General features: G+C 44.5%; 2 protein-coding genes, 1 long non-coding RNA gene and 3 other non-coding genes across 8 annotated transcripts; 1 reads left to right on the top strand and 5 right to left on the bottom strand.

Moving 5' to 3' along the window:
• Positions 1-3,314: 3,314 nt before the first annotated feature.
• On the bottom strand, positions 3,315-7,063 carry LOC102968741. 2 transcript variants are annotated; one of them, XR_444407.3, is made up of 6 exons: positions 6,737-7,063; positions 6,288-6,399; positions 5,369-5,437; positions 4,575-4,629; positions 4,042-4,120; positions 3,315-3,559 (listed from the first exon to the last, which is right to left on the bottom strand). It is a non-coding gene; the product is annotated as an uncharacterized LOC102968741 (long non-coding RNA). The 2 variants fall into 2 exon arrangements; XR_444406.3 differs by lacking the exon at positions 5,369-5,437 and having other exon boundaries at positions 6,737-7,051.
• LOC122237541 lies at positions 4,249-4,342 on the bottom strand. Its single transcript, XR_006216143.1, has one exon. It is a non-coding gene; the product is annotated as a small nucleolar SNORD12/SNORD106 (small nucleolar RNA).
• On the bottom strand, positions 4,703-4,793 carry LOC122237540. The gene has a single exon (XR_006216142.1). It is a non-coding gene; the product is annotated as a small nucleolar SNORD12/SNORD106 (small nucleolar RNA).
• On the bottom strand, positions 6,473-6,563 carry LOC122237539. The gene has a single exon (XR_006216141.1). It is a non-coding gene; the product is annotated as a small nucleolar SNORD12/SNORD106 (small nucleolar RNA).
• ZNFX1 (zinc finger NFX1-type containing 1) lies at positions 7,018-33,629 on the top strand. The gene is made up of 14 exons (XM_042980192.1): positions 7,018-7,575; positions 9,526-9,640; positions 12,429-14,234; positions 19,287-19,418; positions 20,844-20,992; positions 21,622-21,771; positions 22,857-22,971; positions 24,264-24,514; positions 25,968-26,107; positions 27,135-27,289; positions 27,658-27,803; positions 28,611-28,721; positions 29,400-29,495; positions 30,145-33,629. The coding sequence occupies exons 2-14, from the start codon at positions 9,580-9,582 to the stop codon at positions 32,584-32,586; spliced, it is 5,754 nt and encodes a 1,917-aa protein (XP_042836126.1). The 5' UTR covers positions 7,018-7,575; positions 9,526-9,579; the 3' UTR covers positions 32,587-33,629.
• A 1,403-nt stretch (positions 33,630-35,032) lies between these two features.
• On the bottom strand, positions 35,033-52,991 carry DDX27 (DEAD-box helicase 27). Of its 2 annotated transcripts, none has more exons than XM_007078019.2 (21): positions 52,812-52,991; positions 50,955-51,101; positions 50,239-50,298; positions 49,828-49,993; positions 49,243-49,283; positions 49,030-49,116; positions 48,263-48,368; positions 46,631-46,804; positions 45,865-46,015; positions 43,366-43,465; positions 43,053-43,194; positions 42,023-42,176; positions 41,099-41,180; positions 40,822-40,999; positions 39,530-39,636; positions 39,209-39,311; positions 37,245-37,339; positions 37,027-37,150; positions 36,405-36,492; positions 35,320-35,394; positions 35,033-35,193 (listed from the first exon to the last, which is right to left on the bottom strand). In XM_007078019.2, exons 1-21 carry the CDS (start codon positions 52,902-52,904, stop codon positions 35,175-35,177), a joined length of 2,292 nt encoding a protein of 763 aa, XP_007078081.2. In that variant the 5' UTR covers positions 52,905-52,991; the 3' UTR covers positions 35,033-35,174. The 2 variants fall into 2 exon arrangements, with proteins under 2 accessions (XP_007078081.2, XP_007078080.2); XM_007078018.2 differs by having other exon boundaries at positions 50,239-50,301.
• Between the last annotated feature and the right edge of the window lie 17,385 nt (positions 52,992-70,376).

The following is a 70,376-nucleotide window of genomic DNA, read 5'->3' on the forward strand; positions in this document are numbered from 1 at the left end:
CTATTTCACACATGAGGAAACTGAGGCTTGTAGGGGTGAAGTTATTTGCCAGATCCCTCTGCTAGGACAAAGAAGTAAAATGAGACTGAAGCATCAACTGTTTGGTGGGACTGAAGCTAGGGAGACAGGATGCAGAATTCGGGTATCCGAGACCTACCATTGGCCCTGGAGCTCAGGGAAGCAGTGACAGCAAACCCAAGAAACAAGGTGGGTGGGATTTCTCTCAGGAGCTTCTCTGGTCCCTAGCTGGCAGGCATTTGGGGCCACTTCTTCCAACAAGGAAACCCAGCAAAAGCATTTGAACTTTTAAGAGCCAAAAATTGACTCTTTCCTACATCCATTAGGCAGCATACGAGCTATTGGCTACACTTAAGAGCCAGACAGACAGGGCTCGAATCCTGGCTCTGCCACTCTTACCAGCTGTGTTGACCTTGGGCAAGTTGTTTCACCTGAGACCATTCCTTCAATTGTCAAATGAGGTTAATAACACAGCCTGCCTCACAGGGTTGTTGGAAGAATATTTTATTACATGTAAAGAACTGTAATTAACACATAGTAAGGGCTCAGTAAATGTTAGCCGTGGTTACTATAATTATTACTGCAGGGGCTGGTACCTAAGAGGGAAGCAGACCATGGTGAGACCTGTGGTGACCTGGAAAGCACAAGGGCATCCCTGCCCAAAGGGATGGATGTTATTCAGCCACAGTCATTATTACCAGGTAGGAAAACGAGTCCACAATGACCAGACCTTCCAATTTTCCACTCAAAGCCACGCTGGCCTCCTTTCTACTCTCAACACAGCAACCAACAGGCATGTTTTTGCCTCAAGGCCTTTGCACTGGCCTGCAATGTACTATCGCACTGATATTCACACAACTTACCCTCTGATCTAGTTCAGCTCTGTACCCAAATGTCCACCTTGACATTTCCATTCTTATCCCTTTTCCCCACTGTAATGGGTTTTCTCTATTGTATTCATCATTAAATAACAGGCTACTATGTTTTTTAAGTTTTTTACTTTGAGAGGGCAAGAATGAGTGAGGGTGGGGCAGAGAGGTGGGGAGAAAGACAGGCTCCACACTGTCAGCAGACCCTGACACGGGGCTCCATCCCACGAACCACAAGATCGTGACCTGAGCTGAAACCAAGAGTTCAACCAACTAAGCCACACAGGCACCCCAACATACTATTATTTTTTATTCTTCTTCCCTCCATTGGCAAGTTCATTTTCCACATTGGCAATAACCCCCCCCCCACACACACACACACAATTTATATTCTCACACCTAGAACAGGGCCTGGCACATGGTAGGTACTCAATACTTATGGAATGGATTGTCTTCATGCTGCCAGTTTGTGAGTGATAATTCAATGACCAAAGGAATCATTTGGCCATTTTTGCCTTATTGAGCACCTACTATATGCAAGGAATAGGTCTGGAAACTGCAGAGGATAAGAACAGAAAACCCTCCTGTTCTAGTAGAAGGCAGTAAGTTGGAGAGGAAAAAGGAGGGGCGCTTTGGAATCAAACACATCAGTTGGTGACCCAATTCTGTCTCTTGTATAGAGCTGGGGAACTGACTCTTTGAGCGTCACTCCCCCACCTGTACAATTGGGGTTAAGAATCATGCCAGTTCTCTCCTCACTGGGCTGTTGTGATGAGTAACAAAGTGTGCATGTCAAGTGCTTTAGCACAGTCCAGCCAAAAGGCGAAGTGTGTGATTCATTCTTTCATTTAACAAATATTTAGTGAGTGGCCTACCACATGCCAGGGACTGTGCCACTTGCTGTGGAGGGGCTACAAAGGGAAAGTTGCTACTTACGTGGAGTTCTGGTTTAATAGGGGCGGGGGTGAGGGAACACTGGCAGTACACTATATACACATACTATGTATATATACATATATATATATATACACACACACATACTATATCATATATATATACACACACTATATATATTAAAAATGTCACATATGCATAGGTACTATTTATTAGGCAGTAGTAATATAAAAATAAAATACAGGGCAAAGGAATAGAAAGGGAACAGATTATTTTAGATAGGTCCCCAGAGGGGGTGACATTGAATAAACAGCTGATTGAGACAAGGGAGTGAACCAGGCAGATATGAAGAGGCTAGGATTGGTCACTTCAGAGGGAACATCAAGTCCAAATATTCTGAAGTAGGAGTGATCCTCAAGTGGAAGGAAGTTTGATGGCTGAGGAAGGGATGGGAGGTCAGAAATCAAGGAAGATGGTGCCGGCTGCTGACTGGCTTCTACTCTGCATGAGGTGGGGACGCTGGACGTGGAGTGATTCTTTGGTTTTCAAGATCACTCCAGCTGCATAACAGATCTTAAGGGGGAGTGGTAGTAGAAAGGACAGTAATGAAAGCTTGGAGGATGGTTTGAATCAGCAGTGACAGAAACAGATGGTAAGAGAGGCAAACTTCAGATGTAATTTGAAGGCAGAAACCAATAGGATTCACACAGTCAAGGGTTAATTCCCAAGGTTTTCAGCCTGAGCAACTGGACTGACGGTGTTGCCAATACCTGGGATAGGACTGTGGGAGGGGCAGTGGGGAGGGGGATCAGTTCAGCTTTGAAGTTTAAATTGAATACAGGAAGGGGAACACAAGTCTGGAAATGTAGCTTGGGGACCAGTTTCTAATGTACTGACAAGAAATTCAGGAAGGTCAGCTGGCTGAATTCAGAGACTTAATCTTAGAATTTGTCTGGGGAAGGATCTGCTCCCCAATTCAGTCCGTGGCTGGAGTCCACCTTGTTGCATAGATGTTTCACAGGAGAGCTTGCTTCAACAAAGCAAGCAAGCCGAAGACAGATATGAAGGGAACTAGCCAGAGAATTAGCAAATCAGGAATCTAATCTCCAGTGACCTGCCCTCTTCTGTGGTTTTCTAGTCACTGGAATCACTAGGTCCAACACACTCAAGGAGAGGTGATCACCGGAGTCAATACCAAGAGCTAGCTTATAAGGCACAATATAAATGGCCCCGTGTGGAATGCCATCTTTCTCAGGTTAGACTCTTAGGACATGTTACAATTATTGGGCAAGGGGAAGAAACACTAGGAGGAGACAAAGGAGAAGGAAAATTGGCCAGTCTGGTATTTTCCAAATCAAGTATAGCCCCAATCCCATTTACTAATCTCATTAAGTCACCTATAAAGCAAAGAATCTACTTGTCCAAGTTTGGGATCTGCCCTCCATTTGCTCTGTCCCTGGAGTTTGACCCCTGTAGACATTTTGTTAATTACCCCTGGGTTCAAGGTTTATCTGTTAACCAACTATAAGAGCATTTTTATTTGAAGAATTTTATTTTCTTACTCCAGATTGGGAAGATACAAGTTAGAAATTTTACCACAGTTCAACAATAATTCTTTATTCCTCAAAATGCACACAGGCCCCTAGACAGTCTTCAGGTTACACAAAAGCCTTGTGAGACTGATTCATCCAGAACTATTAATTATCCTTTCTCAGAAAAGCACAAGGTCAAGGCCAATCTTTTTCGAGGCTTGTATTCAAACTCCAGTTGAGAAAGTCCTTAAAAAAAAAAGATTACAATCAGCAATACTGACATGTAATTCTGATATACAATGCTCCTTGTTTAGGATATGAGACATCTGGTTAAGACTTCAGGAACTAGGTAGATGTACAAATAAGTACCAAACATTCTAGAAGCAGGCTGCCATGTTCAAGAGGAGGTCCATGTAGCAAGGATTTTCTTACAAAAAAGAATCCCAATTGAAACATGACCTGCAGCTTCCTGCTTTTTTGTATTTTCTGCCAAGACAGACAGAATTAACTTCATTTTTTCCCTTCTTCCAAGACCTAGCAGTACCAATAGGTTAACAGTCTTCCTCAATTCTCCCCTCCTGTTTTATACACCCACTTGGGAAATGGGTTCCTAGATTATTCCCTAGCGGGCAAATGCAACACCACTATTGGGGGGGGGGGGGAGGGGGAAGCACATTTAACCATCTTACAAGGGGACTGACAAATAATGCCATTTGCAGAAACCTCACCTGTTATGGGACAGACTGAAACAAGCAGATCAGTCTACATCAATCGACTTACTGCCCTGTGCCTCACAGGGCTGCGGACCTGTAAGAAATTAGCAGATAAAACCAAGATAAAGGACCCAATTCCTGGGAGGAAAAAAGCAGAGCAAGCTCAAACCCCACTAAAAACAAAACCCACATAGAAGGATAGAGATAGAAGTTCTCTCTGGGGCCAAAGCATCAGACAAAACACTGGCTAATGGTTCAGTTAGATCAACAGGGTCGATCTGATGGGGAAAAAAGTTAGGTCATCAGCTGCAATGGCCAAATTTGAGTTAGAACAGAACACGAGGAGGACAATCCCCACATTTAAAATTAAAGTGAAAGCAGGGGTGCCTGGATGGCTCAGTCGGAAGTGTATGCAACTCTTGATTTCAGTGTCCTGAGTTTGAGCTGCATGCTGGGTGTAGAGATCACTTACAATTTAAAAGAAAAGCAGTTACTACCTCTCCCTTCTCCAGATCCTGTGTCTACTCAGCCACGTGGACATCACTTACCAAGCCCTTCCCACTCCTGGTCCACTTGGAAGCCTGCTTTCTGCCAACAGTAAATCTGAGATGAAAAAAAACAGGAGGTCCCAATCAGCTAGATGCCCAAGGGTGTGGGGAATAGAGGAGCTGCTCCAACTGGCATATCAGACAAAAACTGGCTTAGAAAAGTTAGATCAACATGGTCGATCTGTTGGGGAAAAAAGTTCAGTCATCATATATGCCAGTAGGGAGCTCTTGTTCTCGCAGAAAAAGGACTGAACAAGGAATATTTGCTTGATCTACTTCTAACACCTGCATACTCAACGTTTGAGCACACCTGTATTCTGTTGACAGTAACAACTAAGACACCCCTGCTTTCTGAGGGTGTACTTACAGAAACACTCTGGGACTGCCAAGTTTTAAGAAAAATCTGTCCCCCCAGTTAAGTCCTGCCCTTAAGAGGTCATTCCTGGACTCAAGTGAATTTAAAGGGTACACAGTGCAAGATTAGCTTGAGCGTCTAGGTCAACACACTTCGCTTTTCTTTAAAAATAAAAAAAAAATCCTGGGGCGCCTGGGTGGCTCAGTCGGTTAAGCGTCCGACTTTGGCTCAGGTCACGATCTCGCGGTCCGTGAGTTCGGGTCCCGCGTCGGGCTCTGGGCTGACAGCTCAAAGCCTGGAGCCTGCTTCCGATTCTGTGTCTCCCTCTCTCTCTGCCCCTCCCCCGTTCATGCTCTGTCTCTCTCTGTCTCAAAAATAAATAAAACGTTAAAAAAAAAAAAATAAATAAAAAAAATAAAATATAAAAAAAAATCCTTACGTGGGGCATCGATCTGGCTGGCTGGGTTGGTGGAGCATGTGACTCGATCTTGGGAGTCAGGAATCCAAGCTACACAAAGGGTGTAGAGACTTAGAATTTTAAAGTCTCTCGTAACTACACCCCACCCCCGCACCGCCTCCTGCCAGTCTCTCCCTTGCAGTGTATTCCATCTCCCTTGTTCTGAACTTTTACCACCAGCACACACAGCCTCGGCCTCCACCGCACCAGGCTGCCCCATACTCGTGTTATCCGTCCACTTGGAAATTTAAGTGCACACAACAGTGTATCACAAAAACGAAAACCAAAAAACCCACATCACATGTGAAGAAATGGGACCCAAAAACGTGCTTTCAGGAGCACTAAGGCATTTAACAATGAGCTAGGGGCCCTGGGATGGCTCAGTCAGGATTCTCTTACTCCCTCTCTCTTGGTCTCACCTCCGCTCCCACGTACTCTCAAAATAAGCCTTAAAAAATTAGCATCTATTCACCTTAAAGAGATCATTTAAGGTCGGATTGTCTGGGTGGCTCAGTCAGTTGAGCCTCTTAACTCCTGATTTCTGCTCAGGCCATGATCTTACAATTCATGAGATCAAGTCGCTCATCTGGCTCTGCACTCAGGGGAGTGCTCTCTCAAAATAAACATTAAAAAAGGCAGAGAGAGGCACCTGGGTGGCTCAGTCCATTGAGCATCCTACTTTGGCTCAGGTCACGACTCAGTTCGCGAGTTCCAGTCCCGCATGGGGCTCACTGCAATGGGCGCCGAGCCCGCTCCAGATCCTGTCTTCTCTGTTGCTCCTCCCCCACTCACGCTGTCAAAAATTAAGATCTTCATTTCTTTCCCCCCAAGTCTGCTTAGCAGGTGAAAAGGCTCCCCACAGCACGCATTTCCTACGATAGGCCAGGAGACCTATGCTTACCCCAAGTCAGGAGACCGAAGGCTGGAGACGTCTACGTGGGGGTCTCTTGGAGGCCCAGCAGCGAGTGCCTCCCTCCTCCAAGATCCATTCGGTACCCTCTGATCGCGCTAACCTGCGAACCAAAAAAGGGGCATCAATCGCCATCCTTCCCACGGTTGGAAAAGAACATGGCCGGGCCTCGTGAGGCTGGTGTATCAGAACTAACTGGCAAGTGTTCAAAGACATCACCATTGTCGATCTGATGGGGAAAAAAGCGAAGTCATCATTTACACCAGCCAAGGACTCCTCAGGTCCGCAGGCAGGCGCGGATTTTTCCCAGTTTAAACTCGTCTCCTCAAAGCCTTAAGGCCCATTTAAGGTCAGTAGAGAGAGACCGGGCAGGGGCGACAGCAAAGAGGGAAAAGGAGGAACAGAGATCTCGAAGAGAAAACAACAGGATCTCCACTCACCACACACAGTAGCAAACCCGAGTTTCCGGGCCCAGACTTCATCGGATGGGTCAGATGAGGTACGACCCAACACGAGATAGAAGAAGCAGGGCCAAAGACAAAAAGGAACGAGAAACGCCCTAGACCTCTCTTATATAACCAGAGGAGGCTCTCGCGCCTGCGCACTGTGCCGGTGGCACTTCCCGTTCCCTCCCGCGCCACGCGGGGCTCTCTGGGAAATGTAGTCTCGGAGTCGCCGGGGCGAAGGCTATCTTATGGTTGTCAAGGCCGCCCTAGCCCCGCCCCCTTCCCGGTACACTCCGGGCCACAAGGGCTCCTCGGCCTCGCCGCCATGTCGCGCTTCACACGCACCAAGCCACCCGGCGGGTTCCCCCTCCTCCGGGGCGGGCTCAGGCCTGCGACGGCCCTGGGCGCTGTTAACCCGCCCTCCTCAGTCCCCTCCCCTCAGCCGCGCCCGCCCGAGCCCGCCGGCCCCGCCGCCGTGGGGAGCTGAGGCGACACCAGTCCGTCCACCCGCCCCTGCCGGGCCTGAGGGCGGAGGCGCCGGCAGAGCATCAGGGCCCGGCCCCCTCGTTCGCAGCCCAGAGGTCCCTTCCTCCTCCTCCTCTTCCTCCTTCCCTTCCTCCTCCTCCTCCTCCTCCTCCTCCCCCCCAGCTCAACTCCACTGTTTCCCCTCTTCCTCCTCCTCTTCTCTCGGCCCCTCGCCCCGCCCAGTGTCTGCGGGGGGAAAGGAAACCGAAAGTGCGCGGCGCCGGGCGGGGCCGCGGACCAGCCTGGGCCGGAGTCCGAGCACCAGCCGAGGCGGCGGCGGTGGCTGCGAGAAGAAGCGCCGGAGCCGGGTGAGTGACCCCCAGTCCCGCGCCCCGGCCCCGAACCTGCTTCTGCCCGCCGCGAGCCCCGGCGCCCGCGCCGCCCCGCCACTACATCTGCCGCCACGAGCCCCGGCGCCCGCCTCAGCGTCCCCGCCGCCTCCTCAGCCCCCAGTGCCCCGTACCTGCCTCAGCATCCCCGCCGCCCCCTCAGGACGCCGCCCCATCACCCGCCTCACAGCCCCACGTGCGCCCCTCGGCGCCCCCGTCGCCACCTCTGCCTCCGGCCCCATCGGCTAGTTCCGCCTCCCACCCCCGTGTCTGCCCTCCTTTTCTGCCCCGGCCGCCCCCTTCGTCTTCCTGTGTCCTCCCCTGCCACCGCCTCCTTCACCCTCAGCACCTGGGTTCCTGATCCCCATTTCCAACACCGGCCTCCCCCCCCCCCCAGAGGGTCTCAGCCAGACCTTGTTGAAGCCCCCCTACCTCCCTGCCATTTCTGCCCCAGCCTAGCCACTTCCCGGTCCTGCCCCCCCCCCCCCCCGACCCCATAATATCTCCATCAGAAACTCCTGGGCTCCTGGTTGCCGGTGACGCTTCCGTCCCTCCTTCTATCCTCTCGGGACCCTGGAGAACCCCCCTGATGACCCACCTCCGGCCTCTGGTTTCAGCCTCTTCCATCCCCCCTCCTACCCCCCCATTACCCTTCTCTGATATGACCCCTCTACCACCTTGACCATCACTGATTTTCTTCTTCCTGCCCTTTTAGGCCTTGATTCCCAAAGAAACTCACTTTAGTCTGCTTTTTTTCATAGCATTTCCTGTTCTCTCTGCTCCTCCCTTTTTCTTTTTTTCCATTTCTTTTACCGCTTTTCAGAAAATTTGAGTTTCTATTTTAGTATTTTTCAACCAGAGGAGAAAGCATTTTCTCCTCGAAAATTTTTTTTTTTAATTAAAACACACACACACACACACACACACACACACACACACACAAAATACTGAATGCACTTGAGAGCTGGGTTTGATAAGATGAGAGAAGAGATTCACCCAAAATATTCCCGGCAGGAAGGAAAAGGACTCCTTTTTCTGAAGAGGATAAAAGCTACTCCTCATATAATGCCAAATCTATTCACAGTTTCCAACTATGAATATTTTAGAAGTCAGTTACAGGGACAGTCTCAAAAATCCCTTTGCTGGGGACTCTGAGTCACCCACTCATTCCCTAGCCTCAGCTCATATGATATGTATGAGTTGCATTGAGAAGTTCCCTTAAAGGGGCTTCCTCTTCCTCTTACAGGATCACTGTCAAAAATCTTTAAGAAGAAAGGAGAAGGAAGAAACTGCAGATTTCTAGCTGGTCCTGGGGAAACAGCATTCTGTAGATGCTAAGCCTCTGGTTATTGAAATATGTAGTTTTTTCTCTTTGATTCAGTAGAACAGAGGGCTTAATCGGTTTGGCTGCATTCCAAACGATAGGATAAGGGATAACTGCTCACTAATTATTTACAGACTGTAGAATACTGTAAGCTATAGAGTTCTGTATAACATAACTGTGGGATGGCATGGTGAATACATGGTTTTTGCACTAACAAAAATGTACTTCTTTCTTCCCTGGCAACAATATTTGTCTGCTTCGTGGGAGAGGAAAATGAAACCTAGCAACCGATTAAGTAACTTGGCTAAAGACATAAACCAAACAGTAGTTCTGAATGGGAATTGATGACACTCCCTCTGCCCCAACGAAGTGCAAGGATAAAAGGGAGGGAGGAATTTGAAATCACCTAAATGGTGAATTTAACATTTTATATCATACTGGGCATTCAGAGTTGAACACTTGTGCCTGCGATTAAATCTGTGTTTAACTCTTAGTTTACAAATCGTTAAGATGTAGAAGCAGGAGGATTGGCTTGATGCTGTTTTGGGTATTTTTCTGCCAGCTGCTGTGTTTCTCTCTCAATTGATCTCTCTCAATCTGTGCAGATTTCCAGATAACCGAAAATAACGTGAGCGTGGAGGAATTCAGGTAACTCAGACATGGAGGACAGAAGACCTTGTTTGGAGGCCAGGCCAAGAAATCCCTATACTAACCACAGAGGTGAGCAAGATTTTCTACTTAATGGGAAGGAAATGGAATTCCTGTGAATGAGCAGACCCGCCTAAGACTAACAGCCTCTCTCAAGTAAAGAATGGCTTATTCCTTAGCCACAGCATGAATGACTGAAAAATAGACAACCCTCTCCTTTTCTTAAGAGCTGATGAATGGGTATAGTTCACATTAACAAAGACAGCGATAAGGTGTCTGAATTGGAAATAATTTTTAGAGCAGTGCTACCCAAAAGAAACATAATGCAAGCCAGAAATGTAATTTTTCATTTTCTAGTAGCATCATTTAAAAAAGTAAAAAGATGGGGGTGCCTGGGTGGCTCAGTTGGTTAAGTGTCCCAACTCTTGGTTTTGGCTTGGATCATGATCCTGTGGTTTGTGAGTTCAAGCCCCGCACCTGGCCTTGTGCTGACATCACGGAGCCTGCTTGGGAGTCTCTGTCTCCCTCTCTCTCTGCCCCTTCCCTACTCATGCTATTGCTCTCTCAAACATAAATAAATAAACATTTTTTAAAAAGCAAAAAGAAACACATGAAATCCATTTTAAAAATTTAATAGTAATTTGTTTTAACATGTGTTTGAATGAGTATATCCAAATAATGTCATTTATTGTAGTAACTGAATACAAACATTTTATTGTCAAGTACTTTAATAATTTCAGTATTTTTACTTCCCTAAATACTCAAACATTATCATTTTTTTAAAGATTTTATTTTTAAGTAATTTCTACACCCAAGGTGGGACTCTAACTGATGACACCCCCCCACCCCCCTCCCCGACATCAAGAGTCGCCTGTTCTTCTGACTGAGCCAGCCAGGCGCTCCTCAGATATTATCATTTTAAGGTGTTATCAGTATAAAGAAACTTTAATGCGATGTTTACCCTATTTTTGGTATTCAGTGTTCAAAGTTACACATCTTAACTCAGGCTAACCATGTCTAAGATTCTTAATAACCATACATGGCTAATGGATATGTATTTAATTTAATGGCATATGTCTAGAATCCTAGTCACCAAAGTAAAGCTCATTCCAAAAACATTACTGCTATGATTTTTCTATTTGCTTAGAACTTTCAAACAAAACCAAATGGATTCCTGTTTTTCCCTAAGTTTGCAACATGTCATCTGAGTTTTAGCTGTAGAATAAATGAGGAAGAACTGTAGAATTTTATTTTATGAGCTGTGTGACTATTCAAAGAATGAGAAACAATACCAATTTTAATTCTTCAAAACCATCAAGTCTTTGGGTCAGATTGAAATATTAGAAGGACTTTCTTTTGATATTTTGAGAGTTTGAAAAGTAAATAAGGTAACACTTATAAAATTTAGACTTCAGTAATATAGGGTTTATATTTTGCCAAATGTTCCTTTATGTTGTCACCTCAAAATTTTCTCTGCAAAGTACAAAACAAGGAAAAGTGCACATAAATAGATTTAGCATCTAATGTCATGAAATTGTACAGTCATCTTGAATATGATGTGCATTCATAACATTTTTATTCTCACATCATTGTACACAATCTTATTTTGTTTGTATTTAAAAGCTCCAAGTAATTCTGCCAAGTTGGTCAGCTCCATCAATTTTATAGGAAACGAAAGTGAAAGACAGTGGGCTCTTGGTTAATTTGGCCAAATTTACTTCTGAAAGGTGTGGCAAATTAAGGAAGACAAGTTCAGCTTCATCCACAGGGTGATGTTAGCTTTCATGTGTGGACTTGGTATATCTTCTCCTTCCCCCAACAACTTCTTATCTGAGGGCTGGTAGTAAATAATACTATGTGGATGAACTTGTGCTTCAGAAAGGAGAAAAACTTGAGTTTCATTTTTCAGTTTCCTAAAACAAATTTGAGTTTCCTTTTTCAGTTTCATTCTCAATGTATTAACTAGCTCAAAAACATCTTGGTAAAGGAAACCCCACCTTCCCCCTTGCCATCTGATGCTGAACAAATTTCAAGAAGCATTTCTCCTGTAATTTTATCCCACTTGATGCCTGTGTTGCCTGTAACATAATTGTTTAGTGGCAGATCCAGTGGCCTGGAAATCAATAGAGTATTCCCAGTGGAAAAGTATTACTAGTGCTACTAGTAATAACATTAATGAGAACTTTTTACATGTTGGGTATACCATTAAGCATCTTACAAACGTTTAGTCTTTACACCTACAAAGATACTTAGGCTTAAAGAAAGTATTTGACTTGTTCAAGGTTATACAGTGAGGAAGTGGCAAGGACAAGATTTGAATCAGGACTGTTTTGCTCTGAAATTCATGCTTTGGCTATTATTTGGTACTGGCAGAAGACTCAGAAGCAATGAGCTGATCTTTTTGACCCTCTGAAATAATCTCAGCTCATGAGGATTAAATGAGATACTGCAAGTATTTATCCTCTAACACGGATTAGGCACTCAACAAATGTTTCTTTTTTTTTTTTTTTTTTTTAAAGTTTATGTATTTAATCTCTATACCCACCGTGAGGCTTGAACTCACAACCCCAAGGTCAAGAGTTGCATGCTCTTCTGACTGAGCCAGCCAGGCGCCCCAACAAATGTTTATTCTTTTTCCCTTTTGCACCCTTTGCAAAAAACAATGTTTTCATAGTATGTGCTGCAACCACAGTAATCTATTTTACATTTATTACATGATTTCATAGGAAGTCTTTTTTCTCTGCAAAGAAAACCTACTAAGTTCCTTTGTTGTTTTGGAAAATGAGAGTATGTCCCTTGTTCTGTTAGATTTCCTTGTACCTTGACTTTTGTGCTTACCCAGTATTCCCATTGCGTTTAGGGCCTGTGGATGGAGAATTACCACCAAGAGCTAGAAATCAGGCCAATAACTCACCAGTGAATGCTCTCAGAGGAGGAGCTAACCAGCCTGGAAGGCAGCCTAGGGCCACCAACCATGCTGTTCCTGTACGGCAAAGAGAAGAAAGGTTTGGGGCTATGGGCAGGAATCCACATCAGGGAAGGAGAAACCATGAGGGGCGCACTAGTGATGAACCTAGAGGCCAAAGACGTCAGGAAAATGATGCTAGGCGGAGAAATGGCAACCAGGAGGGAAGGAACCACAGACCACCGTGGTCCGATGAAAACTTCCAGCAGTGGCGAACCCCACACCAGAAACCTGCAGAACAGCCACAGCAAGTGAAGAAACTGGGCTACAAATTCCTAGAAAGTCTTCTGCAGAAAGACCCTTCTGAGGTGGTCATCACTCTTGCCACAAGTTTAGGGCTGAAAGAGCTCCTGTCTCATTCTTTTATGAAATCCAACTTCCTTGAGCTCATCTGCCAGGTTCTTAGGAAGGCTTGCAGTTCCAAAATGGACCGCCAGAGTGTTCTCCATGTCCTGGGCATACTGAAGAACTCCAAATTCCTCAAAGTCTGCCTACCAACTTATGTGGTAGGAATGGTCACTGAACCCATCCCTGACATTCGAAACCAGTATCCGGAACACATTAGCAACATCATCTCTCTCCTCCAGGACCTTGTAAGTGTCTTCCCCGCCAGCTCTGTGCAGGAAACTTCCATGCTCATTTCCCTCCTGCCAGCTTCTCTTAACGCTTTGAGAGCCTCTGGGGTTGACATAGAAGAGGAGACAGAGAAGAACCTGGAAAAGGTGCAGACCATCATCGAACATCTGCAGGAAAAGAGGCGAGAGGGCACTTTAAGAGTGGATACCTACACTCTAGTGCAGCCTGAGGCAGAGGACCATGTTGAGAGCTACAGGACCATGCCCATTTACCCTACTTACAATGAAGTGCACTTGGATGAGAGGCCATTCCTTCGTCCCAACATCATTACCGGAAAATACGACAGCACTGCTATCTATCTGGATACCCACTTCCGACTCCTGAGAGAAGATTTTGTCAGACCCCTACGTGAAGGCATTTTGGAACTTCTCCAAAGCTTTGAAGACCAAGGCCTCAGGAAGAGAAAATTTGATGACATTCGAATCTACTTTGATACCAGGATTATCACCCCCGTGTGTTCCTCGTCAGGCATTGTCTACAAGGTGCAGTTTGACACAAAACCACTAAAGTTTGTTCGCTGGCAGAATTCCAAGCGGTTGCTCTATGGATCTTTGGTGTGCATGTCCAAGGACAACTTTGAAACATTTCTTTTTGCCACCGTGTCTAATCGGGAGCAGGAAGATCTCTGCCGAGGAATTGTCCAGCTCTCTTTCAATGAGCAGAGCCAACAGCTGCTAGCGGAGGTCCAGCCCTCTGACTCTTTCCTTATGGTGGAGACAACTGCATACTTCGAGGCCTATAGGCATGTCCTGGAAGGACTTCAGGAGGTCCAGGAGGAGGATGTCCCCTTCCAGAGGAACATTGTGGAATGTGACTCTTACGTGAGGGAGCCAAGGTACTTGCTAATGGGGGGCAGATATGATTTCACTCCCTTAATGAAGAATCCCTCAGCCACTGAGGATTCTCTGAGGAATGCCGAAGGCTTAAGGTATCCCAGAGTGAATGTCTTAGACCCTAGCCAGTGGCCCTCAAAAGAAGCCCTGAAGCTGGATGACTCCCAAATGGAAGCCTTGCAGTTTGCTCTCACAAGGGAACTGGCTATTATTCAAGGACCTCCTGGAACAGGTAAGAGAATTTTTCAGATCACGTGACCTCTTCCCGATGAGATAGGCAAGGGAGGCTTGTCTCTAGGTTTCTTGAGTGTCTTGATTAGAAACATTCTCCTGAAATGGGCATCAAACCTACTTACAAAGTAGCTGTTCATGGTGATTTTCCAGTGGGCAGCCATTGGTATGCATGGTAATAAAAGTCACTAGGTTAGAGAAGACTGCTGAGGCGTCAAATTTAGGAAGATGCATGACCTTTGCTTCATCAGAGGCTATGTTAATTTTTATTTAATTTTATATTACTTTAAATTAAATAATATCAAATACATAATATTAGCACTGTGTGCCAAGTAGCATTTTACTACTTGCTAGTAGTGTTGTATCTACTGATTGCATCCTCACAACAGCTCTGTGAAGTAGAAACCGTTCTATCTTAGAGATGAAAAACTAAGACAAAGAGGTTGAATAATATGTTGAAGTTCGTAAAGGTGGTAAGTGATAGACCTAGGACTTGAACTCAGGCACTGACTCTATAGAGTCCTGCCTCTTGTAACTACTACACCATACTTCTCATGGAAACATGCCTCTCTGCACCCTCATCCCCACATGCCACTCTAATCCTACTTTGTGGTGATAATTGCTGTTGTTTGATGTGTATCTTTCCAGATGTTCTCAAAGGTGACCATTGATCTGTCTCTGTGTCTGTATTCTTATGTTTACATACATGCACTCATACTTATTGTTTTCTTTCAATAACATAAATGGTCAGTTATTTTTATAACACGTTACAGACATTTTTTACATTAATTACACTCCAGTCACATTTAGAAATGTGTCTCACTCTTTTTACTATGCCTGCATTCACTGTAAGGAGTGTACCATGATGTTTTTTGTTTGTCTGTTTGTTTGTTTTGTCATTACATAGAGTGCTTTGGTAAGTGTCCATCATCTATATATCTATGTATCTGGTATGTGTTTATCTTTAGGTATTCTTATTATTTCCTAAAGTGGGAATTCACATTAATAGTTATAGTGTGTACTGCTAAATTATCCTCCATAAAGGATACACACACATGCAAAAAAACAAAAAACAAAAAAACCCTGGAAAGAGGTCTTTAAAAAAACACTAATAGGGCTATTGACTGGCTGGCTCAGTCAGTAGAGCACGTGACCCTTGATTTCAGGGTTCTGAGTTCGAGCCCCATCTTGGGTGTAGAGTTTACTTAAAATCTTTGGAAAAATAAAAAACACTGATAAAGTAATAGCAACTCACAATAAAAAGTTATATAACCTGGGGCACCTGAGTGGCTCAGTTATTAAGCTTCTGACTTTGGCTCAGGTCAGGATCTAACGTTTGTGAGTTCGAGCCCAGCGTCGGGCTCTGTGCTGACTGCTCAGAGCCTACAGCCTCCTTCAGATTCTGTCTCCCTCTCTCTCTGCCTCTTCTCCATTTGCTGGCTCACTCTCAAAAATAAATAAACGTTAAAAAAAAAAAAGTTATGTAACTGAATGGAAACTTTTTTCTGGTAAGAAACACCTGTATAATGGAAAAATATGCATAATTAAAGAGATGCTTTCAAGGCTTAAAAAAGAAAAAAAGGATGTACCAGTTTACACTCTCACCAAGAATGAACTAGTGTTCCCATTTCCTTATATCTTCTCCAGTATTGTTGTGTGTTATCTCAATGTTTTTTGCTGATCAGCAGGTTTTGCTGATCTGTGAGGTTAAAAATTTTGAACCATTATTTTTTATGTTTTAGTAAAAATGGTTCAAAAAAATTTTTTAAATCTCTCTTCCCACCATTCCACTCAGTTCCTTTCCCTAAAACAATGTTATCTTCCTGTTGATCCTTCCAGAGGTATTCTATAAATATTCAAGCAAATGCTTGAATTGAATATATTTATTGTACTTTATGATTTTCTTTCTTTCTATTTATTTATTGTAAATTTTTTAAAGTTTATTTTGACAGAGAACGGGGGAGGGCAGGGAAGAGCGAGGGACAGAGGATCTGAAGTGAGCTCTGTGCTGACAGCAGAGAACCCAATGTGGGGCTTGAACTCAGGAACTGTGAGATCATGACCTGAGTTGAAGTCAGACACTTAACCATCTGAGCCACCCAGGCACCCCTCTTTTTGTTTGTTTGTTTTTTTGTTTTTTTTAAGATTTTATTTTTAAGTAATCTCTCTACCCAACATGGGCTTGTTTGAACCCACAACCCCAAGACCAGGAGTTGTGTGCTCCACTGACTGAGCTAGCCAGGCACCCCACCCCTTACTTTTTTTTTTTAACCCATTACGCTAGAAATCATCTTGTACATGTTGCTTGGTCCATTTAGAAAATATCTTGGTGTTCCTTTCATATTGGTACATAAGTAGTAACTCTTGTTTATGATTGCATAATATTCCATACAGTGGAATAATGTCTTTAACCAGTCCCGTGTGGAAAGATTTATTAGTACAAACAGTATTTCAGTGAATAGCCTTGTTTGTGAATCATTTCATATACAAACAAAACATATGCAGAAGAGAAATTTCCTAACCTGACCAAAGAATATATAATTGTGTAATTTTAATAGATATTGCCAAATCACTCCCTGGAAATGTATATCACGGTGGTTAATTTGTATTTTTTTCATTAAGAATGAGATTAAGGGGCGCCTGGGTGGCTTGGTCGGTTAAGCATCAGACTTCGGCTCAGGTCATGATCTCACGGTCCGTGAGTTCGAGCCCTGCGTCGGGCTCTGTGCTGACAGCTCAGAGCCTGGAGCCTGTTTCAGATTCTGTGTCTCCCTCTCTCTCTGCCCCTCCCCTGTTCATGCTCTGTCTCTCTCTGTCTCAAAAATAAATAAATGTTAAAAAAAAAATTAAAAAAAAAAAAAAGAATGAGATTAAAAGGGCACCTGGGTGGCTCAGTCAGTTGAGCATCCAACATTTTTTTTTCTTTTTAACGTTTATTTACTTTTGAGAGAGACAGAGTGAGGGAGACACAGAATCCAAAGCGGGCTGCAGGCTCCAGGCTCTGAGCTGTCAGCGCAGAGCCCAGCGTGAGGTTCAAACTCATGAACCGTGAGACCATGATCTGAGCCGAAGTCAGTTACATAACCAACTGAGCCACCCAGGCGCTCTAAGCATCCAGTTCTTCATTTCAGCTCAGGTCATGATCCCAGGGTCGTGTGATCGAGCCCTGCATCAAGCTCCTTAAGCCCTGCTTAAGATTCTTTCTCTCTCCCTCTGCCCCTCTGACCCGCTCGCAGTCTCTTGCTCTTTCTCTCTTAAAAAAAAAAAAAAAAAAAAAAAAAAAAAAATTTTTTTTAAAAGAATGAAATTAAATATCCTTTTGTCAGTTTATTGGCTATTTATATTACTACTTCTGTGGATTGGGTTCTTTTTGAATGACTTCTTACTGCTTTGGAGGAGCTTTTTGTATATTCAAAATCTACATGTTGCAGTTAATTTCCCTTAATGTTATCACTTGAATTAGGACTCATTAGTTCCAAGTGTAGTAATAATTTCAGGCTAGCTTAAGCCACACACATAAATGGTTACTAGGGAAGAACTGGTGAATATGAGGGGGAAGTAGTAAAGGGGGTCCTTTTTGAGGTGGGAATCCCAAAAAGTATCTATTCTAAGGGGAAGGAAGGAGACAAAGTAAATATTAAATTATAAAGATTTTCTTTCCTTCTGAGGTATCCTTATCCATCCAGTCCTGCAACTAGAAACCTAATTTTCCTTTTCTGTTCTCCACCCTAGCCAAACCATTATCAAGTTCCAGTCAATGTTACCTCTGAAACTTCTCCCCTGTCTGCCTATTTATCTCCCGTCTCCTGCTGAAGTCAAGCCTTAGCCTGGAATATGGCAGAAACCTCCCAACCCTATCCCTGTTCCTTCTTGCCCACTCTTAACTCAGTTTTCACTTCCCCAGAGAAGTCTCTTCTAACCTCTGACTAGGCCAGAATCCCAATTATATGGGTTTTTTGGTATTGGGTATTTCTCATTTCCCACATTTATGATTTTACATTTGTTTCTGTGATTAATTATCTTTCTCTTCTACAAGTCTGTAAGTTCCAGGAAAATAAGAACCATAGTTGTTATGCTCACTATGGTATTTCTTGCATCTAACCCAGTGCCTGACACCTGTTAGGCACTCAATACTTACTTGAAGGGGAAAAAGGTGACTAAGCCATCCAGGCACCCCTGTGGAGCACAAGATTATTGCTCTCAGGGTCGTGAGTTCAAATCCCATGTTGGGTGTGGAGCCTACTTCATTTAAAAAAAAAAAAAAAAAGCCCAAATGAAAGGAAAAAAGGAAGGAAGAAATTGTTGTTGTTTATCTTGCTATACTGAAATCTTTGATTTTCTTGTATTGCTACCTCACTCACCTTTGATTTTTTGAAAACAGTGGCTAACTTCTCAGCCTGACACAGTGTAAGGATTTAGCTATTTGTAGACATAATTAATTAATTATTGGCCATTTACTAATGAGCCCATAACTCTAACTTGAATGTTGATTTCGCTGAGTTTTTCCCTCCTTTCACAAAGGCAAGTCTCTGGTATATTGAAAGCATTTCTAAATAATTTGCTACATGAAGTTAGCAAGTAGCCAGTAAACAACTGGCTAAAAAATACCTTACAGTTGTGAAAAAATATCTTAAAGCTGCAAAAAACAGAAGGGATTCTTTTTATGTGCTGATAGCTATCTCCAAGGTACATTAGGTGAAAAAGCAAGATGTAGAGTAGTGAAAATAGTCTGCAGCTATTTGCATTGAAAAAAAAAGGGAAGGCTAGAGAAAGACTATATTCATTTTTTGTTTTCATTTGCATAGAATGACTAACTCTGGAAAGTTACACGAGAAACTGGTAATACTGGTTTGCTTCCCAGAGAGGAACTGGATGACTGGGAGAAGAGCAGGGACACTTTTCGTAAAATACTCATTTGTGCTTCTTGGGTTTTTAAACCATCTCAGTGTATGACTTCAAATTTTTTTTAATAATAATTTGCTGTAAGTAATTAATTACTCCTTCTAGAAAGTCTGTATTTTTTTTTTAACTCTCCTTTTTCTTTCTTTTTTAGGCAAAACCTACGTTGGTCTAAAAATCGTTCAGGCACTTCTAACCAATGAGCCTGTCTGGCAAATTAGCGTCCAGAAATTCCCCATCTTGGTTGTATGTTATACTAATCATGCTTTGGACCAGTTTCTGGAAGGTAATTCTAGGCAAAATTGTTCTCTATCAAGACATTTATAGTTGAACCATCACCAACTTCGGTAGCTTAAATTTTATTGCTATTTGAACTAAGCCCGTAGTCCTAACCATGACCTGCAGGCTCTGTCTGGTCTGCTCCAGCCAACTCTGAACCTTATCTCCTTCCTCTTCCCTTGTTCTTCCTAACTCCAACAACACTGATTGTCTGCAGTTCTTTCAATTCCTCCAGCTTCTCCCTTGGGCCATGCTGTTCCCCCATCCCTAGAAGACACTTTTTCTCTTTGCATCTTGACTTCATCTATCATCTAGCCTGGTTGACTCCAGCTCATTCTTTAGATCTCCCCTTAAATCTCTCTTCAGGTGTATTTTTCCAGTTGCCCCCAGACAAAGTTATGCCTCCTTTTGTATTTTTTCTTCAGAGACTTAATACAAATGTAACAATTTATTGTATGAGTTTCTACCCTAGACCATAAACACTGTGTGGGTTGGTCCTCTTTCTTGCTATATTTATGGATTCTAGCACTCAAAAAAATACTAATTGTATTAATGAATGAATAAATATATGTTTTTCCTTTTCCTTGAATATTATTTTCCATATCTTCCTTTCACCCAGATTAAATATTTTTTATTCTTGGAGTCTCAGTTTAAATATTAGATTACCCCACCCAAACTAGGTAAGTTGCCCTCTTATATATTTACAGCATCATGTACTTACAGTACTTACTGTACTTATTGCTATTATGAGAAATTGTTTAACGTGTATCTTCTGTGCCAGAGTGTGAGACCTGAGAACAAATTAGGAATAGAGTCTGTGCTTTACCTGCTATATCTTAAGAACCTAGCACATGCCTGGCACATAGTGACCAGTTGGTAAATACCTGTAGAGTGAATAACAGAGAACATTTACTAAGTGCTTACTTTCAAATCACAGATGAAGAACTGAAGCCTCAAGTTTAGAAACTTGCCCCAGTTTACATAGCAATAGTGGTGAAGTCAAGGTTTGGGTTCCCAGATATCTGATTCTAAAGCCTATGTTCTGGGGTGCCTGGGTGGTTCCATTGGTTGAGCTCTTGATTTCAGCTCAGGTCATGGTCTCACGGTTGTGAGATCGAGCCCTGCATTGGGCTCCGTGCTGAATGTGAGGCCTGCTTGAGATTCTTTCTCTCTCCTTCTGTCCCTCTCCCCAGCTTGCTCTCGCTCACTCTCTCAAAAAAATAAAGCCTATGTTCTTAAGTACACATTTTACTGCTCTGCAGGTCATATCATCTCTGAGGACTTTTTGGTCATTAATAGGGTGGATTCCTGTAGGTACCAGTTTGTTCCCTAAGGAACCAGCTGAGATAACATCCGAAACACATATAGCGCTCACCTGAGGGAATCCAGCGTAGCTCCTCTCACCTCTGCTATGCTCCACTTTGCTCCATAGGCATCTACAAGTGTCAAAAGACCAGCATCGTGCGGGTAGGTGGAAGGAGCAACAGTGAAATCCTGAAGCAGTTCACCCTGAGGGAGCTGAGGAACAAGCGGGAATTCCGTCGCAACCTCCCCATGCACCTCCGAAGGGCCTACATGAGTGTGAGTCCCAGCTTTGGATATCTGAGATAGTTCATGGTAGAAATAGACTAGGTAGCAGTGGCTTTCTGGGTAGGCAGTCCAGAGGAAATAGGTGCTCCACAAAGTGGTGAAGGACTCAGGTTCCTTCCAGCATTCCATCTGTTAATCCCATGGTGTGACCTTTGCCCTCAAAATCAAGATGGAAAAAGGACAGAAAGGAGCATACCACCCCTCCCAGCCCCTGCCAGGACCTTTTAAGGCTACTCCCCCCGCAAACCACCAACAGCCCTATTTACAGCCCATTGGCCAGCGTAATGTCATCTTCTAGCTGGGCAGCAGTGTACCCAAGCAAAACTCTGAGTCCCTATTACCAAGAAAAAGAGAAGTAGTCTCCACAACAGTATCCTTAGCCTGTTTTTCTGTTGTGTTATTTGTTCCTTTTTCTTACTGGTTGGTAGGAGTCTGTTAGACATTTTAGATAGTAACCCTTCAGTTTTAAGATTATTTAAATTAAGACTTTTTTGACTGGTCTATTTATTTCTTCTCTCTTCTTGCTGTTCCTGTTTTAGCTTTGTTTTCCCTCATGGCAGAAACTGAGTTTAGGGGATGATCTCACTTGCTTATCATTTCTTTCCCTCTGTTTTTGGCAGATTGTGACACAAATGAAGGAGTCAGAGCAAGAGCTGCATGAAGGGGCCCAGACCCTGGAGTGTACCATGCGTGGTGTACTACGGGAACAGCACCTGGAGAAGTACATCTCCCCCCAGCATTGGAAAAGCCTGATGAATGGACCAGTACAGGTAGGGGTCATCCTGGGGGCTGTAAGCATTTCTCTTGCCTCAGTACTTGGAGGCAGTCTCTAGCAGAAGCAACAATGCGAAGCATTAGCTGTTAGGATAATCTGACGCTGCCATAATGTGAGAAGTCCCTTTTCAGGAGGAGAGGTGGCTGAGTATACTAGTCAAGAGCAAGACTCTGGAGTCAGCATGCTGGATGTGAATTCTGATTTTGCCCTTGGCAAGTTACTTAATTGTTCTGTGCCTGCTTCCTGTTTTATAGAGTGGGGATAATAATAACATTAAGTTGAACCATATGAAATTGCTAATATTTGTAAATTTGACTTGCAGAAATGGCAGTTTGTAATAGATCAATGTAATTGGTATAGGACTATTATTTGGATAAACAAGTTAGTATTTATAAACCACTTAATTAGTGTGCTATAAGAGATTGTTCTATAAAGCAAAATCATAAGGCAACCCAGCCCATATAGAGAGCCTGGATGTCAGGCTTAGTGACCTTAGTGACCTAAGGTCACATAGACTGTGTGCCATGGCCAGTATGATCCTCAACAGTCAACAGTCTCTCAACAGTCTCTCAACAGTCTCTCAACAGTCAAATGGGTAATAATGCCTGCGTTCAAAGGATGTTCTAAGTAGTAACTGACACAATTCCTGTAAAGTGGTTGGCCAGGAACCCATTGAAATGGTAGCTCTGTTATCATTGAGTTGGTGATTTCTAGGGTTACCCAGAAGCCTGAAGGGGTCAGTCAGTCAATCTATAAATGACTAAAGCAAGCTGGGTGTGAGACATTGGAAAGTAGAGAGGACTTGGCAGACTGGAAAAGAAATGGTAGCAACCCACTCTTAGCCATTTGTTGCCATCTCAGATGCAGGCTCATTGCTGCCATAGATCCTGATTTTGTCAAGAGCAGAAATTTTTATTTTTAAAACTCTCTACAAGTCATATTTAATGATTCCGTTGCCCAAGGGTTGCCAGCTTGCAGCCTCTGAAATTTAAGAGAACTACTTTTGATCCTTCTCAGAAACCTTTCCTTTACACTGGTTGTCATGGAATTCTCATGACTGATAATTAATTCCTTCCTCAGGATAGTGAATGGATTTGCTTCCAGGGCTGGAAGCATTCCATGATGCTGGAGTGGCTGGGCCTGGGTGTCGGTTCCTTCACCCAAAGTGTTGCTCCAGCAGGACCTGAAAATACAGGTAAGAGCGCATGTCTACCAAGAATCACATCTTAAGGTCGAACGTGGTAAAGACCGGAGACTAAAACTTGAAAGTAATACCTAGAATATATAAAGAGCTGTAATCAATTAGAGAAAGACAATAGCTTGATAGTAAAGTAAATAAAAGACACTTAACAAGCACATCACAAAATAGGAAATTGTAATGGTCAATAAACATATGGAAAGTACTCATTAGAAAAGAGCTAATAAAACCACAATGAGATGCTGTTACACATCGGATTGCCAAAAATTTTCAAGTTTGCTATATTGACAAGAAGGTGGAGCAGTAGGAACTATGATACACTGCTAGTGGGGATATTAATTGGTACACCACTTTCAAATAATAGAAAAATAGAAAACTCAAATATTCATCAATATTTGTACAGCACATGGATCAGTTACTGTCCATTCAGATCATGAAATACTGTACAACAGTGAAAAGGAATGAATTACAGCATATATGGCAACATGAATCTCAAAAACAGGCTGAATGAAAAAGCAAGGTGTAGGAAAATACATTATAATATTCCATTTATGTAGAGCTCAAGAAATGAAAAAAAAAAAGCCAAAATTAGATGATGTGTTGTTTAGAGATGTGTATGCATTATGTATATAGTAAGGTTATTTCAAAAAGCTAGGGAAGGGAATGAGCAATACAAAATTCAGGTTAGACAGTCCCACAAGTGTCTTCAAGAAATTGGGGATTTTCTCCTTAAATTGGGTGGGACGTACCTAGTTGTTCATTTTTTTTTTTTTTCTTAATGTTTTTATTTTAGAGAGAGGGCATGAGCGGGGGCGGGAGTGGGGGCAGAGAGAAGGAGACACAGAATCTGAAGCAGGCTCCAGGTTCTGAGCTGTCAGCACAGCGCCCAACACAGGGCTCAAACCCACAAACTGCAAGATCATGACCTGAACCAAAGTCGGGTGCTTAACCAACTGAGCCACCGAGGCAATCCTGGATGTTCGTTTTATGTATTTTTATTATCCTTTAAATTGCCCATTTACATCATATATCTTCCTTTGTGTATTTGACATAAGTGAAACTTTTCTTAAAAAGGGATATGTTTATATGATATTTAAAAATATAACAAAAAAGTATATAAGGAAACCTAAGTCTCCCTCCCCTAACACTCATTTCTCCCAGTTTCCCCTGCTAGAAGTAACCACTTAAACCCCTTGAGAATGTTTTCATACATCTAAGTTCTTATAAGTGTCCCCTTCCATTCTTTGGCTTCAAGAGTTTCACCCCTGTCTTGCCTGCTTTCCTCTTAGCCCAGGCAGAAGGGGAGGAGGAGGAAGAAGAAGGAGAAGAGGAGGGTTCGCTGATTGAGATTGCCGAGGAGGCTGACCTAATTCAAGCAGACCGGGTGATTGAGGAGGAAGAGGTGGTTAGACTTCGTCGGCGGAAGAAGGAAGAGAATGGGGCAGTCCAGGAGTTGGCTAAAGTGCTTCTGGCCATGAGGCTCGACAACTATGGCCCCGGGACAACAGCTGGTCAGGAGCAAACTGGAGGAGAGTGGGAGGTAAGCTCACTTCCTCACGGCCTCTGGAAGCCCTGACAGAATGGGAAATGGGAGTTCAGTTATTACTGCCAGATGGTGGGGGTTAAACTCTCCTGAAACAGGCCTGAGAACATCTGTTCTGACTAGAACTGCAGCCCCTTATTTTCACCCATTTCTGTTAGAGCAGCGTATTCACCTTGTCCTCACAGTTAATTTACCCGTTTTACAACCTAACTGTAGTATAATATTAGATGGGTCCAGTTCCCAAGAATATAAAAATTATGACCCTTCAGAGGGGTGCTGGCAAGAAATTCCCACTTAGAAAAACAGGAAGCAGGTGGCCAAATGGCTTCTCTTGAACTTTCAGAAAAATGCACCACATATGGGTCAAATCAAACACTTACAGTTCTCAGTGCTTGATGCTTTCATGGATATTATCTTCTCAAGTACGAATGAATCTATGAAAAATACATTAAGATTTTAGAGAATTCAAGTAAAGCAGAATGAAGCAAGCCTTACAGGCTGGAGGGAGTACTCATCCTTTATTCACCCTGGAATTTGATATTTCTCTTAACGCCAGAATAATGTGAATGCCCAGACTTTCCCACTGGTCATTCCTTTGGTAGAACCAAGTGGTCCTCCAAATTTACCATTCATTACTATGACGGTAGAGTACTGGATACTCAAAATAACATTTTCTAAACTCATGATTTAAGAGACTTTCAAAGTCAACTTTGGATGCAGTTTTCCCTGGTCTGCTAGCTTTTAACTTGATCTTCTAGTTCAGATCTGATCCTAATACTTGGAATTATGGGTTGGGCATCTCTCTGCCACGTGGCCTCAGGGGGAGTTGATTGGTTTGGTTTGGAACTAAGGGGAGGTTCATAACATTGTGACATCCATCTTTCATGCCAGTCCTTAGTGACAGAACCAGGGGAGAGCACTTTCTCCTAAATGGTGCCTTTCACCCTCTTGTGAAAGGTACTGTCTCGATATGATGGCATTAAGACCATCTTAGCAGGCCCTGTACAGCGTTTAACAAGAAAGACCTACCTGTACTACTTTTCATGACATGTTTTAGGAATGAGAAATAGAATGTGGTCAAAGGACATTCAGTGATAACAAGTGTCAGTACTATTGTAAGTGCTTTCATGTTTTTATTCCTTTAGTCAAGTCAGCAACCCTGCAAAGATGTATTGTTATTATTCCTCATTTTGTAGCAGGCAATGCTGAGGTACATAAAAGTTGAGTAACTTACTCTAGAGGTAGATGGGGCTTTGAACCCAGGCAGACTGGATCCAGAGCCCCCATTTAGCCACTTTGCAATGGATATGTGTTGGAAGAGTTTGAGACATTCAAGGAAGTTCTTCCGAGGTGGCAGCCCCTTTTTAATGTGCTCTGGTCTCGACCTTGGTCTTAGAACTGAGCCAATTTCTGCTCAGATGGTAACCCTGGCTGTTAATGATGTCCACAGACTCAGCGCAGCCAGAAAAAGAAAATGAAAAAGAAAGTGAAGGTTGAACTTCGCAAACTCAACACCATGACTGAGGCTGAGGCCAGTGAAATCCAAGATGTTTGGCAGCTGGACCTGAATTCTCGCTGGCAGCTATATAGGTATTATGCCCATTGCCTCCTCCCCCCAACCCCCAACCAGTGCACGTGATTACCCCAAAGGGTTCCTTTTCTGTTCCTGCAACATAACCCCCCATCCCTCCACCCCAACCTCCAACAGTGTTAACTAATGATTGGTTGCATACCCCCAGTGAACTGAGTGCTAGGGGTGCAGACATGGGATAAAATAGACACTTGGCTCTACCTTTAAATGGAGCTTAGAGTTTATCCAGGGAGACAAATTAGTTAATTCCACAAATAAAAAGTTAACAAGTGGGCATAACCACTAAGAAATAAAAGAACAATGAGTGCTAAGAATATGAACACGGGATTTGAGCTGGTCTGAGGTATCCAGGAAAGTGACAAGGCAAGATGTGAAGGATTAGTAGACATTAACAAGACCAGCAGGGAATGGGGAGCAGATGAAATTATGGGGACCACGTACATAAAGGCCTTGACGTGGAAAGGAGTATGTCTATTTGAGAAATTGAAAGAAGGCAGCCAGCATAGCTGTGGCTCAGAGAAATGGAAAGTGAGGTCAGAGAGGTGGGAGGGGCCTAACTGCAGGGACTCATGGGGCAAAGGTGAGGAGCCGGGATTATCAAAAGCCACTTTTCAAAAAGTACCGAAAAGCTCTTGGAACATTCTGTAGCAGAGTAGTGACATGATCTGCTTTACTTGTAAAACGAGACTGGAGAATTAGGGAAGGGGACTCAGAGATGTGCCAAGGAGAATTTGTGAGAAATTCTTGAAGCTTTTGAAGTCCCTTAACTCTCTTCTCAATAATTAACCCGTATTCTTTATTCTACTCTCCTCCTTAGCTCCTAGCCACCTATGTACATCTCTGTACTTCTTTTTGTTGGGCATTTTGGAATCTCGGTTCCCTGCAAACCTAGGTCTCTCCTTCCTCTCCCTCTGTGGCCCGTAAACTCCTCAAGGGTCTCGGTTCCACCTCATACACACCGCAGGGGGTTCCTCCACCATCTTAAAGAGCACACATCTTCTTTCTCTGGTTCTTCACATTCTCCAGGCTGTGGCTACAGATGTACCAGGCCGACACCCGCCGAAAGATCCTCAACTATGAGCGCCAGTACCGCACGTCAGCAGAGAGAATGGCCGAGCTGAGGCTCCAGGAAGACCTGCACATCCTGAAAGATGCCCAGGTTGTAGGAATGACAACCACAGGTGAGAAAGCATGGGGAAGTTTACCAGATCCAGCCATTCACTCCTGGTGCCAAGCTCTTATCAGATTATCTAGGATAGGTAAAGAGAAGCTTCTTTAGGAGGTTAGAAGGAAAGGCCATGAAAAGCTATTGAAAGTGAGTTATGTTTAGGGAACTCATGATGAAATGCACCCACTTGTCCCTGCTGCATTCGATAACCTGACAATGACCAACATGGGTGTTGGTGGTCTGGAGACCACTCATTAGCACTTATTCTCTCATTCAGTGGCCACCACAGCCCTGGGTGGATGTGAGGACTCGGTTTTCACAGACTCAGATTCCAGCCTCCAGTGCATCAGCTTAGAGGAGACTCTTCTCTCTTGACTCCAGGTGCTGCCAAATACCGTCAGATCCTGCAGAAGGTAGAGCCTCGGATTGTCATTGTGGAAGAGGCTGCTGAAGTCCTTGAGGCCCACACCATTGCTACATTGAGCAAAGCTTGCCAGCACCTCATTCTGATTGGGGACCACCAGCAGGTAGAGCAGGTGCCCCTGGAAGATGAAGAGAGAGGGCTCTTGGAGGGTTGCACTCAGACAGAAGACCCTGGCCTCTCTGCTTCACCAGTCCTCAAACTTAGTAGTAGCTCTCTGTGATTCTTTCCCTCACCTCCCACATTCAATCTAAGAGCAGGTGCTCTTAGATATCGGGTATATTTGAGAGATAGTATCATTCATTTCATAATGACCTTTCAAGTGGACTATTGAAACAGCCTCCTTCTTGTTCCCCTACTTTGATTTTTGCCGTCCTCTAATCTATTCTTTGTAAAGGGGCCAAAGTGAATTTTTTTAAAAAAGTAAGTCAGATCATGACACTCTATAGCTTAAAACCCTCCGGTGGTTTCCCATTGACTTAATACAAAAATCAAGCTTCTTAAAGTAGCCTAGAGAGGCAGATATTCTCAGGTTGAGCCTGCTTCTCTGACTTCTCATATCACCATCATTTGCTCACTGTGTTCCCACCACCTGCCCTCCTTCCTGCTCCCTCATACCTTGCTTTTCAAATGATAGGCAGCTTCCTCCATGCTGGCATCAACTCAGGTGTCACTCTTTAGGGAGGCCTATTTAAGGAACCACCACTCCTGGGCACTCCATCACATCACCCTTATTTCTTGCCTTCATGTCCTTGTCACTCTTTATCCTTAGCCTGTCAGTACCTAGAGCAGTGCCTGGCATATAGAAGGCACTTGAAAAACATTTGATGGATAGGTTGGTGGTTAAGTGAGTATATGATTGGATGCATAAAATAAGTCAGTAGAGAGTCCTCAAACATGTTTGTTTTCTCAGCTGCGTCCCAGCGCCAATGTGTATGATCTAGCCAAGAATTTCAACCTTGAGGTGTCCCTCTTTGAACGACTGGTGAAAGTAAACATTCCCTTTGTCCGTCTAAATTACCAGGTAAGAAGCTGGACCTCTCTTATTACCTACCACATGTTCAGGAGAAGTTTCCTGGGAGCCTACCAGCTGCCAGCAAGAAAGGTCTCATAAAAATAAAACTGGCTTAGGGGCATCTGGATGGCTCAATTGGTTAAGCGTCCGACTTCGGCTCAGGTCATGATTTCGGTTCATGAGTTTGAACCCCGCATTGGGCTCTGTGCTGCCAGCTCAGACCCTGGAGCCTGCTTCGGATTCTGTATCTCCCTCTCTGCTCCTCCCCCACTCATGCTCTCTCTCTCCTTCAAAAATAAATAAAAACATTTAAAAAAAATTTTTTTTTAATAAAAAATAAAACTGGCTTAGTAATTCAATGACTGTTAGACTTTTTTTCTTTTCTGTTTTAAAATACCACAGGATGAGCTGAGTTTGTGTTGGATGAAAGAGCTGTTTACAGTCTGCTCTTTTCTCCTTATTCTTTCACATTACCTCCAGATTTTCCACCAGCAACCTAGTCTTTAGAAAACTGTCCCTTTATTCTCTGCCCATGTTTCTTTCTTTTCTTTTTTAAGTAGGCTCTACACCCTATGTGAGGCTTGAACTCACAACCCTGAGATCAAGAGTCACACACTATACCAACTTGAGCCAGCCAGGCACCCTCTTTCTGCCCATGTTTCTCATGACCTATATGTCTTATTTCAGCACCGCATGCGCCCTGAAATTGCCCGGCTTTTGACCCCCTACATTTACCAGGATCTGGAGAATCATCCCTCTGTTCTCAAATATGAGAAGATAAAGGTGAGTCTGTCCTATTTGATCTTTCTGTGATGTATCAACAACCAAGGAGGCTGTATTACCTTAGGATGAAAAAGGGTTTTCAGAAGGATCTAGAGCCAACTTTTTTAAAAGCTCGTCACTAAGAGTAGAAATAGTGTAGAAGTTGAGAGATACAGACGTGGGTTTTGAATCCCAGCTCTGCAGCTGTGTAACTGTTTAGCAAGTGATAAACCAATTCTGAATGTCCTGATCTTCTGTACAGTGAGAATAATGGGTACTGCCTCGTTACATCATTGTCTTGAGGGAGATAATGTGTGAAAAGCAGTCAGCACAGTGGAGTGCTTGTAAGTTAGCTGCTCACTCAACATCATCATAACTTCTGCCTGTTTGCTGAACCATAATAGTTGGATTATGGATGGCTATTGGAAATTATAATATCCAATGTATTAGAAGTTAAAATAGACAAATTCTGTATCCATTTTCCTACTTGCCATGGTCCCAAAAGAAAACATACAGTAGTGACTGACACCAGAATTAAAGATTATGGTACAAAGTATACAAAAAGCCTCGCTAAGTCTCTCCCCGGAATAGGGTCAGTGGCCAATACATCTGAAAATAGGAAGAACTGCATGAGTGAACCTTCTGACATACCATTTCTTTTCCTCTCTAGGGGGTCGCTTCCAACCTTTTCTTTGTAGAACACAACTTTCCTGAACAGGAAATCCAAGAAGGCAAAAGCCACCAGAACCAGCATGAGGCTCGCTTTGTGGTAGAATTGTGCAAGTACTTCCTGTGCCAGGAGTACCTCCCCTCCCAGATCACCATCCTCACCACCTACACGGGGCAGCTATTCTGCCTGCGCAAACTCATGCCAGCCAAGACATTTGCTGGCGTCAAGGTCCATGTGGTTGACAAATACCAAGGGGAAGAGAATGACATCATTCTCCTCTCGTTAGTGCGGAGCAACCAGGAGGGCAAGGTGGGTTTTCTCCAGATACCCAACCGCATCTGTGTGGCCTTGTCCCGTGCCAAGAAGGGTATGTACTGCATCGGAAACATGCAGATGCTAGCCAAGGTGCCCTTGTGGAGCAAGATCATCCATACCCTTCGAGAGAACAATCAAATAGGCCGCACACTCCAGCTGTGCTGCCAGAACCATCCTGATACCCACACCTTAGTATCCAAAGCTTCTGATTTCCAAAAAGTGCCCGAAGGAGGCTGCAGCCTACCCTGTGAGTTCCGGCTGGGCTGTGGACATGTCTGCACCCGTGCCTGCCACCCCTATGATTCCTCACACAAGGAGTTCCAATGCATGAAGCCATGCCAGAAGGTTATCTGTCAAGACGGGCACCGGTGCCCTCTTGTTTGCTTCCAGGAGTGTCAGCCTTGTCAGGTGAAGGTGCGCAAAATCATTCCTCGGTGCGGTCACGAACAAATGGTTCCTTGTTCCATGCCTGAGTCAGATTTTTGCTGCCAAGAACCTTGCCCCAAGGTCCTGAAATGTGGGCACAGATGTAGCCATCCCTGCGGTGAAGACTGTGTGCGGTTTTGCTCAGAAATGGTCACCGTGAAACTCAAGTGTGGGCACAGCCAGCAGGTGAAATGTGGTAATGTGGAAGACCTCGTGTATGACCTGCCAGTCAAGTGCACCACCAAGTGTGGCACCATCTTGGACTGTGGGCATCCTTGTCCTGGGACCTGCCACAGCTGCTTCGAAGGGCGCTTTCATGAGCGCTGTCAGCAGCCCTGCAAGCGCCTGCTCATCTGCTCACACAAGTGCCAGGAGCCGTGCATCGGCGAGTGCCCACCCTGCCAACGGACCTGTCAGAACCGCTGTGTCCACAGCCAGTGCAAGAAGAAGTGTGGGGAACTGTGCAGCCCCTGCGTAGAGCCCTGTGTCTGGCGCTGCCAGCACTACCAGTGCACCAAACTCTGCTCTGAGCCCTGCGACCGACCCCCATGCTACGTGCCTTGTACTAAGCTGCTGGCCTGTGGCCACCCCTGCATCGGTTTGTGTGGGGAACCGTGCCCCAAGAAGTGCCGTGTCTGCCACCAGGAAGAAGTCACCCAGATCTTCTTTGGCTTTGAAGATGAGCCTGACGCCCGCTTTGTGCAGCTAGAAGACTGCAGCCACATCTTTGAGGTGCAAGCCCTGGACTTCTACATGAATGAGCAGAAAGATGATGAAGTTGCCATCAAGTTGAAAGTGTGCCCTATCTGCCAGGTGCCCATCCGCAAAAACCTGAGGTATGGAACCAGCATCAAACGGCGGCTGGAAGAGATTGAAATCGTCAAGGAAAAGATTCAGGGCTCAGCAGGGGAAATTGCAACCAGCCAGGAACGACTTAGGGCCCTCCTGGAGAGCAAGAGCCTCCTCCACCAGCTGCTTCCTACAGACTTCCTGATGTTAAAGGAGAAGCTGGCCCAGAAGAATCTGTCAGTGAAGGACCTGGGCCTTGTTGAGAATTACATCAGCTTCTACGACCGCTTGGCTGGCCTGTCAGACTCTCTGAAAAAGGTGCATGTCTTAGAACAAGAGAGAGTGAGGAGTCGACTAGAGCAGGTCCATGACTGGCTAGCCAAGAAGCGTTTGAGCTTTACCAGCCAGGAATTGGATGACCTCCAAAGTGAAATCCAGAGGCTCACATACCTGGTGAACCTCCTGTCCCGCTGCAGGATAGCAGAGGGGAAGCTGAGAGGTAGCACAGCAGAAGAGGTCTACAGTGTCCGGAAGATCCTCGAGAGAACATGTAAGTTCACCCAGGAGGATGAAAAGTTTGTGCAGAAAAAGATGGCAGCTCTGAAAACCATTCTTCCCTGCTCTGGCCTGGGCATCTCAGAGGAAGAACGAGTGCAGATAGTCAATGCTATGGGTTATCCTCGGGGCCACTGGTTCAAGTGCCCCAATGGTCACATCTACGTGATTAGCGATTGTGGGGGAGCCATGCAGAGGGGCACATGTCCTGACTGCAAGGAGGTGATCGGGGGCATAAATCATACTCTGGAAAGGAGCAATCAGCTTGCTTCTGAGATGGATGGAGCCCAGCACCCTGCCTGGTCTGACACGGCCAACAACTTGATGAACTTTGAGGAGATCCGGAGGATGATGTAGGAAGATGGTGCACCGCTGCCTTGTGCCTAGCCACCACCTGGCTGGGATCGGCTCCCTTACGAAGGAACCGAAGTTTGTTTTTTATTATTGTCTTTTAGTCTTAGTACCTATTTAAGGATCCACTTTTAGGGATTGCCCACGTTTGTTTCTAGATTTCCCCTGCGCTAGAATAAGCACTTTACCTCCAGAACTGAGAGCAAAGTTAACAGATACCTTCTTTTTTTCTCCTGCAAGTTAGTGGACAGGCTCTCTCGAGCATGTTTGGGGCTTCCACCTAGGGCTACCTACTGGTATCTCTGGGTCCTGACTCATATTTTTTCTGCAGTGCTCCGGGGGCACAGAGTATGAACTCAAGTGAAGCAGACTCATTCTAATTGCCAGGCCCTAACTTGTAGACTAACTTTAATTCCAATAAACAGAGGCCCAGAGGAGTTGTTTATGAACTGCTTATCCTTTCAAGGAGCACAAAAATCCCTCCCACTCTCCTCCTGGGGCATCCTCACTCCCGGAGACGGAGGCATGTGATAAGACAAAGACTTCGTGACTAACCCTGACCCAGTTACATATTCACAGAGTGGGAAAGTGCGACTACCCACAGCTGGGGGCTCTGCAGCAGGCCCAGGCTAAGGAGTGATCCCTCATACCCTCTCCTGTGACTGGCACTTTGGAATGGTGGTTTCTTTGCCTGCAGGAGTTCAGTAGCAGTGCTGGTTCCCCAAGGCCCTGAATGGAACTAAACCAGCAGCACCTATCCAAAGTGTGACCTTTTGTCCCAACACTACTACAGCTTTTGCCTGGGCAGGGTTAGCATGCCAGCAGCTTCTGCAGGCCCCAGACCCATGCCAGAAGCCAGCCCCCAGGCCTGCTGCTGCCTGCATACATATTCCCTCAGTCCAGTGTTCCTAGAACAGACACTTAGGCATCTCAGGTCTTTCTAATGTTGGTGAGAAAAATATCCTTTTCCTATGTATGCATTTCCTTTTTTGTCTTTACTATGCACTTTAGCCTATAAAGCCAATTAATAAAAATGATGATTGAGAAAATCAGTGGTCCATGTTTGTCAACTTCTAGAAACAGCTCAGGCAGCCTGAGACCATGAGGATGGGGATGGAGCCACTGCCTACGAGGAGGCCAGTCTGGTTTCCGTGGTACGGAGTTTTTATTTAGCTGGTGAGTCCTCTGTACTTATGGTAAAAAGAATTTGTTGTTGTTGTTGTATAAAAGCATAACTTGAAGTTTGCTTTCTTAGAGGCAACCCCGTTAACAGCTTCATGAGGCCTCCCAGAGGTAAGCTATACATATGCAATGTATGTAACTCTTAAAAAAAAGTACGCAGCTCTGCACTTGGCTTTTTTTAACCCAACAACTTAGCTTGGGGACCTTTCTGTAAGCATATACATATGAGGAGCCTGAACCCTACTCCATCATGCATGTGTGCCATTATTTACTGGAATGGAACCCTCTGCTGGTGACTGTTAGGTGCAGCCTAAATGAATAGCTTCGAACACACTTTTAATCTCAAGGGTATGTGCTACTGGTAACTATTAAAATTTTTGAGCTGGTGGTGGGGAGGTGTATACTCCTTGAAATTATATAGGACAGAGTACAAACATACAATTTTGTTAAGGGGGATCCCTTCACTCTCATTATCAAAGGAACCTATGATTGAGAAAGGATGAGAACCTCTGTTCTACAGGGTAAAAGCTGGTTTTTGCAACAAAGAGCTAACTCATCCCTTCGGTCCCTTTGAGCTTCCGTCTCTCCAGTAGCACTTCCACAGCACAGTCTGTCAGAGTATGGGTTCAGGTAGACCCTGGTTTCAAAAACCTGAATTCCCAACAGTGTAACTCTGGAAAGTTACTCCCTTGGCTTCTTCATCTGCAAAATGGGGCTAACTACCTTGCTCACAGGGTGTAGTGAATTTAAGGAGACATGCTCAGTACACAGAACGTCTGGTACATGGCAGATGGTCACTAAATGATAGCTTTTAGGTCTTAGGACACATCAAGAGAACTTCTAGCAAGAACATCCTCCACATCCACTCCTCTATAAGCATATAAGATGTATAGGAAGTATATGGGGTAGACTATATTGAGGGAAGAGACAGAGGAATAAAATCTACAATTCAGATCGGTTTATTCTCTCCCAAAATATACTTCCTCTATTTGGGGAGTGTGTGTGTGTGTGTATAGTATATATTATATATACACACGTACACACATTTTTAACGTGTAATTTTTTTTTTTAAGTTTTATTTAAGTTATCTCTATACCCAACATAGGGCTCAAACTCCCAACCCTGAGATCAAGAGTCACATGCTCCCTCAGCTGAGCCAACCAGGTACTCCCCCATCTGGTATCTTTGTGTGAAAGTTAGTAAGAAGTGAGCCTTGGCTGACTCACAAGGATGCTTAGGAAATAGCTCTACGTATCACCACCACTCCCAACCTTTTTTTCTTTTTTAATGTACAAATGACACACTAAATCTTTAAAAGTTTTTTTTACAAATGGAGAAAAGAGACCAAGCCAGGATGACTTCCCATAAGGAAGGGATCTAAGGGCTGCCCCATGGACTCCAGGCCACCACAGCTACTTCCTCCTCTTGTACCTACAAAGAAAATCAGCAGAGTGAAGACTGGCCCCCAAAGACAGAAACAAGGTGGAGCTTTCCCATGAAAGGTTTGTTCTCCAATCCCAGTCATAACCTCTGGCCCTCCAAAACTGCAAATATTACCTGGATTTAGATTTAAAGTTTCCTCCTCGTCTTTGGTGGTGCAAGCCCAACTGTTTCCTTTCTTCAAAGGAGGGGCTGTGGGTTTAAGAAGGTAAGATGCTGAAATGGCTGCTGGAAAGACAGATGATGTCCCATAACCCCTACCGCCTGCTCCCACATGAGGCATCACTAATGCATCATTTTCAGGGCCTGAGGTTCTACACGTAGTGTTTTCCCCTGATTAAATATGGGACTGTGGAATTTAGGGCCCAGCTCCAAAAAAAAAAAAGACTCCCTTCTCATGCATCTAAAACTAATTGGGGCACCTGGGTGGCTCAATTGGTTAAGCCTCTGACTTCATCTCAGGTCATGATCTCACAGTTTGTGGGTTCGAGCCTCACGTTGGGCTCTGTGCTGACAGCTCAGAGCCTGGAGCTGTTTTGGATTCTGTGTCTCCCCCTCTCTCTGCCCTTCCCCTGCTCACACTCAGCACTCTGTCTCTCTCTCAAAAATTAAACATTTTTAGAAACTAAAACATTTAAAAAACAAAACAAAACTGGAGCACTGGCGTCGCTCAGTCAGTTAAGCGTCCAACTCTTGGTTTTGGCTCAGGTCATGATCTCATGGTTCACGAGTTTGAGCCCCAGATCAGGCTTCGCGCTGACAGTGCAGAGCCTGCTTGGGATTCTCTCCCTCTTTCTGCCCCTCCCTTGCTCGCTTGCTCTCTCTCCCTCAAAATAAACTTAAAAAAATTTTTTTTTTAGTTTTACAAAAATAAACTACTTGGGAAGCTTAATCTATCCCCATCCTGGGGTGGGGTGTGTATAACACATTCCTATGAGTAAAAAGGGATCCTCTGCTATTCTGTTTCTGAACCAGAAATATGCTGTTTCTCCTCCAAGGTAGGAGGACCTTAATTCTTTCCTCCTATTCTCACTCTGGGATCCAGAGATGGGCTGTGGAGGGGGGAAGGTGTCAGACAAGAGCCCTTAAAATTAAGTATTATAAAGCTACAGGTATATGGGAATTGGGGAGCACAGAAGGAGGAAGAAGGTTTATAGCTTTAATCATAATATGAAGAACCCCATAATGACTTAAAACCCTACCCGGCTCGATACTGTTTCAAGGCCTTCTTGCTTGTGTTAGTAAGTTCTTCATCAAATACAGATTTCTTCAGCTGCTTTTGTTTCTTGGCTGTGCAGAGAAAGAACAGGTTACCTATGTCCTCTTTGGCCTAAGCTCCCAAATCCAATCCTTAAGCTCAGGGTAATGGTTCCAAATTCAGTGAATGCTCTGGTCTGGTGATTTACTGACATGGAAACAAGACATCAATCAGGTGCCAGCAAAAAAGAGATGAGGAATTCAGAAGTGCCACATCTGAAGAACCACTCCAAAGGACGACTGCAGAATCCCAAAGTAAAAACCACTGAAATGTGAAATGGGCTGAAAGACTGACTTCACTTCTTTCTACCCTGACCCACTCCTCCAAGTAGCAGTTTGTAAGGACATAGGCTCCAGAGTCAGAAATGCCTGGGTTCAAATCCTAGCTGTCCCCACTAATCATGGGGTCACTTCCCCACTTGGGAACCCAAAACTGGACAGCTGTACACACTGGTGCACACTCATTACTCAAAAACTACAGGGTCTTATCATCCCTCCAATTTTCTCTCTGACCACAAGTACAAGTTTCAGGGAGAAGCCTCCTACCAGGCAGTCCCATCTGCCTACCGGGGACTCTTGCTGGCTCCTCTTCCGGCATTGCTCGGGCCCTCTTGGCTCTGCGATTTCTCTTGGCCAGCCGCTCAGCAAACATCTGTGCCTTAAGGATTTCAAACTGGGACCTTTCTTCTGCCTGGAAAGAAGGATGATGTGAGTATGGAACAGACCAGGAAGCCCTGACACATGCCACTGGGCAGGGACTCAACTCCAAAGGGAAAGCCACTCACTGTCATCTCCCCCTTTTTCTTGGCATCCTTCATAAACTTCTTCCTCTTCTTCTTTCCTCTTAAGGCCAAGTCAAACTCCTGCAGAGCCTTGGCAACTAGGATGAGGAGACAACAGGAGATTTCCGGTACTCTTGTATCTTTTTTTTTTTTTTTTTTTTTAAAGCAATTTACTTTTTTTTTTTTTTTTCTCAACGTTTATTTATTTTTGAGACAGAGACAGAACATGAACTGGGGAGGGTCAGAGAGAGAGGGAGACACAGAATCGGAAACAGGCTCCAGGCTCTGAGCTGTCAGCCCAGAGCCCGACGCGGGGCTCGAACTCACGGACCGTGAGATCGTGACCTGAGCCGAAGTCGGACGCTCAGCCGACTGAGCCACCCAGGCGCCCCTTTTGTATCTTTTTTTAAAGACGTGCACATATTTTAAATTGGTATGTAAGAGTTCAAAAAGAAGCAGCAAAAAAAAAAAAATGAGAAGCAGCAAATCATGTCCTCTCCTGGTGGTTACCTCCACCAAGTGGTAATCTCACTAAATCACATGCTTATTGCACTATTCCTCAACCCATTTGAGACATTATCTACCTCCTGGTATGAAAGATGATTTGGTTCACTTACAGTCCCAGACCTTTCCACAATATAACTATTTTTAACACAGAAACTTAACGTACACACACTCTAATTTTTTGTCCCATCAAATATAGGTGGTATTTCTTAAACTGCGGATACAACCTCTTAGCAGGGTAAATTTGCAATCCCTAACAAAATAATAAATACACACACCCTCTGACCTACAGTTTCACTTTCAGGGATTTATCCTGCAAATCAAATATACTTGCTTAATTGTGAAAGGGCATTTGTACAGTTATTCACTACATGTTTACAACAGCAAGAAATTATAAACAACCTCAGTGTCCCTCGACAGTAAACTAATTAAATAAATTATAATCTACCCACGTGATGGAACACCGTGCACCCATTAAAAAAAAAAAGTTAACTAGGTACGTACCTGTATAAAATACAAGCTACAAAATTAAGTGGAAAAAGCAAGGCATATGGGGTACCTGGGTGGTTAAGTGTCAGTTGGTTAAGTGTTCTGACTCTTGGTTTCGGCTCAAGTCATGATTTCATAGTTCGTGGGTTTGAGCCCCGTGTCATGCTCTGTGCTGACAGCACACAGCCTGCTTGGGCTCTTTTTCTCCCTTTCTCTCTGCTCCTCCCCCACTCTCTCTCTGTCTCTCTTGTCAAAATAAATGAAAGAAAGAAAGAGAGAGAGAGAGAGAGAAAGAAAGAAAGAAAAAGAAACGAGAAAGAAAAGAAACTAGGTGTAGAAAAATCTGAATTCATTTGTGTGATAAAAAGGGGGGAGTGTAGGGAATACATATAAATATCTTCCCGACCTACTTTTTTTAAATTGTGGCAAAAAGGACAGAACACAAAATTTGCCCTTTTATGCATTCTACATCTACAATTCAGTAGCACTGATTACATTCACAGTGTTGCACAACCATCACCGTGATGTTTCTGTAACTCTTTCATCATCCCAAATGAAAGCTCTGTAACCATTAATAATAACTCCCTCCCCACAACCCCTGGTAATCTCTATTCTACTTTCTGCATTTATGGATTTGCCTCTCTAGGTACCTCATATAAGCAGAATCACAGATATCTGTCCTTCTGCGTCTGGATCATTTCACTTGGCATGTATTCAAGGTTCACCCTTGCAGCACGTATCAGCTTCATTACGGCTGTACCACGTACTGTCGTTTTGTGTATCTGTTCATCTGCTGACAGACACAGGTTGCTTCTCACCCTTGGCTATTGTGAATCATGCTTTAATGGATACTGGCATACAAGTATCCATTTGAGTCCCTGTTCTCAGTTCTTTTGGGAATAGACCTAGCAATGGCATTGCTGGGTTCCAGGATAATTCTGTGGTTAGCTTTTTGAGGGACCTCTCCAACATACTTTTTTCCTTCTTTCTCTCTTCCTTGGTCTGGAACCAACTCCTCTCAGGCTCGTGGTTCAGCACCTCTGTCCCCTTCTCCAGGAGCCGTTTTGCTGTGTTGATCTGTGGAAACAGCAAAAAGATGGCTGCCGTGAAACCTACATCTGAGGATACGTAACATGGCAGCTGCAAGAAGCCGCTGCCTGCAGATGTCTGGGGCTCCGATAACGTTTGGCAGACACAGCATTTCGGAAGGGCAGAGCCGGCAGGGGCCGTGGGCTCTGCTCTGTGGTCGGCTTTCTGCACTGTACCGTGGGCCACAGCCCTCCACGCGGCCACACCTGGACTTCCGACTGCTGCAACTCTTTCTCCTCAGCCTCGAGCTGCAGAACCGCATACACGTCCTTCTCCATTTTCTCAATCTTGTCCCGGAACTTGAGGATGACATCTCAAGGGAAGGGAACAAAACAATTTTTTAGCTGAGGATAAGTACTGTGCAACTGATGAAAACAATATAAATGTGTATTTAGTGACAACAGAAAATGGGGATTTTTTACATGTTATTTCTCTGCTTAACAACACCCCCCCTCCCCCCCTCCCCCACAAAGAGCCTGTTGCTCTTGGAATAATCCAAACTCCTAAGCGTGGCCCCTACCTACCTCTCTGAGCACCTATCTCCACCTTGCTCACTGTGCCCTGGGCCCTCTGGCTCTTCCTTCATTTTAATTTGCACACCAAGTCTGCTGCCTCAGAGGCTTTGCCCTGTTTTCCTCTGCTGGGCACACAGTCTCCAGAGCACTCACGGCTGCCTCGTTCTCCTGATTCAGGCCTCAGCTCAAATGCCATCTGTTCAGAGGCCTTTCCTAAACAGCTTTCGAAAGTAGCATCTCTCCTCCTGTCTGTCATGCTAGATCACATCTATGATTTATTATCTTTTTTCCACCAGAGTCTCAGCTGTTTTGCTTTCTGCTATATCCCTGATACCTAGAATAAACAGCACGAGGCACTTGGTAGTCCCAGGAACTGTTAGCTGACAGAATGAATGACGTGAAAATGAAAACGAGAGGAAAAAGACATCGTGAAGGGAATAAAGGTCTCAAAGGATGTGGCCCAAATGCCCAAATGCTAATGGTGAGCTCTTCCACTTACTGTTTTCTAATACTGAATATATATTATTTTTATAACTTTAAAAAACAATTTTCAGAAAGGATGTGCTTTATATGACCCCTACAGAGGAGAAGGAAAAGCATGAAAGATATCTAAAACATAGAAGTGCTGCCCTCTGCCCCCCTGTGAAAGGAAGGAGGGTGATAAGTAAGGATTTTACCCCAAAATGAAGCCCTCTCTTCCCAAAGGATGGAAAATAACCTAAGAGTGGGGCACTCAGGGCACAAGTCTGTCATTATTCCCTTTCACAGAGAGAGAGACCAAAGCCCAGAGAGGCAAGGTGAGACCGGACCAGGGTCACTCAGCAAGGAAGGGGCAGGACTGGGATTCAAATCTGACTCCTGACCGCAAGGCACCTGCTCTCACCTATTACCCTCTGCCTCCAGCTCTGTCCCACAGAGTCCGATCTAGGACCCTGCCCTGCCCACCCCAACCACCCTAAGCTGCTGCAGTGGTGCCTGCTCACCTTGGGGAAGTATCCGGGCCTTCACAGGGGCTTTGGCGGCTTTTACGATCTCCTTCAGCATCTTCCGCTCCTCTTCTCCAACCAGAGACACTGAGCGCCCAGCCCTGCCAGCCCGCGCCGTTCGCCCCACTCGGTGGACATAATGCTTGATGGTGTTGGGCATGGTGAAGTTGATTACCTGGAAGGTCAAAGTCAGACCTGGGAGTTGGAGGGAAAGGGGACACAAGGAGGCACAAAGACTCCCACCAAAAGTTCAAGGAAGATACGGGCTGCTCACCGTTTTGACCCCCTCGATGTCAAGTCCACGGGCTGCCACATCTGTGGCCACAAGGATGTCAATCTGTTCGTCCTTAAAGCGCCTGGAAATAGCCACAAACAGATGTTCACTTGGATACCTAAGCCCAAAAATGCTTGCAGGAGCCTGAGCCAGCAGAGAGAATGCCAATCCCTTTGGAGTCAAGCAGCAAAGTATAGATGGTCAGAGTGACCATCTGAACAAGATCCTAAACGTCAGACCATCTAATACTTCACACAACACCTTAAACATCCTGTAACACAGAACAAATGTAGTTTTGTTTATACCACCTTAAGCCCCAACTCTACAAATATGAAAGTCAGGAACCACAGAGCTAGATTATAGGAAGTAGCAGATGCAAATGTCTTCCGCGTTCAAAACAGCCTTTCTTTATAAAAATAACTTTCAGCTGCCTATGATCTATGGGGATAGGTGGAGAATTCTAAAGGTTTCTCCCTGCCTACCAGCATGACTCCATTCTATGAGAATTAAACAAGAAAACACATGGAAAAACAAAGGGCACAGCAAAGTAAATGATGAGGAAATGGTGGCTGGCTTTGATTCCAAATCTCATTCTATCAGACCCAGGTATGCCCACTGCTCTGGAAAACCTATAAAGAATAAGACACATGCTATGTCCTCCCAAGTCAGAATTTTCTGCTGTGGCCCCCTCAGCAGTTCCCACACTCAATCCTAGGGCACAAGTGTCATCTGCGGGACTACAAGGAGTTCTGAATGTGTCTAAGACAGCCTTACAGCAGTGAGACTAAAATCTTTGAAGGAGGGAGTCGTGCTATCTGCATTCCATGCTACTGCTCTAACGTAACCTCTGTGTGGGATTTTCCCCCTTTCAAATGAGAGCCCTCTCTGAAGGATGGAGGGGAGCCTCAGGCCCCCAAAGTTTACCGGAGGGCCTCCAGCCGCTGTGTCTGTGACAGGTTGCCATGGAGCTCGCCCACCTGCAGCCCCATGAGCCCCAGGAGGATGTGCATGCGGTGGGCCTGCTTCTTGGTCTGGGTGAACAGCATCACGTGGTCAGTGAAGGTTCTTGTCAACAGAGCTGGAGAGGAGAGAAGAGTGAGCTGGAAGCCACCTCCAATACATACTCCCCACTCCCTCACCTATGAAGTGGCTGCTGTGCCTGGCACTGGAGGAGACAGGCTCATGTTCCAGGGCAGAGAAGAGAAGCCAATTCCCAAGTGTGATAAATGCTGTGGGAGAGTGAAAGCAAGACAGGGAGGCAGCTTTAGGGCTGGCCTCTCTAAAGAGGTGATACTAGGCTGAATGACAAAGTACAAGATTTGGGGAAAGATTTCAGGCAGAGGAAAGAGCAAATGTAAAGGCCCCGAGGCAAGACAAACTTGGTTTCAACGAAAGCAGGAGAACATGGCTGGGCATCATGAGCAAAGGCACCAAGGCTGAGGACTCCAGGCAGGCAGGGGCCAGGTCCCAGAGGGCCATACAGGACTTTCTAGGGAGTGTAGATTGTGGTCTAAGTGAGATGGGGAGACACCAGAGGGTTGTAAATAGGGAGGTAACATGAGCAAATGTTCACTAGTAAATGATCACTTTAAATGATCAGCAGTGTGGAGAAAGGGTTACCAAGGAACAAGAGTGGGAGTAGGAGCCAAGTACAAGGCCACTGCCAACAATTCAGGCAAGAGAGGCAGTAGCTTGAACCAAGGGCCAGAGGGGTGGTGGTGGGGGAAGTAGCTATGTATTCAGCAGGACCGAAGGAGGACTGGACAGCAGGAAAGAGGTGAGGTGACAGAAAAGGGGGAGGAAGGACCTGTGGCCCAAGTGGCAGAGCAAATAAATAAACAGAAGTACCATGCAACAGGTCAGGGGATCCTGAGAGAGGAGGTGCCAGGAAACACCCCACCGCTAGAGTGTGCCACCCACAAGGCCAAGGGAATCTGGCACCCTGGGCTTTCACCTGCCACGATGGCTTCCCGGTCCCCTTCCCGATTCGGCCGGATCCGGACAAACTCCTGCCTCAGGAAGGGGGCCACATCCGTGTTGCTGTTCACAAATATTCGGACAGGATTCTTCAAGGAGACAGAAGCCAGATCTTTTACCTGCCCAGCACAAAGACAGGAATGCTCACTGGCCTGCCAGGAGGCAGGGAGGTGGGGAGAGGAGGAGGCAGTGGAGGCAAGCCATGTTTGCCCCAGGCCCCCCGCTGCAGCCCAGGCAGGGTCCTCTGCACCCCTCCATTCACCCCACCAAGCAGAATTCCTGAGGCCCACCTCGTCCGTCATAGTGGCTGAGAAAAGCATCGTCTGGCGGTGGTGGGAACACATCCGGATAATCTCCTTCATCTGTTCCTCAAAGTACTCGTCCAGCATCCTGATACGCAGGGAGAAGGAATCAAGAGAAATGGACTGAGCTTGCATCTGTTGCAGTGATGTTGTAACTGGTTACATCGCAGGCTCATTTATTGGCTTATGAATTAGTACTGTTGGTTTAGCTGTTCACCAAGATTCACTAAGAACTATCATCTGGCCACGTTTGTTTTATCCTTTTTTTTTTTTTTTTTTTTTTTTTTTGCGGAGCTATTTATAAGTTGCAGACATCACCACACCTTGACCCTAACTATCTCAGTGCGCAATCCCTAAGGACCTTCTCCTACATAATCATAATGTCGTTATCACACCCAAAACTGTTGAAGTGTTTGAGTAGTGTCTAAACTACAGTCCATATTGAAATATCCCTGACTATCCCCAAAATGTCATTTTATAGCTGTCTTTTTATGTTTTCAGTTCAGGAACCAAAGTTCCTACACTGCATTGGCTGTCATGTTTCTTTGGTCTCCCTTCATCCAGAAAAGTCTCCTCAAGCTTTTTCACATTCTGTCTTTGTCTGATTATTTCCCAGTGACCTGATTCAATAACTCATCGCTGCGAGAACGTGCAGGGATGCAGCTGTGCACCTCCCTCTCCATCTGGAGACACAGTCAGTCACTGACGTGAGTTTGATCACATGATTAAGGTGGGACCTGCCAGTTCTCTTCGCTGTAAAGGAACCTTTTTCTTCTTGTAGATAATATTAATCAGTATAGAATTACATTAACTCCAATTTGTTCAACTGAACAAATCCTCTACAGTATTTCCCCCTCCAGCTCAGGCTCCAGTCAAGGATCAGGTACCACATTTAGCTGTCATGGTCCTTGGTTGCCTTAATAAGACCCTTCCACAGCCTTTCTTGGTCTTCTGGGACATTAACATTTAAAAAAACTTTTTTAACATTTATTTATTTTGAGAGAGAGACACAGAGTGTGTGCACGCACGAGAGCAGGGGAGGGCTGGGGAACAGAGTGGGGGGGGAGGGAGGGAGGGGGAAGGAGGGAGGGAGAGAGAGAGGGAGGGAGAGGGAGGGGGGGAGACAGAGAGAGAGAGAGAGAGAGAGAGAGAGAGAGAGAGAATCCCAAGCAGGCACTGCACTGTCAGCACAGAGCCTACCGCAAGCCTCAAACTCATAAACTGCAAGATCATGACCTGAGCCAAAATCAAGACTCAGACGTTTTAACTGACTGAGCCACCCAGGCGCCTCTAGACATTAACACTTTTTAATACAATTCCCGTCCCCTTCAAAACCTAAATCAGATCATGTTCCCTCTGCTTAGAAAGATCTCCTTTACCTCCCTCAGGACTCAAGAATGGTTCATTTGCTCAGGGGGATTTAATCCATTATTCAATAAACACTTACCAAGCATCTGCTAGATACCAGACACAATCCTGGACGTAGAGCAACAAGCTCTTCACAAATATGTTCCAGGGGAGAGGAGGGACACAACCACCACAGAACCATTCGGGTGACAATGTAGGAGGTAGGAAAGGTGTAACGCCTCAGAGAATGGAAGACAGAAGTGTTATAGGGGCCAGCAAAGGCTCTTCCAGTAAGGAACAGCTGGAACAGAAACCTGAGGAAGTAAAGGTTCAGTCCAAGCTGAGAGGACAGCAAGTGCAGAAGCCCCTTCATGGGCTGACAGGACTTCCCAATGGCTGCTTTGTGGGTGGACGATGAGGACACAGATGATGCGAAGAATTCTTCCCAGGACAACTGGAAGACAGGCCTGCCAAGCACTGAGATGGGAAGAGAGAGGAAGGGGCATATGGGGTCAGAAGTTCAGTTCAGGACCTGTTTAGTTTGGAGATGCTTCAACTGGAGAGGAAACCTGAACAGACGCCTCATTCCCCTGCCTCCACGTCAATCATTAGTCCGGTTCATTGAGGTTCATTCTGTTTGGTCATGAAGGAAAGAGGTAAGCAGATGAGAGCCATATGAGAGAAAGGGAGGGAGAGAGAGAGAGAGAGAGAAACAGCGTGAGCAGGGGAGGGGCAGAGAGGAGACACAGAATCCAAAGCAAACTCCAGGCTCTGAGCTGTCAGCACAGAGCCCCACGAGGTTCTCAAACCCACGAACCGCGAGACCTTGACCTGAGCCGAAGTCGGACGCTCAACTGACTGAGGCACCCAGGCGCCCCTTGGTGGGTATTTATTCTTATCCCTCACTTATATTTCCAAATCTCAGGAAGTGGCAAAGCCAGAATCTGATCTATCCTCCCTCTTCACCATCACATTGTAGAGAGAGAAAAAAAGCAAAATAATCCAGGCTAATGAGGAACAGAGGTCCAAATGTGAGCAGCTAAACTGGCATCGCACACACGGCTATGGCGAGATCCATGCAGAATAATGTGGTGGCCACAGGACCTCAGAGCACCTGGGGCCTCACCATTCCAGGTGTACCTGTCAGCCTCATCCAGGATGAGCACCTCGATACTGCTCAGGTGGAAGGAAGGGCAGTTGTGGAGGTGATCGATGAGCCGGCCTGGGGTGGCGATGAGGATGTCAGGCGCTGCCCTAAGAGCTGCTTCCTGAGACTTCACATCCAGGCCCCCTGCAGAGAAGAGCCCCCCCCCCCACAGGTGGTCAATTCGGTCAGTGGTTCATCGGTATTGACTGGGCCCTGCCACCTGCCATGTCTCATCCCAGATGCAGGGGAAAGAGCAGAGGACAAGACTGGCAAAGGCCCTGCTCGTGTGGATTTAAAAGACACTGGGAGAGGCAGATCATTACGTTACAACTGTGCTAAGTGTGAAAAAAGATGATGACAGGAAGACACTTCAGAATAGGTGGATTCAAACACACAAGGACAGAAGCAGCTGCTGTGAAAACTAATGCTTTCTACATTACCTCTGACTTCCCCCTGCACAGGGAAGGGAACTGTTAGAGAACAGTTATCACATAACATTATCAGAAATATTCTGCCCCAAATATTTGATTCTTTATTCATACAAACCAAAAATTACATCCTAAATTGGTTTAGTACCAAGAAAATTTTTTTGCCCCAAATCTTGGAAGTTTCAGTTTTTAAGGCTGGTTAAGTCTCAGTTAAGCCCCCCCACTATCTACTTTGACAACACCTCGTCTGCTTTTTCAGTGGGTTTAATCGTAGGAAGGCTTTCCCACCCGCCACCACGTCACAGTCTCTCAGGGACAGCCAGACACTCACCCACAGCCAGGCAGGTGGTAATGTTGCAGAACTGAGCCAGCTGCTTGGTTACAGAGTGCACTTGGATGCCCAGTTCTCGGGTGGGAACCAGCACGAGCACGCGGGTGACAGGAGCCTGGCGGGGTTTGTAGATCAGACGCTCCAAGACAGGTAGGGCAAAAGCAGCAGTTTTACCTGCGGGAAAAGGTAGCAGCAAAGCAGTGAGGGGAGCTTCAGTCCCTTCAAGATTCAGGTATTCACCTGAGCCCAGAAAACCTACGTATCTGTTCAGGAGGAAATGAAGCAAATTTTTTTTTCATAAAGCTTTTTTTCTGGTTTTAAACCACAGCATCCACGTAAAAAATCTGAGAAGTACAAAAACAAATATGAAAATAATAAAAATCACCCACAATTCAGCCAATCAGAGATAAAGCACCAACATAATGGTATCTATATTACCAATATTCTTCTGAATGGACAGAAATATAAAAAGACAAATTTAATGCAATAACACTATATATTCTGTTCAGTAGTCCCCGTTTAAAAAAAGCACTGTGTTAACGGTGCCTGGCTGGCTCAGTTGGCAGAACATGCAGCCCTTGATCTCAGGATTGTGAGTTAAGAGACTCATGTTGGGGGTAGAGATTACTTTAAAAAAAAAAAAATGTATTTCCTGTTTCTTTAAATACGTTTATTTTAATGGTTGCATAATATTCTATCACATGACTGTTTCTACTCTATAATTAACTGTACTGATATGAAACACCGTGATGAACACATTTTATAAAATCCTTACTCCCATTAGAGCAGCGACAAGAAGTCATGGTCACAGAGATACCCTAATAGGATATTCACAGGTCACAGATTTCAGGGGAGTCTGATGAAGGTCATGTTATTTATACATAAGCCCCAGTGACAGGAGTGAAGATTTTATGAAAGAAGTGTTCATCACAACCTTGTATATTAGTGCAGTTAATTGCAGAGTAAAAATAGTTACATAATAGAATACCATGCAACCATTTTTTAAAAATGAAGAGTATTTTAAAAAATAAGAAAATGTAGGAGCACCTGAGTGGCTCAATTAAGCACCGGACTCTTGATCTTGGCTCAGGTCATGATCTTGCAGTTCCTGGGGTCGAGACACGCATCGGGCTCTCACAGAGTGGAGCCTGCTTGGGATTCTTTCTCTCCCTGTCTCTCTCTATCCCTCCCCTGCTCTCACTCTCAAAATAAATAAATAAACATTTTTTAAAAATAAGAAAATATAATGTTGAGGGTTTTTTTTTAAAGGAAATTAATAAACAGAATATACAGTGTTACTGCATTACAGTTTATACTTATATATATTTTTTTAATATTTAGTCATTTTTGAGAGAGAGAATGTGAGCAGGGGAGGGGCAGAGAGAGAGAGAGAAGGGGCAGAGAGAGGGGAACAGAGGATCCAAAGCGGGCTCCTTGCTGACAGCAGTGAGCCCAACACGGGGCTCGAACTCATGAACCGTGAGATCATGACCTGAGCTGAAGTTGGACGTTCAACCGACTGAGCCACCCAGGTGCCCCTATATTTGCATATTTAGCAAAGGTGGCCCTTGGGTAAATCAACATAGACCCTTGCTGCAGGTTGAACACCCTCCTTCTGCCTCTTCCTCTTACCTGTCCCAGTGGCTGCACAGGCACAGATATCCTTCCCCAACAGACCCACAGGTATGCATGCCTTCTGAATCGGGGTGGGCTGCTTGAAGCCCATGGCTGTAATGGCCTGAACAGAAAAGACAGGGTCACACAGGAGGGGGAGGAGGAGTCCCAGCATGAAACAAGCAGGTGGTGACTGCTTCAATCCCTCCCATTCATTCCGCATTTATCAAGTGCCTATTGTGTGGGAGGCCTGTTCGAAGCATGGAGGACACAGCACTACACCAAAGAAATAAAAACCCCACCTTGGCAATCTTACAATCTGGTAGGAAAAAAAAGACCAGAAAGAAACACATGCCATATGGAGATAAATGCTATGGAGAAAACTACAGCAGACAAGGGGGCTTGGGAGGAGGACAATTTACAGTAGGATCAGGGAATGTCTCACTGAGCAAAGGACACTGAGTAGAACCCTGAAAGAGGTGAGCACCCCAACAAGATTACTGAAAAAATCTTCCAGGCAGAGGGAGCAGTAAGTGCCAAGACCCTGAGAAGAAGACACCTAACCTTTTTGAGGGCCAGTGAGGAGGCCAAAGAGTGAGGAGACATATCAGAGGAGACCAGAAGGAGCAGAGCCTTACAAGTCAAAAGGGAACTTTTTGTTTAAGAGGGTTCTTTGGCAGTTGTGTGGACAACAGAATTCAGGGAGGCAAAGAGCCCAGTTTAGGGCCAGGAGCCTAGTTAAGGGTGACTGCAATAATCCCATGGTTGCCAAAAGAAGCCAATACCTTCAGAAGAGGGCGAGAAAGGTTCATGTCCTGGAAGGAGAGGTTTTCATCATACTGGGATGCATCTTCAAAAAATCCTCCTGCTTCCTACACCAGGAAATCAAAAGATGGACCAAGAATTCAGCAAAATGGGCCTAAGAAAACTAACTGGCCTCAGAAATCCAGTCAGGATGCAAAAATAAGCTGCACGCTGTTGTCCACGCTCATACGCACCTGTCCTTTCTTCTTCTTCCGCTCCTTTACTTTGAGTGTATCTGTGGAGAAAAACAGAGCTGACAATCAGGGCTTGTGCTTACTGAGCATGTACAATCTGCTAGATGCGGCCCTAAGTGCTTTATGTGGACACCTCACTGAATCTACCCAACAGCCTGAGGGAGCTACTGTCATTAGCCTCGGTTCACAGGTGAGGACACCAAGCAGCAAACCGGGCAAGTTCCAGAGACCACCGTGCCGTATTATCATATTTTAGCACTCGTTTCTGCAAGAAATAATTACAGAGCACCCATTTCATGGCGGGGCCCATCTGAGGTGGGATGTGGGGGACCTATCACCCCAAATAGGTCTGAATCTTAGAGGTGCCAGCAGCTGTGTGGGGCTGGGGATGGGGAAAAGGGTACAGTCTGCCTGCAAAGTACGACAACCATAACAAAATCCCAAGAAAAAAGAGAAGCTAGAAGGAGTTTAACAAGGAGATCTTAAATGGAACTGTGTAGAAGCACATAGGAAATCCTACAGAGGAAAGGCAGACCCTTTCCAACTTCCTGCCCCCCGTTCTGACATCGCCTTTGTAGCATCCACCTGCTTTGGTGAGGATGTTCTCATCAGCTGATGAGTAATCAGTCTCTGAGTCTTCATCTTCTGGGCCTTCCTCATCCTTCCCTTCAAGGTCTTCCTGCTCCTCCGGTTCAGAGCCCTCCTTTGCTTCCTTCTCCTTCTCTGACTTCCCAGACTTGGCTTCTTTATCCTGGAAAAAATATTTTAATAAAGCAAGGCAACTACAAAACTTCAGGAAATCCAGAACCTCTGAAGAGCAATCTTATGCTCTCCAGCCTGGGCAGAACACTATGTGGATTCTTAGGGAATATTAACCACAAAGAGAAGCCTGTCTGCACCAGACGTTCTCCAGTTCATACTTAAAGAAAAATGGTGGGGTTGAGGGTAAAGCTCAGGGCTTAACTACACACAGAAGTACCTGCTCTGCTTTCTCACCTCTGTTTTCCTTTTCTTGCGAACTTTCTCAATCTTCTCATCTAATGTAGTAGCCGCCCTCTGCTGATAAAAATAGACGAAAAAGAAACACACATATGGGAAAGAGACAAAGCAAGATTTCTCTGAGGGTTGGGTCTCAAATGTTACTACAGAAAAGGCTTGTCTGTCCTTGGACAGATTAATCAATCTGCAGATTATTCACAACAAGAACAACAACAAACATAACAGTCAACTATGAAAAATCCTGACCTGGAACCAAGAACATCTATATTTTAGAAGGTGTTTACTATTTACAACAATATAATTACCAAGAGATGTCACATTTGTATCTGAATGCTACTTAGAAAAACCCTTCCCCATGCCAATCAGACAGAATTTGTGATTTTTTTCCCCTTTTCAGTATGGTTTTAGAGAATGCCTTTCCTAATGAAGGAAATAAGATATTTCTGATACATTAAAACATCATCTGTGGATCAATTCATGTGTTTGTAACTAGTCTGTAATACACCTATTTTGCAATATTTTACACGTTTGTTTTAGTCAAGACTATGGGTTATTTGTGACTGCTTCTCCCCACCCCACACGTTTATTTCCAAGAGTTCCAGTGTCTGTTGAATGTAAGCAAGTGACAAAAGGCAGTGAGGTCCAGGCTAGACTCCGAAACCTACTGTCCAACTCTACCAGGCCTGGAACTGCCTATCTCTGTCAGTTCTCACCTTCTTCTTGAGCTGGCTCATGACATCAGCCATGGCCCAGCTGCCATCATATGCCCCCTCCTTCTCAGTGAAAACAAAGTCAGGGTTGAAATCGGCACTACGGTTCTTCTGCAAGGCTTTCTGCTTTCTGCCCAGTACAATGGGCCCCTGGGAAGAGGGAGAAACAGAGTGACTGTGGTACTGAGATGAAACAGCATAGAACAGGAATCTACAATTGTGGCAGATTTTAACACAGCTCTCTCAGTAACTGATAGGTTAAGCAGACAAAAATTAAGTGTCTGTAGAAAACCTGAAGAGTACAATAAGCTTCTTTCCAGTGAACATGTAGAGAACACTGCACCCACCATTATAGAATGTGTATTCGGAAGAAACATGGAATAGGTACAAAAACTGATCACATAGGAGGCTTTTAAGCAAATCTTCAAAGTTTCAAAGAATCAATATTACACAGATTACTTTCTCTTGCTGCAATTCAGTTAAGTTAGAAATCAGTAACAATGGGCGCCTGAGTGGCTCAGTCAGTTGACTGTCTGACTCTTGCTTTTGGCTCAGGTCATGACCCCATGGTCATTGTATCAAGCCCTACATCTGGCTCTGTGCCGAGCATGGAGCCTTCTTAAGATTCTCTCTCTCCCTCTGCCCCCTCCCCCACTCATGCTTTCTCTAAAATTAAAAAAAAATTTTTTAATCAATAACAAAAACCCATACATGTGAAAACTGGAAAGGGAGGAAGACTGGCTGAACTATGGCTTCCAAGAACTAAAAAGTGCTATGCTGACTTTTTTTCCTTACTTGAGTTAAATAATTTCATGAGAACTCTCATGCTAAACTTTGTTAGTAGTAATGATTGCACATCATTTCTTGGATACTCAGTTTAACTATCGATATCTGTATAGCACTTCATATATCAACCTTGGCATCATCATTTTATGATCGTTTTACATTCAAGAAATAAAAAGATTCTAGCTGCTAAGCAGAGAATACCCTGGGGGAGGAGGGTGCAAGAGAGGTGGCAAGAAAAGAGCTGGAGATCAAATATGTTAGGATGCTAGGTCCCCAAGCACAAGGTCTCAGTAGCCTGGACTACGGTGGGAGCAGTGTGGTTGGAGGAAGGGGGAGAAGCTAAAGAGAGAGTCTTGAGCTAGCCTGCACAAGACTGGAGGGGGGTGAGGAGGAAGCTGTCAAGGTTGACACCCAGGTTTCTGGCTTGAGATGGAGCAGATTGGCAAGGTGAGGGAGCCCAGAGTTCAACTTTGGTGCTGAATTTGTTGAGGCCCCGGGTCACTCAAGTGGAGGTGTCTGTAGGCAGATGAGGCCACCATGGGGCAAACACCCAGGCTGTATCTTTGAAGGGTGAGCATCTTTTTCATGACACGATTTCTCTTTTAACTGCCATGGTGCTTAAAGTCTGTAACCGTCCCACCCAACATGAGCTTCAGGAGAATGGTGTCCTTGCCCATCTTGTTCACTGCTGTGTCCCGAACGCTTAACACCAGGTGTAGCACACGTAAGTGTTCAATAAATACTGGCTTAATGAACGAATCCGTGATCGGGAATTAGGCCTGGCCTCGCCCCTGGGTCTCTACTACGCAGGGCGTGGATTCAACATGAGGTCAGTGATGGACACTGAGTTCACCAAGACGACACAGCACGCTGCCGGCACCGGAGCGGAGGTGATGAAAAGTTAGTGGCGAGCAAACTGAAGAAGATCTTGGGGCCCCTTCCAGGGACACTTGCCGGTCTGGCAGGAGGTCGCCGAGGAGTTGAGGGCAGGGGCCTGAAGAACCATGGAGAAAGGAAGCAGTGACAGAAATATGAATGCGCGCCGCAGCGCCCCGAACCCAGATAGGCTCCTACCTCCTCCTCCTCGTCCGCGGAGTCAGACTCAGGCTCCACCGGCACCTCGTCATCTTCGCCTATGGTCCCGATTAAACCCAACTCTGCCAGCATGCTGCCGCAGCACCACTTCCGTAAACCAGCTCGCGCGCAGGCCGGCCCTTAACTTGCCCGAGACCTCCTCGTCGCCACTGCGCATGTGCTGACCTCACTTCCGCTTGGGGCAGGCCCCGTGGCGCTCCCTTCCCCCGTCGCGGAGGGCGCACGCGGCCATCTGGGAGGTAGCTTGGGGTGACGGGTGTTGGGTGACGGGCTAGGCGGGGCTGGGCTTCGGTGAAGTCCTTTGTCTTGCTTGGTTCGCCGGTCGAAGTGTGCGCGGTGCGAGGTGGGGCGCTGGCCTAGCTCACTCTGTGCGTGTGTATTTACGGACAGTTGTGGAAGAATGTACAGTGAACGCTTAGCGGGGAATGCCACTGCCTACTAGAATTACTGTGTTTTTATTTTCCTCTTAGATTTTTTTCCACATTAACATTTATCTTCATAAAGAAAAAAAGTTAAAGAGAAGAGCTAACACACAGTGCTCGCGGGGGAGGGGCAGAGAGAGAGGGAGACACAGAATCTAAAGCAGGCTCCAGGATCTGAGCTGTCAGCACAGAGTCCGACTCACGGCTGCACCTGAGCTGAAGTCCGACTTAGCCACCCAGACACCCCAGACAGCTAACACGTAGAAGTTACGGTGTGCCGAGAACTGATTAGAACTGATTACAGTACTTTTACGTGCATTAACTAATTTAGTCCTCATAGCAACCCTAGCAGAAGGTACCATTATTATCGACATTTTACACACGGGGAGAATGAGGCACAGAGAGGTCCCAAGGTCACAGAGCCAAGATTACAACCGAGGCAGTGGCTCCAGAGTCTGGGAAGTAGGTCCCAGAGCTTACCAGGAACGTTTCCTCCTTTTTGCGTGTGGAAATCCTACTGGTAAATGCAGCTCATTGATTGCCTGCTCACTGATTGCCTCCTCTAGGCGACTTGCCCTACACATCTGCTGGAACGGGTACTTCTCCCAGACTACCTATCCTTGGTAGCTATTTGCTTCTTCCATATCAACACCAATTGTTCAGTTATCTTTTCCGTGTGTGTATGCGATTTTTACCATTAAAAAAAAAAAAAACTTTTAATGTTAATTTTTGAGGGAGAGAGAGAGAGAGCGAGAGCGCGAGCAGGGAAGTTGGCCCAGAGAGAGGGAGAGGGAGACGCAAAATCCCAAGCAGGCTCCAGGCTCCGAGCTATCAGCACACGGCCCAATGTGGGGCTTGACCTCAACAAACTGAACTGGGAGATCATGACCTGAGCTCAAGTCCCACACTTAACCGTCTGAGCCACCCAGTCTCCCTGATTTTTACCATTTTTAAGTGTACAGTTCTGTGCTATATGTTTACAGAATTTTTTCATGAATGCGAATGAACCCATTCTCCTCTCTCCCCAATCCTTGATAACCTCTCACCTACTTTCTGTCTCTATGAATTTGCCTATTCTAGGTATTTCATGTAAGTTGAACTACACAATATTTATGCTTTTATGTCTGGCTTATTTCACTGAACGGTGTTTTCAGGGTTCATCCATGTGTTGTAGCAGGTGTCAGAACATCACCGTGGCTGATGTTCTGTTGCATGTATATACCACATTTTGTTTATTCATCAGCTGATGGGCACTTGGGTTGCTTCCACCTTTTGGCTATTGTGAATACTGCTTCAATGAACAGTGACATACAAGGGTATATTTGAGTCTCTGTTTTCATTTCTTTTGGGTATATATCTAAGAGTGAAATTGCTGGGTAATACGATAATTCTAATGTTTAGCTTTTTGAGGAACCACTAACACCACATTGAGTGTTATTTACCTATAGATCTTAATGGGAGATCTACATCTCATAAGCACATAGACATAAAGCTTTTTATACAGTTACATGGGCCTTTTTGGCCTCCTGAAGTTCATGCACTCATCCCAAGTGAAATCCCTATTCCAGGCAATGGACAGCAGAGGCTTGATCTGATTCACTTTCTGTCCACTTCTATTCACTTCTGCCGCCATCATCTCATTCAAGTCACCATCTTCTCTCAACTGGATATCTGCAACAGCAGACTGGTCTCCCTGATTCTACTCTTGCCTCTTTTCAGTCCATTCTGCACACAACAGAGAGATCTTTTACAAACCCAAATCATATTGCCTTGCTCCCCTGCTTGAACACTACATTACACTTAGAATAAAATCCTGATTCCTGGGGCGCCTGGGTGGCGCAGTCGGTTAAGCGTCCGACTTCAGCCAGGTCACGATCTCGCGGTCTGTGAGTTTGAGCCCCGCGTCAGGCTCTGGGCTGATGGCTCGGAGCCTGGAGCCTGTTTCCGATTCTGTGTCTCCCTCTCTCTCTGCCCCTCCCCCGTTCATGCTCTGTCTCTCTCTGTCCGAAAAATAAATAAAAAACGTTGAAAAAAAAAATTAAAAAAAAAAAAATCCTGATTCCTTTTGAGCAACATGATCTAGCTCTTGCCTAACCCATCTGCTTCTACTGTTACTTTCCCCCTTGTTTCCTGTACTCCAGCCACGTTGGCCTTCCTATTACCCATATAAGCCAGTCTCATTCCCACTCGAGGACCTTTGTCTGACTATTCCCTCTGCCCAGAATGCTGTTCCCTTCAATTAATTTGTGACTGCCTCATTCCCATCCTCAGATTTCAGCTCAGATAGAGAGTCCAATGACCACCCTGTATACCAGCAACACCCATCTTACAGTCGTGCCCTATCCCATCCTTCTTATTTCCCTCCTAGCACTTAGCACTCTTGGAGATCATTTTATTTCTTAATTTGGTGAACTTGTTTACAGTCTGCCTTATTAGATGTGAGCTCCAGCAGGGTGAGGGCCTTGTCTATCTTGTTCACTGCAGTATCTGTAGTGCTTAGTATAGTGCTTAGTACATAGTAGGCACTCAGTAAATGCCAGGTGAATAAACAAGTAGATGAGTGTCCTTATGTGTTTTTGAATCATTTTTAGATGTATATCAAGTCTGTACGCCAACGTTTGCTCAACTCAACTAGACCTTACATCAGCTCTGGCTCCTTCCTCATTACCTGAGGGGGGAACCATGTCCAACTCATCCTTGTACCTTGGAGCACTACTGCAAGTTCGCCATCTGTAACAAAGGACCAACATTTTAAATGTCCAATCCAGGGGTGCCTGGCTGGTTCAGCGGTAGAGCGTGAGACTCTTGATCTCAGGGTTGTGAGTTTGAACTCCATGTTGAGTATAGAGATTACTTAAAAATAAAATCTTAAAAAAAAATAAAAAATAAAATAAAATAAAAAAATAAAATCTTAAAGGGGTACCTGGGGGCTCAGTTGGTTAACTGTCCGACTGTTGGTTTTGGCGCAGGTCATGATCTCATGGTTCATGACTTCAAGCCCCACATCAGGCTCTGTGCTGACAGTGCAGAGCCTGCTTGAGATTCTCTCTCCTTCTCTCTCTGCCCCTATTGCTCTCTTGCTCTCTCTCTCTCTCTCAAAATTATAAGTAAACTTAAAAAAATAAATAAAATATTTAAAAAATGAGTAAAAATTAATTAAAAATTAACAATCCATTGCAGACTGGTACTTATGTGACATATAATGAAATTTTATATTTTATAGCAATGTCAGTTTGCTAGAAGACTTTCTAAAATCTTATTCTCAATTTCTGTACTTGTATTGTCCTGAGTAGGTAATAAACAGATTATAAATGGGCATCAGGTACAGTCCATATTTTGAGTCTTACTGTCTTAGAGCTCAGCACAACACATGGTAGATGTCAGTGTTTAGAGCATTGACTCGAATTCTTAGAAACCCAAGACAACATCACACTGGATTAAAAGCAAAGATGGACATGGACTTTGTTTACTACAAAACATCAAATAATGCCAATTGTAGAGCAGTGCTGTCCATTGGAGAACTTTCTTTCTTTCTTTCTTTCTTTCTTTCTTTCTTTCTTTCTTTCTTTCTTTCTTTCTTTCTTTCTTTCTTTCGAGAGTGAGAGAGAGCAGGGAAGGAGCAGAGACAGGGAGACAGACGATCTGAAGTAGACTCAGAGGGCCCAATGCAGGGCTCAAACTCACGAACTGTGAGATCATGACCTGACCCGAGGTCAGACACTTAACCTACTGAGCCACCCAGGTTCGTTCGTTCTTTTTCTTTCTTTTTCTTTCTTTCTTTCTTTCTTTCTTTCTTTCTTTCTTTCTTTCTTTCTTTCTTTCTTTCTTTCTTTCTTTCTTTCTTTCTTTCTTTCTTTCAGTAGGCTCCATGCCCAGCACAAAGCCCATATGAGGCTTGGACTCACTACCGTGAGGTCAAGACCTGAACTGAGATCAAGAGTCAGATGCTTAACCAACTGAGCCACCAGGCACCCTGGTCCACTGGAACATTCTGCAGCAATTAAAATGTCATATCTGTCCTTCCCAATATGGCAGCCACTAGCCAAATGTGGCTGTTGAGCACATTATAATGTAGCTAGTTGAGGAATGGAATTTTCCATTTTTATTTTAATTAAGTTAAATAGCTACTTGTGGCTAGAGGCAAATACTTTTGATAGTGCATCTGTGTCAAGTTATATCTTTCTCAAATGACTTTATTTTATTTATTTAGAGAGAGTGCACAGCTGGGGAGGGACAGAGAGAGGGAGAGAGAGAATCCCAAGCAGGCTCCTCAGTGTCCACACAGAGCCTGACATGGGGCTCGAATTCATGAACCATGAGATCATGACCTGAGCTGAAATCAAGAGTCGGAGGCTTAACCAACTAAGCCACCCAGGTGCCCCTCAGGTTATATCTTTGAAAACTCAGTCCTCTGTCTCCTTTAGAATCTGATATCCAATCAATTTCCAAGATCTATCTTATTCCACTGCCTAAATACTGGTCCAGTGAGACCTTCCCCCATTCTCCAGTTCAATGGATGACAACACCATTCAAGAAGTCTTACATACTTGATTTCTCCCTCTCCTTCAATATTCTCTCCAACCTCCCATATCTTCATATCCTCTCAGTATTAATTCATCTTACAGCTCCCTTTACTTCTCCCCATCTCTACCATCGCCATTATCTCACCTGGATAGTAACCTCATAACCAACTTCCCTGCATCCAGTCTGGTTCACCATTCCCATCCCCACTGCTCTGCTGAAAATCCTTGAGTGACTTCCATTGTTTTTTAGGATAAAACAAACGTCCTCCTCCGGTGCCTATAAGCCCGTCTTTGGTCTAGCCCCATTCCCACTCCCAACCAACACTTAAGTAAGTCAAATCTCCTCCTCCTCCTCCTCCTCCTCCTCCTCCTCCTCCTTCTTTAATTGCACTGTCATGATCAGTGCAATTCTTTGGAGCATCAGACACAAGTTCAACTTTACTTTCATTTGTAGTGAGCTGATCTGTGATCTCTCCCACTAGATTATCAGCTCCACGAAGACCAAGAGTGGGTCTGTTTTTGCTCAACATTTTATTCTACCACCTAGCAAGATGATAACATTTGTTACCAAGGCAGGTTAGCAGAGTGACTGAGTTCACAGCTTGTGACACTAGCTCTCTAGGTTCAAATCCTGGCTCCATCTCTTATTAGCTGTGACTTTGGGAAGTTATCTTCTCTGTGTATCAGTTTTCTCGTCTGTAAAATGGCAAGAGAATAACACCTACTTTTTTTTTTTAAGTTTTATTATTTATTTATTTTGAGAGAGAGAGAGAGAGAGTGCAATTGGGGGGAGGGGCAGAAAGAAAAGGAAAGAGAGAATCGCAAGCAGGCTCTGCACCAGCAGTGCTGGACCCACTGCAGGGCTCAAACTCACGAACTGTGTGATCATGACCTGAGCTGAAACCAAGAGTCGGACACTCAACCAACTGTTATTTGGTGCCCCAAATAACACCTACCTCTTAAGAGTTAAAATTTTTTTAAAATTTATTTTAGAGAGAGCAGTGGGAGAGATGGGTAGAAGGAGAGAGAGAGAGCATCCCAGGCAGGCTCCATGCTCAGCATGGACCCTGATTCTGGGCTTGATCCCACAACCTGGGGATCATGAGTGGAGCTGAAATCAAGAATCAGACGCTTACCCAACTGAGCCACCCAAGCGCCCCACCTCTTAAGAGCTTTGGATTACATGATTTAAAACAGCACTTGGCCTTTGGAAGCACTTAATGTCAATTACTATTAAATGAATGCTTTCCAAAAGTTTGTGTTACACCACTTGGCTTTTATGAAAGACCTGTGTTAGTGCTGTGCTGTGCTGTGCTGACTGAAAGAAAGCAGAAGAGGATGTTCGCTTAAAAAAAAAAAAAAAAAAGCAAAGCAAAGGCAAAAAGCAAAAATAGCTTTGCCGTTACTGAAGCAGTGCCACAGCCTGAGTGGCCCCACCAAGCCCCTTCCCTGGGAACTACACTCGGCATCTTAGCATCAAACCACTATAGCTTTGTGATTTTTTTTTTTTAATTTTGAGAGCGAGAGAGAGAGCCAGCACACGTGCATGTGCATGCGAGCAGGAGAGGGGCAAGAGGGAGAGAGAGAATCTTAAGTAGGCTCCATGCTTAGCACACAGCCGGACATGGAGCTCTATCCTGTGACCCTGGGATCATGTCCCTGTGATCATAACCTGAGCCTAAATCAAGAATCAGACACTCAGCTGACTGAGCCACCCAAGCGTCCCAAACCACCATAGCTTTGAAATGTGTCTGTGAGCATCCGTACTTTTATCTGTTTATTTTGTGCATCTGTTACCAAGATGTGTCCTAAAGTATCAGAAAAGCCTAAGAGGTTGTTTTTGGGGGTCTGGACCACTCACAAAAATCCATATAAATTAACAGTAATTGCTCCTTCACTTTAAGATATTTCAGCTTACAGTAGGAAGGCTCTACTTTCAAATAGCGGGGGAAACCTGTACATGGACTTTGCTATCAGCCTCCCTGTTAGGATCCGCCAGTAGGGGGCGCATGGGGGAGACGAGGGCTGGAGGAGGTAGAAAGGACCTGCTCTATTTGCTTCCTGTTCCTGCGAGTGTCACTCCAACAGCTCCTCTTCGCCCTAGAATGGCCGATCATTCCAGTTTCCAGTAGATTCTAGTTTGCAGTTTTTTACTGTTCTTTTTAACACTCACAGAAACCAGCTTCAGTGTACCCCGCTCAGAGCACCAGCAAAGCTGAGCCGTGATGCCTCCTCCACGGGGACTTTGGATCCCAGCCCCGTGAGAACTTTCTCTGGGTTCAGAGACACCGGCCGCTTAGTGCTTCTCTGCTGCAAAGGTCCCGCTTCTCGAAACTTGTTAGTGTTGGTGTTTCCAGCCTCTTCCCTTTGTCCCTCCAGCTCATGGCTGTTCCTTGCAATTACTACTTCCATAATACTTAGTGTTCCTTCTTGCCTTTTACGTTGCTAACACCTGGTATGTTACTTTTTTTTTTAATTTTTTTTTTTAACGTTTTATTTATTTTTGAGACAGAGAGAGACAGAGCATGAACGGGGGAGGGGCAGAGAGAGAGGGAGACACAGAATCGGAAGCAGGCTCCAGGCTCTGAGCCATCAGCCCAGAGCCCGACGGGGCTCGAGCTCATGGACCGCGAGATCGTGACCTGAGCTGAAGTCGGCCGCTTAACCAACTGAGCCACCCAGGCGCCCCAAGTTACTTTTTTTTTTTTTTAACGTTTATTTTTGAAACAGAGAGAGACAGAGCATGAACGGGGGAGGGGCAGACAGAGAGGGAGACACAGAATCGGAAGCAGGCTCCAGGCTCTGAGCCATCAGCCCAGAGCCTGACGCGGGGCTCGAACTCACGGTCTGTGAGATCATGACCTGAGCTGAAGTCGGACGCTCAACCGACCGAGCCACCCAGGCGCCCCCCCAAGTTACTTTTTAAATACGTTCACAAACTCTTTGATTTCCTACCTTCAAGAGGGAGAGCTGAATCCCCTCCCTTGAGTGTAGGCTGTACTCAGTGATTTTCTTCTGAAGAACAGAATGTGGTGACGATGTTGAAGTTTATAAAAAATTTAGTGGCTATACTTAGTGATTTCTTAAATACCTGCTCTGGGAGAAATTAGCTGCCATGTGTTGAGGACACCAGCAGCCTATACAAAGGCCCACATAATGAGTAATTGAGACCTCCTGCTAACAGCCGGTAAGAAACTGAGGCCTCTGTCTTGTGAGGAAGATATCCTGAAAATAGATCATCCAGCCCCGGTCAGGCCTTCACATGACTGTAGCCCCTGCTGATATTGTGACCACAACTTCCTGGGAGACCCTGAGCCACAACCCTGTAGCTGCACCAATTTCTGAAATCCTCACCTGTATAAACTGCAAGGTACCAGATGCTTATTTTTTATTATTTTTTTTAATTTTTATTTTAGAAAGAGTGCATGAGAGTGTGCACAAGCAGACGAGCAGCATGCAAGCATGTGAGCAGAGGAGGGGAAGGTGTTTTTTTTTTCCCCCAGATTTCACATACAAGTGAGATCATATGATATTTTCTTTCTCTGACTTATTTCACTTAGCATAATGCCCTCAAGGTCCATCCATGTTGTTGCAAATGGCAAAATTTCCTTTAATGTGGCTGAATAATATTCCATTGTGTATATATACCACATTTTCTTTTCTTTATTTAAGTTTTCTTTTATACCACATTTTTTTATCCGTTTATACATTGCTGGACACTTAGATTGATTCTATGTCTTGGCTATTGTTAACAATGCTGCTATGAATATGGGGGAACAGATATCTTTTCAAGTTAGCATTTTCATTTCCTTTGGATAAATACCCAGAAGTGGAATTGCTGAATCATATGGTAGTTCTTTTCATTTTTTGAGGAACTTCCACACTGTTTTCCACAGCAGCTGCACCAATTTACATTCCCACCAACAGTGCATGAGAGTTCCCTTTTCTCCACACCCTCCCCAATGTTTGTTATTTCTTGTCTTTTGGATTAAAGTCATTCTAAGAGGTGTGAGGTGATATCTCATTGTGGTTTTTATTTGCATTTCCCTGATGATTAGTGATGTTGACTGCCATTTCATGTATCTGTTGGCTATCTGTATGTTTCTTCGGAAAAATATGTATCCAGATCCTCTGCCCGTTTTTAAATCAGGCTGTTTGTGGGGGTTTTGTTTTTGTTTTTTGCTATTGAGTTATATGAATTCTTTATGTATTTTGGATATTAACTCCTTATCAGATAAATAATTTGAAAATATTTTCTCCCATTCAGTAAGTGGCCTTTTCATTTTGTCAGTGGTTTCCCCAGCTGGGCAGAAGCTTTTTTTTTTTTTTTTTTCTAAGTTTTTGTTTATTTGCTTTGAGACAGACAAGTGGGGTAGGGGCAGAGAGTGAGGAGGACAGAGGACTCAAAGTGGGCTCTGTGCTGACAGCAGGGAGCCCAATGTGGGGCTCGAACTCATAAACCGTGAGACCATGACCTGAGCCGAAGTCAGACACTTAACTGACTAAAGCACCCAGGTGCCCCTGGACAGAAGCTTTTTAGATTGGTGTAGTCCCACTTTTTTTTTTTTTTTTTTTTTTTTTTGCCTTTGTTGCCTTGGCTTTTAGCATCAAATCCAAAAAATCATCACCAAGACCAATGTCAAGGAGCTTACTGGTTGTGTTTTCTTTTAGGAGTTTTATGGTTTCAGGTCTTAACCATTCAAGTCTTTAATTCATTGTGAGTTAATTTTTGTGTATGGCATGAGATAGTGGTCCAGTTTCATTTTTTTGTATGTGGTTGTCCTGTTTTCCCAACATTATTTATTGAAGAGACTGTTGATTCCCCATTGTATATCCTTGGCTCCTTTGCTGTACATTAATTGATCACATACATCTGGATTTATCTCTGGGCTTTCTGTTCCATTGAGCTGTGTGTCTGTTTTTATGCCACACCATACTTTGTGACATAGTTTAAAATCAGGAAGCATGATGCCTCCAACTTTGTTCTTTCTCAATATTGCTGTGGTTATTTGGAGCCTTGAATAATATTTTTTAATGTTTATTTTTGATAGAGAGAGAGACAGAATATGAGCAGGAGCGGGGCACAGAGAGGGAGGGAGACACAGAATCCCAAGCAGGCTCCAGGCTCTGAGCTGTCAGCACAGAACCCAACGCGGGGGGCTTGAACCCACAGACTGCGAGATCATGACCTGAGCTGAAGTCGGACGCTTAACCGGCTGAGCCACCCAGGCACCCCAAATAATTCTTTACATTCATTTTTTTCTGTTAAAATAACTACTGTAGTTTCTGTCTCATAACTGAACTTTGACATACAAGCCAAAAGTAATCCAGACAAGTACACACAATCATATGTACATCAAAGCACTGTTTCTAGTGAAAAATTTGTAAATGATCCAAATGTGTATCAGCAAAGAAATCATTCAGGGGCACCTGGGTGGCTCAGTTGATTAAGTGTCTCTTTTTTTTTTTTTTTTTTTAATTTTTTTAATGTTTATTTATTTCTGAGAGAGAGAGAGACAGAGTACAAGCTGGGGAGGGGCAGAGAGAGAGGGAGACACGGAATCCAAAGCAGGCTCCAGGCTCTGAGCTGTCAGCACAGAGCCTAACACGAGGCTCGAACTCACAAACCTCGAGATCATGACCTGAGCTGAAGTCAGACGCTTAGCTGACTGAGCCACTCAGGCGCCCCCAAGTGCCTAACTGTGAATCTCAGCTCAGGTCTTGATCTCAGGGTCATGAGTTCAAGCCCACATTAGGCTCTATGCTGGATGCAGAGCCTACAAGAAGGAAGGAAGGAAGGAAGGAAGGAAGGAAGGAAGGAAGGAAGGAAGGAAGGAAAGGAAGGAAGGAAGGAAGGGAGAAAGAAAGAGAGAAGGAAAGAGAGAAGGAAAGAAAGAAGGAAAGAAAGAAGGAAAGGAAGGAAGGAAGGAAGGAAGGAAGGAAGGAAGGAAGGAAGAAGGAGGGAGGGAGGGAGGGAGGAAGACAGAAAGAAAGAAAGAAAAAGAAAAAACCCAGAAGAAATAGTTCACTCAATTGTGTCACATTCCTACAATGGAAAACTGTAGCCATTAAAATGTATGTAGCTTCATGTATGCTGACAAAGAATTATCTAAAATATCTTAAGAAATCAGATTATAAATGCTTTTTTATTTTAGACTTTTAAAAAAGTAATGTCTACACCCAACATGGGGCTCAAACCTACAACCTCAAGATCAAGAGCTGCATGCTCTGCTGACTGAGCCAACCAGGCACCCCAAGAAAGCATCACATATGGTAAGATGGAATCTGATGGGTGAACTATTAAGAAAATAATCAGATTTTGTGCTTTTTGCTGCTGTGGACTTACCAACTGAAAGAAGGGGAAGCTAAACTTCAGGCCCATCAAGGAAGGTGAAATTGAAGAGACCAGAGGTGAAAGCCATAGAGGTATTTGTCATCAAGGTTATGAGAAGAAGGTTTTGAGAAGAATGCTTCTGTGGAGATACAGATTCCTTAACACAGGAAAGGGGTATAGGCTATTTAAGTTGAATACAAACAACTAAATCAATCCCAGAGAGTTCTTTATGGGGCAGTGTGATGGTTAATTTCATGTCAACTTGACTGGACCATAAGATGCCCAGATAGTTGGTCAGACATTATCTTGGGTGTTTCTCTAAGTGTGTTTTTGGATGAGATTAACATTTAGGGGCGCCTGAGTGGCTCAGTCAGTTGAGCATCCGACTCCTGATTTCGGCTCAGGCCATGATATCAAGGTTCATGGGATCGAGCCCCACCTCGGGCTCTGCACTGGCAGTGTGGAGCCTACTTGGGATTCTCTCTCTCCCTTTCTCTCTGACTCTCCCCCACTCATGCTTTCTCTCTTTCTCTCAAAATAAATAAATAAGCATTAAAAAAATGTTTTTAAATAAAAGAGAGAGATTAACATTTAAATCATTAGGCTGAGTAAAAGATTGACCTCCATAAGGTGAGAGAGCCTCATCCAAGCAGTCGAAGACCTGATTAGAATAAAAGACTGACTCTTCACTGAGTAAGAAAGTATTCTTCCTGTCTGATGGCCTTTTTTGAACTGGAATCAACACTTCCTGATTCTACGGCAACTCCCAACCTTCAGACTTGAACTGGGACATTGGCTCTACAAATTTTGGATTTGCTCGCTCCATAATTGCATGAGCCAATTCCATACAATCTCTCTCTCTCTCTCTCTCTCTCTCTCTCTCTCTCTCTCTCTCTCGCCCTCCCTCTGTCTCTTTCTCTATGTCCGTATCTACATAGATATCTCCCTATATAGCTATAGATATCTCTAGAGGGATGAGATAAGTTGATAATCTCCAGACCTGAAGGTTATATCCAGAAACAATGGCCAAATCACTCCACAGATCTCCTTTGTTCAAGACACTACTGCTGCTTCTAGACATTGTGATTTATCCTCTGCCCATAAGACCAGAGGCCACTGCAGCCTCTGAAGCTGAGAGTTTCTCCTGCCATGCTGGCTAGAGTGGATTCCAACCGTGGCTCTCTGCTTCCTATTGAAGACTGGCACTCATGCTTCTGATTGGCAGAGTCTAGGTGATAGACTAGCTAGGTCACTCTAGCTGCAGAGACCCTGAGAAAGTCATTATCTAGTCTCAGTCTTAGAGAAGCATGACTTGATAAGATGGGATGTTCCCCAACACTGGAAGGGGAAGGAGTCCAAGGATGTTGAGCAGCCATTATTATACAAATATTCATGGCAGCTAGCCTGGAAGGGCAGAAGGTGTTGAATTTCTGAATAGTTAAGACCTACACCTCTCACTCCTGTAGCACCCTGGGAAGCAGCAAGTCTCTTGAGAGTAGTCCGCGCTTGGACAGACTTGGTGCAAAGGAAGTGGTTGCTAAGAGGAGTGCCATCTAACTCTAACAGGACGTGGTTTTGGACTCAGTCTCTGAGCAAATCAGCAGTGATCATTGAGCAGAAAACTAAAGGGCCTATCCCAATTTTCTTTATTCCTTTTTTTTTTAATGTTTATTAATTTTTCAGAGACAGAGCATGAGCATGGAAAGGGCAGAGAGAGAGGGGAACAGAGGATCCAAAGCAGGCTCTGAGCTGACAGCAGTGAGCCGGAGACAGGGCTCCAACTCACGAACTGTAAGATCATGACGTAAGCCGAAGTCGGACGCTTAATTGACTGAGTGACCCAGGTGCCTCCCCAATTTTATTGTATTATGGGAAGCTGGGTTCTTATTATTTTGTTTTGTTTAGGTGATTCCAAGAGATGGGAAAGAGCCCCCCAAAAGAGTGGACATTAGATTTACTGCCAAACTTGGTGAATGTGTACTGAATCAAAGAAATTCAAAGTTGATTTCTCTTTTGATAAAAGGGCAGATAGGGTGGCCCAGACTCCTTCTATCCTCTTGGTCCACATCATCATCACATGGCTTCTACTACACTGTCCAAAATGGCTGCTGAAACTCCAGCCATCAGGCCTCATTCCAGCAAACATGAAGGAAGGGGCAGGGAAAGAAGAACTCATATTCTCTCCTTAATCACACTTCCTGGAAGTCATACAGACAACTTCTGCTTCCATCTCATGGCCAGGACCTACTCTGTGGGCAAAGAGGCTGGCAAATATAGATTTTATTCTGAGCAGCTATAGACCCAACTAAACATCTAGAGTTTTACTGCTAAGGAAAAAGTGGATAACAGCTATTGAGAAAATAGGAAATTTCTGTTACAGTCAAGAGGTACATAACACTAAAATGTTAGCCACAATTATATCTGGAAGGTGAAATTATAGATGATTTTTAGTTGCTTCTTTTAATTTTCCCTAATGTGTGCTTTTTTTTAACTTTATTTATTTATTTTGAGAGAGAATGGGGGAGGGGCTGGGAGAGAGGAAGGGAGAGAGACTTCCAAGCAGGCTCCGCACTATCAGCACAGAGCCCAAAGAGGGGCTCAAACTGAACTCAGAAACCGTGAGATCACCACCTGAGATGGATTGAGCACCCAGGCGCTCCTCCCTAATACTTGATTTTTAAAAAAAATTTTTTTAACATTTATTCATTTTTGAGAGTGAGAGAGACAGAGCATGAGCGGGGGAGGGGCAGAGAGAGAGGGAGACACAGAATCCGAAGCAGGCTCCAGGCTTTGCCAGACATGGCCTCAAACTCAGGAACCACAAGATCATGACCTGAGCCGAAGTTGGATGCTTAATTGGCTCAGCCACCCAGGCGCCCCATCTAATACTTAATTTTTAAAAACACTAACCATATATTTAAAACTAATCAGAGAGGAAAGGGGTGCCTGGGTGGCTCAGTCGGTTAAGCATCTGACTTCGGCTCAGGTCATGATCTCACAGTTTGTGAGTTCAAACCCTGCATCAGGCCCTGTGTGGACAGCTCAGAGCCTGGAGCCTGCTTCTGATTCTGTGTCTTCCTCTCTCTCTGCCCCTCTCCCGCTCATGGTCTGTCTCTGTCTCTCTCCTAAAAATAAATAAGCATTTAAAAAACTAATCAGAGGGTAAAAAAGTATTGCCACTCTTTCCAATCTGAAGGGAAAAATACAATATGAATAAAATAAATGATAAAATGATGTATCAGATCTAAGGCGATTTTTGAAGAAACACCTGTGTTCGCAGGAGGGCTAGTACAATGTTCCCAAGGAAATAAAACTTCTCTGAAAATGCAGCTCCCTTTAGCAACCCAATCATGATTCTTTCCACCTACAGATGAGATCTTGTCCTTCCCAGCATGCCGCAAGGATCTGTTTGGACTTGTCATGGCACAAAGTGTGTTTAGCATTGACTTACATCCTGGTACCACGTGACTACATTCCGCGAGTGTTGAGCATCTCCCTGGATCATGAATGCTGCTGCAGGCGTTGCAGCTTTGTTATTAGATGGTGCCAAATCCAGGCTGTCTTTACATCTTAATTCCCCTATGCGATTTGCAAGTGATAAGATTCGGGTAGATGTAGAAACCTTGACAACCTTGCCCAAGAATGAGCAAGACACATGTGAGATGCTTGGTGGTCAAAGATGTCAAGAGCTTTGGAGATTTGCTGCACTTGTCTAAAATACATATTTTTGGGGCGCCTGGGTGACTCAGTCGGTTAGGCGGCCGACTTCGGCTCAGGTCATGATCTCACGGTCCGTGAGTTCGAGCCCCGCGTCGGGCTCTGTGCTGACAGCTCAGAGCCTGGAGCCTGCTTCAGATTCTGTGTCTCCCTCTCTCTGACCCTCCCCTGTTCATGCTCTGTCTCTCCCTGTCTCAAAAATAAATAAACGTTAAAAAAAATTAAAAAAAAAATACAATACATATTTTTAAAAATGTTTATTTTGAGAGAGAGAGAGAGAGAGAAAGGGCAAGGCATGTGAGCAGGGGAGAGGCAGAGAGAGAGAGGGAGAGAGAGATTCCCAACATGGGGCTCAATCCCACGACTGGCTGCAGGATCATGACCTGAGCCAATATCAAGAGTCGGACATATGCAACTGACTGAGACAATTTCATCTAATTCCTTATCTCTTCTCCAAACCTGAGTCTAAGAAGCTCAGGCTGGAAAAAAAGACTTATTTTCCTTCTGGGAGGGAGGCGCCTGGTATCAACACCAGAACTTGAGCTGTGTTTAGGAGAACTCAGTCTTCCCATCCAATTCAGCACAGAGTTTCTAACTGACTTTATTCTCAGGGAGTCAAGATGGATGTTAATAATTAATATTGAGCAATATTCTACTACCAAATAGTGGCACCGACTTAAAGTCAGCTTACTAACGTAATATCTTCATATGTTCTGGAACAAAAACAGACACTGGGGATAATGCCATCTCGTTCCCTTCGCCGTGTTCAGGGTTAACCATTCTCATGAATTTGAATCTTCATGTAACCTTCCTGTTGGTGCTATTATATCCCCATTTTACAGGTAGAGAAAATGAGGCACAGGGAGATAAAGGAATTTGCCCAAGGTCACACCTTTAGTAGGTAATAGAACCAATACAGACAGGTGATAAGTGAGATGAAGGAAAGACTGCAGGTTGGTAAGAGGGAGTGGGACATTGGTCAGGATAGTCAGCTGTGGAGAGGTGACCATGTTCCAAAGCTGAGAACCAAAAATGGGGCAAGAGGCACTCAGCGAGATTTCTAGGAAGAAAGAATAGGTGCACAGGCTCCAAAGTGGGAACAGATTTGGACAAAATGGCTGCCATGCTAGCTGCCATCTTGGACCAGGAGGGTGAGGATAGCAGACCAGTAGGTAGAAGGAGCACACGTTACTAAGGTCTTTATGGAACAAAAATCTCATATAGGTCTTGAACTACCAACCTAGACTTCATTTATGAATGAAGCCAAATGATCTTCTGTGTTGTTTAAACTCTGTTTTGTTTTGTTGTCACATGCAACCACATCTAATCCTAATTGATTCATCGTCCCTTCCTTCTATGCATTCAAATAAAATATATGCATCTGTACAAATTCACTGTATTGATTTTATTATACTTGTCTCATTTTTGTTTCTACCCTATAATGTCTTCATCTTTTTTTTTTTTCTTTTTTTAAGTAGGCTTCACAGCGAGTGCAGAACCCAATGCAGGACTTGAACCCACGACCCTGAGGTCAAGACCTGTGCTGAGATCAAGAGCTGGACGGTTAACTGAGCCACCCAGGTGCTCCTGTCTTAATCTTTCTTAAAACAAGTTACAGTCATGGTGCAATTTTGCTTTTGGCTGTGGTCTTAATTAGAAATCATTTTATTGTAAGAAACAGATGACTGTTGAAATCAGATTAGAGGCATCAGGTGTGGGGCACCTGGCTGTTCAGTTAGTGGAATGTGCAACTCTTAATCTCAGGGTTGTGAGTTCGAGCCCCAAGATGGATATAGAGATTACTTAAAAATAAAATTTAGAAAGAAAGAAGAAAAGAAAGAAAGAAAGAAAGAAAGAAAGAAAGAAAGAAAGAAAGAAAAGGCATCAGGTGTCTCAAGGAAATATTAACAATATAAGCCTTCTTGAGCACTTATGTTTTTTTAAATATATTTTTAATTTTTTTAATGTTTGTTTATTTTTGAAAGAGAGAGAGAGAGAGAGAGAGAGAGCGTGAGCAGGGAAGGGGAAGAGAAAGAGGAGACACAGAATCTAAAGCAGGCTCCAGGCTCTGAGCTGTCAGCACAGAGCCCAATGTGGGGCTTGAACTCACAAGTTGTGAGATCATGACCTGAGCTGAAGTCAGATGCTTAACCAACTGAGCCACCCAGGCGCCCTTTGAGCACTTATGTTTTAAACATTATTCTATGATTTATGCACATTGACTGATTTAATTCTCATAATAGCCTTATAAAGTACATCAATACCCTAATTTTTGTAAGTTTTATTGAGATACAATTCATATACCATGTTTCCCAGCCACTTAAAGCAACATCACCAAATCAATTTTAGAACATTTTCATCAAATGAAAGCCCAAGAGAAGCCCCATACTCTTTAACTATCATCCCCAATTTTCACACACACACACTCAGCCCTAGGCAACCATGAATCTACTTTTTGTCTCCATGTATTTGCCTGTTCTAGAAAATTTATGTAAATGGAATTATACAATATGTGACTAGTTTCTTTCTCGTAACATGTTTTCCAGGA

The sequence above is a fragment of the Panthera tigris genome, chromosome A3 (assembly GCF_018350195.1).
Source record: "Panthera tigris isolate Pti1 chromosome A3, P.tigris_Pti1_mat1.1, whole genome shotgun sequence".
Classification (NCBI taxonomy): Eukaryota; Metazoa; Chordata; class Mammalia; order Carnivora; family Felidae; genus Panthera; species Panthera tigris.

What these genes read in the sequence shown, in the direction of transcription:
- DDX27 (XM_007078018.2), bottom strand. Translation starts at nt 52,904, where the DNA reads ATGCTGGCAGAGTTGGGTTTAATCGGGACCATAGGCGAAGATGACGAG. An exon ending in GCAAGAAAAGGAAAACAGAG is followed by an intron (nt 49,994 to 50,238) that starts GTGAGAAAGCAG and finishes TATTTTTTCCAG; the next exon opens with GATAAAGAAGCCAAGTCTGG. An exon ending in CAGCCACTATGACGGACGAG is followed by an intron (nt 43,195 to 43,365) that starts GTGGGCCTCAGG and finishes TGTGCTGGGCAG; the next exon opens with GTAAAAGATCTGGCTTCTGT.
- ZNFX1 (XM_042980192.1), top strand. Translation starts at nt 9,580, where the DNA reads ATGGAGGACAGAAGACCTTGTTTGGAGGCCAGGCCAAGAAATCCCTAT. An exon ending in TCCGAAGGGCCTACATGAGT is followed by an intron (nt 20,993 to 21,621) that starts GTGAGTCCCAGC and finishes TGTTTTTGGCAG; the next exon opens with ATTGTGACACAAATGAAGGA. An exon ending in TCTCGCTGGCAGCTATATAG is followed by an intron (nt 26,108 to 27,134) that starts GTATTATGCCCA and finishes CACATTCTCCAG; the next exon opens with GCTGTGGCTACAGATGTACC.